The 72,089-nt window shown below is 39.9% G+C and overlaps 1 protein-coding gene across 1 annotated transcript; it reads left to right on the top strand.

Moving 5' to 3' along the window:
• Window positions 1-32,746: 32,746 nt before the first annotated feature.
• Window positions 32,747-65,290, top strand: WDR36 (WD repeat domain 36). Its single transcript, XM_059492782.1, has 23 exons — window positions 32,747-32,893; window positions 34,138-34,165; window positions 36,984-37,084; window positions 37,573-37,690; window positions 38,562-38,694; window positions 39,550-39,604; window positions 40,141-40,273; window positions 41,204-41,379; window positions 41,869-41,989; window positions 43,383-43,448; window positions 44,412-44,495; window positions 45,915-46,069; window positions 47,167-47,281; window positions 48,487-48,652; window positions 48,930-49,038; window positions 49,799-49,878; window positions 53,500-53,607; window positions 54,971-55,068; window positions 56,110-56,246; window positions 56,597-56,713; window positions 56,943-57,024; window positions 59,185-59,372; window positions 60,756-65,290. The coding sequence occupies exons 1-23, from the start codon at window positions 32,747-32,749 to the stop codon at window positions 60,903-60,905; spliced, it is 2,667 nt and encodes an 888-aa protein (XP_059348765.1). The 3' UTR covers window positions 60,906-65,290.
• The last annotated feature ends 6,799 nt before the right edge of the window (window positions 65,291-72,089 follow it).

Genomic DNA, 72,089 nt, shown 5'->3' with positions numbered 1-72,089 from the left:
GCTAATTTTTATTATTATTTTTTCATTTCCGTAATATTTCCTGGGGTATTTTTGATTTATTAGGCAGATCCTGGAATTTGAAGACATGCCTTCCCTGTTAGAGTGATGCTCATGATACAGAGAACAGCTTGAAAGAACAGATTCAGAGAAAGATAAAGTAAAAAGCATCTCTGGATGCCACATAGTCCAGCTAACTTGCAAATTACACCAGGCTGCTCAGGATTTAGCCAAGTTTTAGAAATCCACAGGGATAGCAATTTTGCGGCGTCTGGGCCTCGTGGCCTGGGTTCAGGTAGTCCCATGCTGAGAAACTTTATTATACTCATGAGGTACCACCAAAAAAATTGTGCCTTAGGGTAAGGGTAAGAGTAAATAGAATTAATGCAAAAATATGCTCTCCATTTTTCATTATTAATAAAAATAAGCAAATAAAAATCTCAACCCACACAATCCCTTCTGCCCTCCCCCACCAAAATACCACCCCCAAAACACAAGCCATAAAATAAAGTGTCGTATCTAGAGTAAGACATAGGAATGGCAAGAACTAGACTTTCAAAAACTGCTCAAGAAAAGGTAAATTTGAGGGGAGGAAGAAACCCTAAAATACACGCTCTCTGTGAACTCTTGTTCAGCAAAAGATACCCAGCAGTGAGTCAGCTCCTGCAGGGTGGTAAATTCTAAAAAAATTGTAAAGAAGAAAATAAGAACAGGGGAGGAGAGATATCCATTTTCACATTCCTAAGCAGCAACAGGATATGCCTTTCTCTGAAGAAACCAAGCACAAAAACTCTCAGAGCTGGTAAATAAATAACAATTGAAACTTACAAGATATTAACTAAAAGTAAGTGTAAAGAGATAGGTACGCCCAAAGCTCCAAAAGCAAAACCTCTGGTATATGGCCTGAACAAAGATTACCACACATCTAATGATGACCAAGTAACTTAGATACCAGTGGGACTTGAACTATCTGTTATCTCTTCCAGGTCTCCCAGCTGAGGAGCAAAAATCTGAAAGGTAACTACCCAAAGATATGGGTAAAAGCCACAGACACAGCCTTCCCAACATTATATCAACATATGTCTGTAGAAGCTGCTCACTCTTGTGGGACACTAAGGACATGGACATGTATTATGAGTATATTCTAGCGTGGTTGCAGGGTTTCAAATGGAATCTCATGGATTCACAAAATGGTTTTGGCTGAAAGTTACTTTTTGATATTGTATAGTTCAATCCCCCAGTCAAGCAGGGTCACCTAGGGCAGGTTGCCAGTGATCATGTCCTGTAGGATTTTGAATACCTCTGTGAATGCAGATGCCACAATCTTTCTGAGCAACCCTGACAGAAGTGGGGTCTGTGTGTTCAGATGAAATATCATGTTTTAATTTTTGCACAGTGTATCCTGTCCTGTCAATGGGCAGTACTGAGAAGATTCTGACCCTGTAAAAATGTAAAATGCACATGTAAAATACGTGAAATATAGTTGGGGAGAATTCAAAGGCAGGAAATCCAAGAAAAAAAATTACAAACATCATTCTGACTGGTAGAAATACCAGTAAAAACTGCATTGTAGGTTTTTAATTGGCAAGAATATATCATCAAATTGGAATAACTAAATTATTGAGTATCTACATAAGGGTCACTGTCAAGAAAATGAGAAGTTTCCTGAATATTAGAGACACCCTATACTGGCCAAATATGAGTCAGGATATTCAAAATCTATTACACAGAAATGACATTTACAGGAGATTGCAAGAACTCCTTTTGCTGTAAATGATGCAAGTACCTTTCCATGTTAACTTAGATTTTCATTTCCAGGCAGCATGTCCACAGAAAAATCAATGGCATACAAAGATACCTTAGTAAGTGCCGTATATTATCAAAGAACATTAACTTGTCCATGGTGACATGCAATTTTCTTGATGACAAAATCCTTCCTTCCCTGTAGAAGTTCATCTGATGTTCTCTTCTCATTTTGAACTGTATCTCACCTGTAAGCACAAACTCATCTCTTGTCTGTGTTCTGACAACTCACAGACCTGTTTTCTTCTCCCAGTGCCTTTTAGTCCCAACCAGATCCTTATTGTTTCTGATGGCTTCCTGAGGATAACCAGCCACTGCCTTATGCTAACATGGCTAAAAATCCCACTCACACTCTCTATTGAGAGCTTCCTGAATGTTTTCTGCCCCACAGCTAGAGAGAGACATCAGCAATGTATTATAAAATCATAGAAGCATAGAATGGTTTGGATTGGAAGGGGCCTTAAAGCTCATCTCATTCCAAGCCCCTGCCAACTCTTAGCACTCACCTCATGACTATCAAATTTATACCAATTCTTTTCCTTTACAGAAATGTGCTTGCTTTCTTTACCAGTTTTATCAGACAAGATTTTTTCCCCTGTCCCAGATCTCTGCAGCTGCCCCCAGCATGAATAATGAATTTTTTTACATACTTCCATAAATGCATCTCAAATAGACTTACAGGGGTACTGCTAGACAGGATTTGTAATAGCAGCTCATTTAAGCAGAAAAAAAACCCCATCAAATCTTCTTTGTATATAAATATTCTAAGAACAATCAAGAAAGAAGAAGGATTATTCTCTGTGTAAAAAATAAGTTGGTCATGTAACAAATACAGCTTAAGTGTTCTGGGTCACCAGGTCACAAAGATAAATTACCAAAAATTGTCACTGTGGGTACAGGTTTGAACAGGACTATACTGTTCAAAAAGTCGTGGAGAGATTACCTTTAAAGCATTGAGGAATTAATGCCCAAACCATATTTCTTCTCACTATCTTCCTAAAGAATAGCTCTAATCAGATATGTGTCCTAATAATAATTATTCTAAAAGATCAAAAGGAGAGACCAATTCTGTTGCACAAAGAGTTTGTCACATTTTGAAATTACTCAGTAGCTGTAGTCTGTAGTTACTTGTCAAGTAGCTGTAGTTACTTGTCAAGAATTCATTGTTTTAAAATCTCTTCTTTAAAAAAAATCTCAAACATTAAATTTAGCATACAGTAACCTGCAACACTGCTACTTGAAACCATCACCAGGAACTCCTAGCATGAGGTGGAAAATTAAACTGGAGTTGCCCTAAAATTTAAACTGGAGTTGCCCTAACACAGAATGTGGGCTCGGCTCTGGAGAGCCCTGCAGCACGCCCTCCTGCCCTGCCAGGGCTCCTGCTGTGCCCCTGTGCCACCGGGAGGTGCAGCAGATCTGCACCACGGACACGGCAGCAGCCTTTAGACCTCCATGTCCAGGGGTTTCCTTGTGGGAGTTTAGTGCATATTGATGACATTTGCTGGCATTTTCATTGATGACATTTGCTGGAATTTTCAGAGAGGCACAGATGTGTTTGTTTCGTGTCCTTGTTGAATTTTTCTCTGCTGATGTGACTTTGTGGTCTATCTGTTTCTCTCACTGACTCATGATCTAGGAGAAAGCAGTATGCATCACACTATTATCATAGTTAGAGTTTACAGATTAATAATGACTCATCAGTTGGACAAATAGCAAAAGTTTTCTCAATCTATTAATATATTTTTTCTATTCATGTATATTCTGAGTAAAATGTGCGTCTATTGTTTCTTCTGAATCAACTCAGAATGTGCTGGCATTTCTGCTGTATTTCCTTGACCTGGAATTTTACCTGCACTGGACTTTCTAACTTTGGTTCAAGGCAAAAAAATTTTTTTTCATAGTTGTACTCAATTATCTCAGACACCTGTAAGACCTAAAAGAAAGACTGAATCCCTTCTGAATCTTGGGCACATCTTGTGCACTCAAAATGTGTATGCATTACTTGAGACAGGGTGATTGATAAACAGCACAATTGCAAGACCAAGGTGATTGCCATCACTCAGGAACTTCTGCTGGAAAACCGCTCTGAAAAATTGCATAGAGGTAGTAAGCTTCCAAGGAACTCCCATATTTTTTTCCAAGTTCAAAATTCAAAGGTAATTATGTGCTCTTCTGCAATGGTTTTGATTGGGATAACAGCTTGTTTTTCCCATATTAGCTTGTATGGAACTATGCTTTGGATTTGTGCTGAAAACACAGGGATGTTTTCATTGCAGCTGAGCAGGGCTTGAGGACAGAAAGGCCTTTTCCATCTCTCATTCCATCCAGTCCACCAGCAAGGAGGTTGGGTGTGCACAAGGAGCTGGGAGGGGACACAGCCAGGAAAGTGGACCACAAATGACCAAAAGGATATTCCAGATTATATGGCATCATGCTCAGTGTGTAAAGGGGGAAGAAGGAGGAAGGAAGTTGATGTTTTGGAGTGATAGGCTTTGTCCTCCCAAGCCATCATTACATGTGGTGGGGCCCCGCTGTACTGGGGATGGCTGAGCAACTGCCCAAACATGGAATTAATTCAATTTTTTTTCTTTGCATGTGCAGCTTTTACTTTTACCAGTCATGGCTTTATCACAAGCCATGACTTTTCTCACTTTTACTCTTGTGATTTCCTCTCCCATGCCAGGTGAGGCTTGGGAGAGGCAGCTTGGGATCTGTTGATTCTGGGCCAAACCCATGACAGATCCAGGCCATCAACTGGCAATTGTCTTTTTGCCATCAGGGAGGTCAACTCTGTGTCTTCCCAGGCACGCATGACTTGACTCTGCTTTCCCCCTTATCTCTCATTCCCTCCTCAGCCTGTTTCTTTCCTGACGACCAGCCCAGGTTTTATGCTTTCCCACTTTCCAAGCCTCCCTGTGTAGTCCTTGTCCCTCTAACCAGACCTGTGCCAGTGGTGGCAAAACAGCTCTGTGGGTCCTTCCTCCCTCCACACTTTGGCAGGCTCCCTGAAGGGGAAATGTAGCTGGGGACTAAAGTGGCGTTTCAGCCTCCTCTCACAACAAAATGACGTAAAGCTGACAGGTGTCTCTGGTTTCTCATGCAATTGTGGAATAAGGCCTATCTCTTCCTGTCCCCATACTTTCATACCAAAAGGAAGAGAGGCAGAACAGCCAGCTGGAGAGCTGCTGAAGAAGGAAGGTGATGCTCCTTCACATAACCTAACACCCTCCACGGCTCTCAAAAGTTAGTCTCCTCTATAAGTCAGAGTCTCTCCTTTTTCAACACCTGATTTATTTCTCTTAGTCAGTGCTGCAGGATAACAGAGCAATGTCTTGAGTCCAAATTCTTGCCATCTTTATGTCATGAAACTATAGTAGATGCTTCTGCTGTCATTAGACATCTCTCCCTCAGAGCCTTCCCTCACCTTGAGCATATATATGAAATCTCTGCCAGACAGCCCCTGGCGAGATCTTGCCCCTGGGGAGATCCTTGTGCATGTAAGTGTGTGTATGGTGTGTCCCTGTCTATGCACACACACATGAATAAGGATACCTTTAAAAGAAATCTGTGGATACAATGCTGAGAAAGCAGCTCAGTCATTCATCTTACCAGAACTTCACAGTGTGTGACCACTGGGCTGAAAAGGGGTACACAAATTTTTAAAAAGACCTGAAGACTTCAACAGCCTAATGAAACCCATGTGGAGCTTCTGCCCAGTCTTTTGGTACATAAAGGTTAAAATTCTGATTTTGCTTACATTCATTGTGAAAAATGACTCAAAAAAACCTACAACTTTTGAACTAAGATGTACCACACTGTTAGCTCCTTCCTCTCTAAAAGAAAACTCTTCCAATTTGGTAGTAGATGGCACATTCTGGAAGCATTCAGATGGAGTTTGAATGGGATTCTGAGCAACTTGATCAACTCAATATCCCTGCTTATTAGAGAGGAGTTGAATTAGATGAATTCCAAAGTTCCCTTTCAACCCAAAATGTTCTCTTATTTTATGAAAAATATGGGGGTTTTGCACTGTAAATCTTCATGCATAACTGATTGAAAGTCGTGAATTTATTTTCTTATACTTTATTAAAGCTTAAGGACACAGTTTCTTGGCTATGAGGACCTTAAAGCAATGTTCAGGATTCTGTAAGACCCTTCATCTTTTTCCTTGTCAGAATGGGTTGTGCTGTAGGAAAATGTCTTTTCTGTTTTAGAGAAAGATAATGAGAAGTGTTATTTGTCAGCAAGAGATGCTGCAGAAGTTTACCACTAAATTATGGCCATTGGTATCTAGATTTGAGGGAGTGATAGCACTTTTTCTTCTTTTATCAAGATGTATTTTGACTAGTCTGCATTTTAAAAAGGTGCTATTCTTGGGACAGAAGATTTTCAGATATGGTTATACTGCTCTTTCCATCTCATCTCCTCTGTGATGCTGCCAAACAAAGTTAAGTATATTATTATATTAGCTATAAGTTAATATAGTTATCATTTTCTTCCATATAAAACATGGAAGTATTTTTTCTATTATTCATGGAAATGCATTATAAATCATTTGTTTAGCAGAACATATGAAAAATGGCATAAAAAAGCAAAGTTTATGGAAGGTTGTACCAACATAGGAAAAAACAATTATCAGAGTCCAAACTATCTGAGTCTAATAGCATTTTGCTCCTCTTTGCTTCACATGATGCCTTTGTGTCACAGTGTGATAAGAAAAGCACAAAATTCTTTGATCTCTTCTCTTGGAGCTGATACAAGACAGACCACACCAGAAGAGAAGGTTGTGCTGGAGAAGATCTAGGTGTTTGGTAGAGCTGACTAGGTTCTTCACAGCATTGATATGAGCTTCAGTTGCCAAACGTACAGGAGTCGGAAGATGCCGTACCATTAAGAAGCATTACTCAATTCCTTGCAGCAAAGTATTAAGATTTTTGCCTCCTAATGTTTACTTAGAACCTTTTGATGCTTGGTTCAGAGCATGACACTTTGCATAATGGGAATTGAGTTCAAATCAATTTGTAATATTTTTGAGACTACTCTGAGATTTTACTTATTAAGAAAGTGATTATTCACTGTCACTATATCCTCCAGAGCCAGAGATGGTAATGTCATGGTGAACTGGGCTGCGCCAGGTGCCTGTTGGTGCTTCCTACAGATTTACTTGTTGGTAATTTGATGAGATGTTGTGTTGTATTGAGTTTTGATTATGAACACAGGCTGAGAGAGTTGGGATTATTCCGTCTGAGCAAGAGAATGCTCCAGCAAGATGTTCCTTCCAATGACTGAAGAAAGCTACACAAAGGTCAGAGAGGGACTTCTGACAAGGATAGTGATAGAACAAGGAGGAATGGATTTAAACTGTCAGAGGGCAGACTTAGATCACATAATAGGAAGAAATTCTTTACTGTCGGGGCAATGAGGTGCTGGAACAGGTTGCCAAGAGAAGTTGTGAATGCCCCTTCACTGTAAGTGCTTCAAGACCAGGCTGGTTGAGGCTTTGAGCAACGTGATCTGGTGGGACTTGTTCCTGCCCATGGCAGGGGGTTGGAATGAGATGGTCTGTAAGGTCCCTTCCAACCCAAACCATTCTCTGGTACTATGACTCAAAGAATCAAGAACCTTCACATGCACAACATGAAACTTTTAACAGACCTTTTTCCTTATTTTTTGTAGGACTGTCTCATAGCCTTTCTGCAATACAATGCAAATCTCTCAATACTTGTTTCTACTCTACTATTCTGTTTTCTGAATTTGTCATTGTGACACTACATCCCAGTTGCCCATGAGTTATGTTTCATGAGCATGTCTTAAGTGATCTTGAAGAACCTAATTCCCACTTCCTTGTACTTGACTAGCTGTTAATCAGCATGGTGAGAGGAATCACAGTTTACAGAACTCACCCCAGTTTGGCATATTATTTTTCACAGAGCTTCCTCCAAATTGATTTCTGAATCAGTTCACTATAAACACTGTTGTAATTAATGTGTTTAGGTGTTTGTGTGGTTGTTCTTTTTTCAATGGTTTTGTTTGGTGCTTTCTTTTTTTTGTTGGTTTCTTACCAATATATAATTTTGAGATCTCCAGTGAACCTCTTAGGTAATTTGTTTGTTTCTGCCTGAAGTGAAATTTTTTCCAGCTACTTCCCATCTATTTCCATAGATTTTTCCATGAAATTGATTTTCTTCTGTTCAAGATTAACCAAGCAGACGTGCCCTACTAGGTGCTAAGTAAAATCAAGGCTCTTATGTCCAAATCGAGGCAAGTGAGGGTTGCAAAGACTTTATCCACAGCAGCGCTCCTATCATCTGTGGACATTGTACATACGTTCGCCAGTAGGGCCAGAAGATTACATGATGCAGGGTAGTGAATTTTTGCACTTTTTTGTAGTTTTTTCATTATTGCTTTTGTATGTTGTCTTTTGTAAACAATTTTTATTTTGTTTCCCCTTTATATTTTTATATTTTAATAAACTAGACGGTAGCTAGGTTAGTAAGGCAGCCAGAAGCCAGTTAGGTAGCTCATAGTGAGTAGGGACAGAAAAACTTTAATTCATAACGTGTCAATTACCATCTGATTCGGACCAATTTACCAGATTTGGACCAATTTACCGGTTTTGTCCAAGGTGGACGGGCCACCTTTACTTAACCCGGAAAAGGAACATATATTATTTATATGTCTTCGAAATATAGCCTATGTATTTCAACTAGTAACAACTTTCAGAAATTGTGTCATGAAATCACTAATGAAAATATTAAAGGGTAGTTTTATGTTTGGAGTCCTGGCTAAATTTTTTTAAGAAAATGCAGGTGAAATATTATTCAGGCTTGCACAGGGTAGGATATGTTGCTTCCTCCTGCTCAGGTCCATAAAACATGGTCTCTGTCTGACTTTCTCTTTTCCAGATTGCATGACATACATTACAATAACTTTTCTCTTGTTACTCTCTGTGATGTGAAATTTGCATAATCTGTTCCTACAGTTTATACCATAAGAACTCTTTTTCAGTTTCTTTTCCACACAAACCATGTAGCCCTGATGTTGATGACTTGGAAAATGGGTTACATCACTTTTTCCTTTCTTGAAATTTGGACCCTATTTGTCTGCTTCTCAAGTAGCTGCATTAATTATGGTCTGCTAATCCTCACAATTGTAAACTCAACTGTCTAGATACTATTAGCACATATTATGCCAATATGTTCTATTGGATATCACAAATATCCGTCTTCATTTTGGGTGTTCAAGAGAAAAACCCCACAAAGCAAGAGAATCAAGACTTTAAACTGGTTGATCCTGTCATCAAACAGGCTTCAAACTCCAACTGCAGATTCATGCCCAGAACTGCTCTTGCTTCAAAACTTTTATTAAACTTTGCCTCTGTTTGAAAAGTGGTTCCAGCTATAGTCATTACTCCAAATTAGCCCTCAAATGCCACGAGGTCCTCAGTAGAAAATAATGTAAACTTCTGTGAGCAAAGATGATCTTTTGTGACCAGCAAACACACTTGTAGAATGTTACAGTAAGAAATATTAACACTGTGCTTATTCCTTCTTTCAGCGACAATAGAGTACTCTCATTATTACACAGATTTTATTGCAGTGCTAAGAAAGTCACTCCATCCTTTAGATGCAGCCCAGAGAGCCAAGTGTGTCCTGGGCTGCACCCAGAGCCCCTGGGCAGCAGGGCAGGGAGGGGATTCTGCCCCTCTGCCCCGCTCTGCTGAGACCCCACCTGCAGAGCTGCCTCCAGCCCCGGGGTCCCGGCACAGGAAGGACATGGAGCTGCTGCAGAGAGGCCAGAGGAGGCACCAAGGTGATCAGGGGCATGGAGCACCTCTGCTGTGAGGGAAGGCTGAGAGAATGGGGATTGTTCAGCCCGGAGAAGAGAAGCCTTTAAGGCAACCTCATTGTAGCCTTCCAGCTCCTGAAGGAGCTCACAAGGATGGAGAGGGACTATTCACAATGACATAGAGTAACTGGGAAAGGGGGAATGTCTTCAAACTGAAAGAGAGTAGATTGGATATTAAGAAGACATTTTTTGTGGGGGTGGTGAGGACCTGCACAGGCTGCCCAGGGAAGCTGTGGATGCCCCATCCTTGGAAGTGTTCAAGGCCAGGCTGGACAAAGCTCTGAGCAGCCTGGTCTAGGGGAAGGTATCCCTGCCCACAGCAGGGGAGTTGGGATCAGATGGTCTTTAAGGTCCCTTCCAACTCTCTGTGATTATAGCAAAACAAGTCAATGATTAAGAAGACCAATACATAATAAGTGAATGATCAGTTCGCAGAAATGGAAATAAACCATCCAAGGCCTGAAGGGGACCCTCTCATAATTTCCTGTTGGTCAAGTATGGCTATGCTATGGCTACCTGGTCAAAAAACCCACTATAGTCTCAGCCTTGCATTGTGCTTATCCTAGTAAGCATTCCAAAAAGTGACATTGCAATGCTATTTCTAGATAGTTGCTAGAAGTCTGCATGGAGTCCCACAGATTTGCATGAGGTTGGCTTTCTGGCTTTCACCTCCAATATCTTGGAGACTTGCACATCAAATACCCATGTAAGCAGCAGAGTAAACACAGCTCCTTGGCTATGCATAGTCATAACCATTGCAGTGTTGTTCTCCTCATCAGGCACTCAGCTCACAAGTACCCTTTTCAAAAGTACTCATTTCCTTCCTATTTGATTTAAACAGCTGCCAAGTGCTGAAGTGCTCAAAATTTGAAAAAAAAATAGAGTGCCAAGTAGTTCTTCAGTAGTTTTGGACTTCTAAGCAAAATATTATTGAAGCTCAAGAATACTTTGTGTTTTAGGAATGATTTTTATGGTAAAAAAAATTTAAAATGTTTGCCTGCATTATTCTACTTTACACAGGTTTTTTTCATATTTTTGCTTTTTTTTTTCATTTTCATCAGCAGCACCTCTGCTCTTTCTTAGCATGTTTTAAGTTGAGTGGGCAGTACTACAGTCAAAATGTTAGTCCTCTCCTGTTCAGGCATAGGATATTAATCCTCTGGGACTTGCTGTTATCAATATGAAATACTTCTGTCTAGTGTGTTTCTTAACATGATGGAGAGTAACGGCTCCAAGAATTCACGCAGTCTACCAGCTCTGAGCGGCCTGAGACCCATCCTAATGGTTTCATGATGACTCCACTTCTTACTCAGATCCTCTGAGATCCTAGTTATTCTCGTAACCTCTTCTAAAACTACACACTGATTCACTGAAAAGATAGCTAGCTTTGAGGCAGACAAAGCAGTGAGTATGACAAATTTTATCAGGACACATAAAGAATTATTTACTTCTCATGGAGCTTCATATTTTTGAGAAAATGCTCTAGCAATGGGTTACTCCAGTTGTTCCTGTGCCACCTGATTAACAATGAAAATATTACATCGGATTATGACGCAGGGACTGAGATTTTTGACATTATGAATTATTACCTCTTGAATGAACTTGTCAGAGAACTGGCAAGAAGAAAATCAATGTTAGATTTAGCTGTAGAAAATCCAAGCAATCTGCCTCAATCCATAAGCCTCAGACACCTTTAGAACTCGCCAGAAGGTGCTCAAGAGCAGTATTCTTACAGAAGGGGAAGAACATCCCTGATGAATTAATATTTTATTTAAATGGGCTGGGAAAGTGTGCACTGATCAACATAAAACTAATGAAACTTGTTAGAGGGAGCTTGGGAAGTATAGGTCAAGATTTAAATAACTTGCACGCATCATGGATATGTTATTTACTAAACCAAGTATATGTTTATGGTAGATAAATGTGAACTGACAAGAAAACACATGCACACACACAAAAACAGTAACTGGGTTCCACAGCAGAATTATAGTTATCCAGTTGTAAGACAAGTAATTTTTTAATACAGGAGTCAAGCACAAATGAAATGCAGAGACATTTTTAAGAATTTTTAATTTTTAATTTTTAAGAAATTAGACATGAAGCCACTATAGGGCAGACAAACAGAAGAAATACCTAAAGACATAAAATGAAATAATCAGTGTATTTTCATTTCTTTTGGAAGCTGACACCATGCCAAGGAAGCTGTGGAATTTACAGACAAAAAAAAGTAAAAGAATGCTCTAGTAAAATACTTATAGCTGTGAAGTATTGCATTGCTCCATTTTTGGCACATGAAAAGTCAATAGAGTTGGCTGAGAAGAAAATTTTGGTTTTCTCAGAAAACTGCTTTGAATGAGATGTTGAACAGTGAAAAATCTTCACGTTGAGCTTGGAAATAACAAGGTGTGAAATAGCTGAGATAGCAGCAGCAGCACTGGGGAACTTCTGATCAAAAATGCCCTGGCCGAGAGGGACTGGATGGTGCCAAGTGTGGTCCCAGTTTCTTCTTGGGTTTCCAGGAGTGGACCAGAATTCTAACTGGCAGTAAGTCTGATTGCAGTGCTGGGTAAAAGTATGACTACAGCAATAAAAGAGAGAACCTGCAGGTAGCAGAGGCAGACTCAGGAAGAAGCAGTTCTGGTTTTGTAGGAAACTGTGCATCACCAGCATTACTGGTTTACTCTGAAGCAATTGCATGTGTAAGGTGAGTCAGTCATATATCACACTTGGAATTACAAAAAGCTTTTTACGAGATCTCGTGTGATAGTCTCTTAAAGAAATTAAATTGTCATGGGAGTGTAAAGTTGACTAACAACCAGCTAAATGTTGAGAAATAAATGGTAAGAATAAGTTGGGATGTTTCACCATGAAAGGACATTGTCAGCAAGTTCTCTCAAGAATTAATATTGATCCTCTCATATGTGACCTAGAAGAGAGTTGGGCAGTGGGATAACAACTTTATCAAACCTTATATAAAATAATAGACATTTTTCAGAGCAATTTCTGGCAGCTATTCTTAAATTTGTACAGTATGGGGTGACAGAGTACTGAAATGGCATTCAATAGTGACAAATGAAACACAGTGTGAAGAATATGTGAATGAACATAATGTGGATTTATATGTAAAGAAATTGCCTTACCTGTGTTTTCTAAGTATAACTGTTCAGATCATGGATGTTAGAGCCATTAATTCCATATGCAGAAGCATCCAAAATAGGCAAATAAAATATCATAATCCATTAAAAATACAATATTTATGGATGATGTCCTTCAACAGAACATGTGGTTTTAATCTAAAGCTTTTCTTTGGTGTTGTGGCTGCAATATTATTCCTACAGTTACATGAATTGGAAAAGAGATGAAAACAAATAAAGATGATTTTGCAATTGTGTAGAATCACATATTTAATTATGAAAAGTTAGTCCAGTTCTGATTCTCTCATATGACTAAAAAGACAAATCAGAAAAGGAAAAAGGGTGGTGTCTCTGTGAAAGGAGACTTAGCAGCTCTTCTACCAGCAAGACATAATGGGGGATGGGGATTTGTAAAATTTCCAATGGACAGGAAAAGGAGTAACTATGGAATGAATTTGCACTATTTCTTGGGGGAAAGGCATGTGAAACTCTTAAACATCAGATTTAAACCAGACAAAGGAAGCATTTTCCTAGAGAACTCATCATCAATCTGTGGCACAAATCACTGTATGAGCCATGGAAACAAAATATTTGAATGAAATCAGGCAGGGCTTAGACCAGCCCATGCTGGGTACATCCACTGAGGGCCACTGAATGTCACTGATGGAAAGCTGCCTCCAGCTGAGGAAATCCTTGAACCACTGACATCAGAAATTGTCTAAGCCTAGGCAGCATCCATTTCCTACATGACTGGCTTCTAGTACTCTTTTCCAAAGTATAAATTACTTGACACAGGATAATAGAATAATTGCAGCATTATGGACTTTGATCTTGATCTGCTGTTCTCCTAGGTCTGTTTCAGTCCTTTGCTGGGCAAAAGAAGAGATTAAGTTTAGTCTTGGCCTCCTTGCTGCCGCTCAATAAATGTGGGATGCTGGTAGTGAGTTTTTTGACAAGACCATAGTTTAGCTCATGGTGGATGCAGTGAGGTAATTTCTGGATGTCTCACTGCTGTCCTTTCACCTCCACAACTTCTCTGAAGCTCATCTTATTACTGGAATTTGCCCTCCCCATCTTCCTCAGTTTGGCACATACGTGGTTCTGCTGAGTCAGGACCTGGCCACCCACTCCCTCCAAATGTCCAGGAGTCCCAGGACTTTTCCACAGGAAGCACAAAACCTTGCAGGCCCTGTACTCAGAAGGGTGTACAACCCAAGAAGCCCCTTCCTGGAATGGGGGATTTCCCTGCTAGACCAAATGAACTCTGAAAGCAGCAACAGGCACAAGGACACACAAAAGGGTCAATCCAAGTGAGAAGACATGAACCGGGAGTAAGAAACTCAGATATGGCCATATAAATTCCATCCATTCCCTGAGCATGCTATACACAATAATTTAAAAGTGTATAATCATAAATTGGAAAAGGAGTGTTGGAATCATAAAATATCATCTTGACACAGAATTTCTCTTGGACATCCTACTTCACTCACTCCTACTCTTTGGGTCTTGCTGTACTAAACATCTCTCTGCTCAGACTGTTTTAGAACATTTATAAACATGTGTTGTCAATTCTTCTTAAACTTCTGTTTTAAAAATGGAATTGTTTTCGGTTTGAAGATGAAAATACCAAATCAAACAGCTGTTTTGAAAATCAAAGAACAATTTCGTTTGGAAAAGACCTCTAGGGTCACTGAGTACAGCCATTAATCTAACAGTGTCAAGTCCACTGTGTCCCTGTGTCCCTGAGTACCACATCTACAAGCTTTTTGAACAATTCCATGCATGATGATTCCAGCACTTCCTTGGGCAGCCTGTTTCAGTGCTTGACAGCCCTTTCAGGGAAGAAATGTTTCCTGATCTAAACCTCCCCTGGTACAACCATTTCTTCTTGCCCTATTTCTTATTCCCTGGGAGAAGAGGCAAATCCCCACATGGCTATGAGTTCTTTCAGGGAGTTGTCAAGGGAAATAAGGTCTCCCCAAGCCTCCTTTCCTCCAGGATAAACACCCTCAGCTGTTCCTCATCAGACTTGTGCTCCAGCCCCTTCTCCAGCTCTGCTGCCCTTCTTTGGACATGCTTCAGAGCAAAACAAAAGAAAACAGAAAACAAACCAAGGTTCAGATGGGTAAGATGTGGAGGATTTCTAAAACAAAGAGAAAAATGTTTATGAAATTTGTGAAATCCCCAAAATTTATTTCTTGTTTTTCTAGGCAATTTTAACAGCTCTCCTCTAGCATCCTTGGCACTGGGGGGAAGGAAAGTGATTAAATACTCCTATTTTTAAAATCCTGTAAATTAAACATCTAGCCACAGTTTAACTTTCTGTTACTAGGATTAAAGAAAAAATGCTATTAAAACTGAGCATGATTCACCAATTTAAGAAAAGGAAAAAACCTCATAGTACTACTATTTGTAACCTCATACTACTATTTGTAACTTACCGTGTCATTTTCAACAAGACTCATAATCTCTCAGCTGCAAAGTTGAGTCTAGTTTCTCTTGACAAAGAAATGTTGACTATGAATTGTGAGAAGTCTGACCTTTAAAAGTAGTTTGGACAAATTTTGGCTGTTCAGTTCAAGTACGAGTACTCTGAAGTAAGATAACATCTCTCAAGAGCAAAGAAAACAAATGCAAAGAGCACAGTGTTGTACTGTCTTTCCACCAGGTAGGAAAGATATTGGTCAATGACCTTAAGCTATAGTATAGCACAGACATGAGTAAACATTGTTGGAATAGAAGCACTTCAGAAATTTGTCTAGAACAGTCATATTTTCACAGCTTGGTGTGATCAAATACATGCTGACAGGCCCTCTGTCAGAAATAGTGTAGATATATATGATTATGCCTTGAGGAATGGTGTAAATTATCATCTCTTGACAGCTGTTCTAGCTCTATGTATTTTTATGAACAAAAAAGTATCATTGTTTATATTGCCATTTGAAGTATCAGCTGTTTCCTTCTCTCGTTCACTAACTGCTAATTTGTTTTAAAAATAGCTCCATTTGCCTGCCATAATCCCTGCCAGTGGTAATTTAATTGGAACCTTACCCAGTATTATTTAATTTTTTTAAATAGTCTTATTCCTTTATACTTGCCCTTAGTTATGATAATCACTGGCTTCAGAGAGACCAAGGCAGAGTTCTCTCTGCAAGTATCACCATTAAAAAAGGGAAGACAACCACAGTACTGTATTTACTCACCATTGGCTTTTCCAAGCCAAACAGCTTCTATTTCAGCTCCTACATTAAAATCTTCCTTCACAAAAGTATTTTTTTCTGGGTAAATATTTTTTTCTCTACCAGAATTCAGTAATGAATTAAATACTTTGTCAGAATGGGAAAGCACTCCCCAGCAGTCTCAAGGAGTTTCCCTGAAAATCACTCTTCTAATAGGATAAATATTTAGAGGGAGAATATCATGAGCCAACTCTATAATACCTTTTTGGGGTTGGTTTTTGTGGTTTTTTTGGCTATGATGAAGATCATGTTGGTTTAATCAGAGACTTACAAATAGCTCATGTTGATGCTGTGTTAAATATAGTTTTGGCTCTTGGCCTATTCATAGATTTCCTCTATTCCCCACAAACATGGCCACCCCATACCAGAAAATAGGATTTTCCATTGGTGAGCTGGTATTGCCTTGGGAAGGTACATGAGATTATGTTTATTGGAGGATCCGTGCTATTAAGTTTGTGATTTAAATTTTGTTGTTCATCTTTTCCTAACATGTAATCAATAATGACCTCAGAGGCTTGTGGGGTAAACTTCTTTCCCTTTTGTCCTCATCTGGTACTACATCAAAGAATAGAATAGAATAGAATAGAATAGAATAGAATAGAATAGAATAGAATAGAATAGAATAGAATAGAATAGAATAGAATAGAATAGAATAGAATAGAATAGAATAGAATAGAATATCTGAGACTGTGCTTGTATGACATTTCCGTTTCTGGCTAAAACTGAGGTTTGCCTTTGATGAACTAATGGGGAACTATCTCTCCCAGAACAATGATCTGAAGTGTTGCATATGTATACATTAGACATGGCGCATGCAAGTGTCTCTCCCAGAAGATATTATGATGGTTCAAGTCTCCCATGAGGACCAGGACTTGCAAATCTGAAGCTTCTTCCAGCTGTTTATGGAAGGTTTCATCCAACACCGCTTCCAGGTAGGGTAGTCTACCAAGGACACCCATTGTGGTGTCCTTCCCTCTGGTTCTGCCTTCCAAGCCTGTAGTAAAGATGCATCTATTTGAGCCATTCCCTCTTCACAGGGTACATATCCATCCATATATGCTGTGTATAATAACGTGGTGTTCAGATGATTAGTCAAACATGGCTAAAAATTAACATATTTAGCCCAGAAACAAGAAATCCATTATAAGGGAGTGGGAACAGCTTGTATAGACTTCTTTATGCTACTACTTCTGTTGATTTCCACTGGAAATTACCTTTATTTTGTCAGTTTATAAATATATATCATTAGGATTGGAACAGGACACTTGACAGCCATATCATTCAATCCTTGCTTAGGAGGGACTCTACTAAGTATCCATAATTTTAGCCCATGTATGTAATATGCATTTTCAAAATTGGAAAGATATGGCAAATTCACATAGAATTAAAGATAAAAATGAAAATAATGAAATGTAGAACCTTTTCAGTTAGTTGTATATGTTCCTTATGTTGAAAGCAACTTTTTGAAGAAATTAGTGGATACCTTTCTATTTAGGACGAGCAATGTGAACTATTTTGTAACCTCAGTTGTTTTAGAAGCTATTTAGTTCCCACTCCTGAAAAAATAATGGAGTTCAAATGTCTTGCTTTGTAGGGATTTTTCCAATTTCTCCACAATAAGTTTTGGAATTTCTAAAACCTGAGTACCAGAACCCAGACTCATTAGGGGCTGGCCTTGTTTCTGTGCCTAACAAATGGCACTTTAGGAATTATATTCTCTCTTTGCAATGCCTTATCTAGACTGAGGTGTCTGTTTTGTGGTGTTAGCAAGTGGAGTTGAACATATTTATTGAGTGATTCAGTGGCTGGGCTGTAAAATATCATGTGATTTCTTTATGTATGGCACTGTGACTGTTCTCTTTCTCTTTCTGTGCAACTACAGAGTAAAAACATCCTGAAACTCTTAGCTGGAGTTATCTGTAAAAATATAATTAGGTTCTCGTAATTAAGCAGATTAACTCTCCATTAGACTTGATCCTTACAAGAAAGAAAATACAAGCCTTTTTCAGAAACTGAAAGAAACTGTTAACCAAACGCATGGGATGCAAAATACAACCATTAGATGCAGAAGGATTCAACTTCTCATCTCGAATACTTTGAAAAACTGCTTGAAGCCGCATTGTGTCATGGACTTCCCAAAACTTACAAGTGACCTGTCTTCTTCAGATGCAAGAGCTGTGATACTCATAATCTCATTTCTCATAAAAACAACCATATGTGGGAAGTGGTAATAGGCAATGTCCAGAGTTTTAAAATTTATTGTTTATTTCTAGTGTCTGGCATGATATACTTTTATGTCTGTCTCAATGTGAGAATGGGACAATGAAAGCTTTCTCTGTGTGCTTTCTGCCCCAAATAGCTGCATTCAGGCCAGCAGTTTTTTCTTCAACGTTGAAAGCCATAGGAAGGTTGATAAATTTTACTTTCTGTTAACTGCATTTACTTCTAAAATCTAAGTAAAGAAAAATATCCTGGAAAATAGTTTTTCATCCTATCCAATTTATCTAAAACATTTTTCTGGTCAGTTATGCACAAAAAAATAGTGTATTTATCTACTTTTTCATATACAGTAGTTAGTGTTTCAATGTCTAAACATAATCTACATACATTCAAAGTGGTTTTGTCAAGTTCTATCAGATTTAACAAAGAATTTTCCAAAACCAAAACAAATACTTGCCCTGTCAGAAAGGTATAACTTCTTAGGGAATCCTATCAAGAGAACAATGAAGATTTTTAACCATTGAAAACAGGTCCAGCCTTTGGATTATTGTCCACTACTGATTTTCTGCACAGGAAGTGACAAACTTACATTAAGAAGTCCAACGGCAATCAAGACAGGTTTCAGGGCTGGAATGACTGGTTAAGGGATCAGTCTATCTTTCTAATTAGAGGAAATGATGAGGAAAGAAACACAAAGACCCAGCACATCAATACCTGGATCCATGACTGGTAGGGGTTTTGACCCTGGGTTGGGCTACATGACACCAGACCTGCAGGCAGCAGATGGGGTACACCTGTCTCAGAGCAGGGAAAGGACTGTTCAAGTCAGACAGGTTCATTGCAACAGCTTTAAGTGAGATTTTAAAGGGAAAGGGAGAAAAATGGGCTTGATAGAGATATGCCTGGGGGTGACAAACCTGATCCAGATGGAGGTTGGATTCTTTTCTCAGGTAACAAGTGACAGGATGAGAGGAAATGATTAGAAGTTACACCAGCAGAGTTTTAAATTGGAGATGGGGAAGAAATTCTTCATGGAAAGGGTCATCAGGCATTGGAACAGGCTGCCCAGCGAGCTGGTACAATCACCATCCCTGGAGGCATTTAAAAGATGGGTAGATGTGGCACTTAGGGACATGGTGTCGTGGTGGACTAGACATTGTTATGGTTGGATTCAATGTTCTTGAGGGTCTTTTTCAACCAAAATTATTCTATAATGCTATGAAATTTCAAATAATATTTAGTAATTTCTACCACAAAGCTGCTTTTTAGTGCAAAACCTTTTAGTGCAGGTCTCCAAAAGAAGGAGACCTGCTTGAGCACCTTTCTCTGAGATTCAAGAGAAAAAAAGGAAGTTATGAAACAAATGAAAACTAGGCTTATACTCTGACCCCTATCATGAGATAAGAGCACTGGCAGAAGCATTTCTTTCCTTCATTCCACACCACCTTTTCATAGCCTCAGGAAAAAGATATTGCACATACATTTCTTGCAACTAACTAGAACTGCACAAAAGAAGTACTTCATTCGTGCCACTTGTGTTTCTTCTCCTAAGAGAAACAACTCTTACTGTTCAGGTAATTGTTATTATACAAATTACAAGCATTGCAGTTCAACATGCAAAAGTCTGCTTTAAACATTTCTTTGCAATGGACATCTAGATATTTTCCTCTAAAAAGGAATTAAATGGATCTCTGAGAAACCTGATCTAGTGAAATGCGTCCCTGCCCACAGCACTGGGGTAGCTAAATGATCTTTAAGGTCCCTTCTAAACCAGGCCATTCTATGATTCTATGATGATTCTATATATTCTTCAGCTCCAGTACAATGATAAAAACTTGTAAACTGAGAAATTAAAAAATACTCACAGATTATGATGGTTTATCTTTCAAAGAAATTTTAACCTTTTAAGAAACTAATTTATCTAAAAAGGTTGTTACATCTAAACTCTCTTATATCTCCTAGGTTTTTGGGTTTTTTTCTCAAAATTATATATACCATTGTGTACTTATGTTTATACCCTGCAGTCTATTTTTCCCATAAAACATAAAAATAAGTAACATAAATAATAAGTAACATAAAATATGTTACTTTCTGAACATTATTTGTTAACATTTCTAATTTCTCTTGTTTTTAAGTAATATTATTAAATTTAAGTGCTGTACTTCCATTTATGAATTTCAGCTATTTCACCCTATACAACATGATGCTAAACTTTGCATTAATGTTTCCAAAGACCATTGTCACAAATATTTTTGCCAGTTTTTCAGTAGCTCTCTATTTTGAGCTATATGTGTGCATATAGAATATAACACGATCATCGTGAATTTAAGTTTCTATGATCTTTCTTTTACTTTTTTTAATTTATTTTTCCTTTTTTATTTTCCATTTTTACCAGCTTCTTTTAACAAAAACTCAAAACAAAGCAAAACAAAACAAAAAGAAGGAAAATAGTATTTTAAGTGAAAAAGCAAAGGACCTGTTCTCAGTTAATCTCTGATCAAGCTATTTTTGTGTGAATGTTTGTGTGGTATACACTGAAAAGTGGCACACCATATGTGAAGGACTTTCTTAATGTGGAGTGTCAGGCAGCAGGGTCTCTGTTTCACAAATCACGGCCCTCCTGCTTTTCTGTCTTCTTGCCACAATGAGAAAATCAGTTGTGTCCCTTCCATTAAAACAATGCTGAAAGTAACAGCTTTTATTTCTTTCTCACTGCATAACACTCAGTGAAATAAGACCCGAAAACAAGGAAATGGATTAGCAACCTCTCAATGCATAAGCCACTGTAATGTCTGGTTCTACATAAATCAGACATCAGAGCCAGAGGGATTTAAAATTCTTTATGCAACAGTCCTCAAAAGCATGGATAAGACATTAGTTTCCAACACACAAACAGTCATAAAACCAAAATGCCAAAATACCTCAGGCTGCTCAGAATTTTCAAGAGAAATTAAAAGGAAACACACTTGTGTGAGTGAGAAGGCATTTCCCAGTCACAGCCTTGTTTGAACCTGGTCATCTAGGCTGTGAAATCCCAGTTTAGTTTAACCTACTAGACCCCACTCCCATTTGCAGCAGGGACTGGCTCCCAGTTTCCTTTAAGTCCCCACTGCCTTTAAGTGGATACAGAGCAGCTGCATGCAGCTGAACAAATATTTGGCTTTTAATCCCCTGCAGATCATGACCTTACTGTCCAATTCCCAATAAGGCATCCCTCATCTCCTGTGCCGGGGGAAGAACACATTAAAAATCCCCGTGATTTTCATTTTTTCTCCTTTGACCTCCCCCTCTTTTGCTAAATTTCTGAGTGTCTTGCTGTGACATCAGAGGATGTAGGTTTACTCACTGCTAAGTTTTTGTTACATGGCCACCTGTCAGGCTGTGTGCAGCCATGCTGGCACGTGGCTCCTGTCCGTGCTTCACGTGGGTCCCCAGGGATAAAGTTTCGGCCTCTCTGTGGTGGAGAACCTCCTCCCTAGCAGTGCTTAAGCACAGATATAAATTCAAAGTCTCATTTTCCTCTCCACCCCATTTATTTCACTTTGAAGGTCAGACTCCTTGTAGCTATCAAGACTATGCGCAATCCTGGGTTCTTCATTGCCTGAGCTCAACCCTCTGCTAAATTAAACTTGTCTTGGTTTCCCACTCTGTGTTGATGCCTCTTCTACATACTACATTTCCTCATCACACAGAACTTGTGGAAAATGTTTTGATCCAGTCAAGCTATGACTGCAACCAACCAACACCTGCAGCAGGTCTGGACTGGTGCTTCCTGCTGGGAATGGGTGCAAAAGACACAGCACTCCCCACCTCCTGTCCTTCACCCAGGCTGGCTGCTACTAGTGGATATGCTAGGCATGAGCATGCAAGAGGACAGATAAAGACACAGCACTGGACAGCATTATCTGGAAGCAGGCTTCTGGAGAGAGCAGGCAGGAGTGGCAGCAGGGCTGAGGGAGCAGGCGGGTGCCTGCAGCCAGCCTGGGGCGCAGGATGTAACTCAGGGCCTGCAGGCAGGGACTATACAGGAATGTGCTGTGTGCCCAGGTCTTGGAAGGGACATGAAACTCTGAACAGGCATAATATAATATGTGAAGAGGGTGAAATGGATATGCACATTTCACCTGAATTCCAGGTTTCTTAGCCTCACTCATTCTACATGTTACCTTATCCAATGGGATACCCCAATGGCCTCTGGGATAGTTTAATCTTGAAGCACACATCAGGTCAGCTAGTGAAAAAATTCCAGCAGGATGGAGGGCAGTTCTAGCAGGAGGCAAAATCTCCATTCCCAGGCTCCAGTCCCATGAGGAGATGCCACTTTTGGAGGAGACACAGCAGCTCCTTGCATTGTTGTTCTGGGCTCTAGAGTGAGTGGGACAGGCTGCTGTCCTCTCCGTGTGCAGGACAGGCAGCCTGCCTGTCTCTGCTGTTGGACTGGCAAGAAGGAAGCCACAAATGGAGTACCAAAGAGTGAACTCCAGTGCTTTCTGTACAGATATTCCTAAAACTCCCCCAGGCTGACAACTAGGGTCAATCAAAGCAGTGATGTGTAAGGTTCTGCCATGGTCTGTAGCTTCCCTGGTCAGTAGCTTTCCCCTTCCCTTGTTTTCAGGTCATTGATCACCACAATGATGCAAATCCAAGAACATGAGAGGGGTCCTTTAGGGGCCTCTTTTGGGACTGGTACTATTTAGTATCTTCACTAATGACACAGGTTATAGGATTGAGTACATACAGCAAATCTGCAGATGACACCAAGGTGAGAGTGCAACAGACGCTCCTGAAGGACAGATGCCATCAGAAGAAACTTGAGCAGTGGCCCATGGGAATCCCATGAGATTCAACAAGGCCAAGCTCAGGTGCTGCCCCTGGGTCAGGGCAATCCCTGGTGCCAGCCCAGGCTGGGCATGAACAGATCGAGAGCAGCCCTGCCCAGAAGGGCCTGGGGGTGCTGTGGGTGAGAGCTGGACATGAGCCAGCCATGGGCAGTGCCAGCGCAGAGAGCCAAGTGTGTCCTGGGCTGCACCCAGAGCCCCTGGGCAGCAGGGCAGGGAGGGGATTCTGCCCCTCTGCCCCGCTCTGCTGAGACCCCACCTGCAGAGCTGCCTCCAGCCCCGGGGTCCCGGCACAGGAAGGACATGGAGCTGCTGCAGAGAGGCCAGAGGAGGCACCAAGGTGATCAGGGGGATGGAGCACCTCTGCTGTGAGGGAAGGCTGAGAGAATGGGGATTGTTCAGCCTGGAGAAGAGAAAGCTTTGAGGTCCCTTCAGTCCCTGAAGGGACTCCACAAGAAGGATGGAAAGGGACTTTTTACAAGAGCTTGGAATGACAGGACAAGGCTAAATGTCTTCAAACTGAAAGAATATAGGTTTAGATTAGATATTAGAAAGAAATTCTTTACTGTGACAGTGGTGAGGCCCTGGCATGAGTTGCTCAGAGAAGTTGTGGATACTCCATCCCTGGAAGCGTTCAAGGCCAGATTGGATGGGGCTTGGAGCAACCTGTGGAAGGTGTCCCTGTTCACAGCAGGAAGTTTGAAAATAGATGATCTTTAAGGTCTCTTCCAAGCCAAGACATTCTTTGATACTATAATTATTTGGTATGCTACTAAAAAAGACATCTGGGTAGAGGGCTTTCTGTAGGGAGTGAGTATTGCTGGGACATGCAATAGCTGAGCAGCATCATTGAGAATTGCAGTTCTTAGTGAATATATTTTAAGTCATGAGTTCAGTGAGTTGGACATCCTCTTTATTCCAGTTACCAGGAATTTCTATTTGCTTTCCCTGGGGCTGCACTACATCTATGTCTTAGTCTACTTGGCAGACTTTCTTGGCAAAATATAATTCAGCATTATTTACATACATATTTCTGGCATGTTGCTCTTTTTGAAAGTAGAGATAGAGAAAACAGAGCTAACTACCCTATTCCTTTAACAAATTATAAAGCGTATTGTAGTTGGATGAGGTGAAATGGATCTGGTGATTTTGAAGCAGCTTAATTCTGATTGTTTTGCAGGCCTTGAAATACAACAACTTAATCTCATTTTTGTCGAAACCTTCCAGTATTGTCTAGACTCACTTCAAATTTTTACTGAAACAGCACAAAGGCACAAGTTTGTCAATACTGTGCTTCATTTAAAAAAGGCAAGATAAGAAACTATTTGGTAGCAAGTTGTTTGTAATATTAAGGTTATGTTGCTCTCCTTAGTGAATGTGATATCTTGGTATTGGTAACGTTTAATTTAGATGTAATTTTTTCATTCAGGCACATGACAAATGAAATAATGTACTTATTTAACTAAAATCTGTGAGAAAAAAATACAAATTTCTATTTTGCTTTTCACTGCCCTTTCAATACATTGATAATGTCAAAATTATAGCAGCATTAGTCATATTCCTGTTAAAAAGTGTGCAACTGAAATACTCAGAAGCATTTTATAAAGTCATCATTACTCAAGGCAAAGCAAGCAACAAAGTGCATAGAAGAGCAAACAGAGGAGAGGGGATAGATTATTTGTTGATTTTTTAAAAGTTATCAGTTGCTTATCAGAAAAATGAAACATTATTAAGCAATGAACATTTCTAGTTGTGTATATATATACACATACACACACACACACACACACACATAAATATATATATATATATATATATATAATTCTTCCACTTCTCCAGAAGTTTTGGATCCCATGGTTGATCAAGGATGTCCTTTCAGTTTCACTCCTTTCAATAACATGGAGATTGACTTTCTCAGGAATTCAGAGGTTTTAATTCAACTTGATGAGTAAGTGCCTCAGGGTATCTTCCTTGACAAAACACATCAACAGTTCAACTGGATTTCTACTGAAATATTTCTTGGATGAGACAAACCTCATATATTTGGTGAAACATTTCAAAGGTAGGAAACTGGTTTTTTTCTCACCTTTTCTAGCCAGAAAATTCTTGACTTCCCTCATTAAATGCAGTAGCTTTAAAGTAAGGATCTAAAGGAAAAATTACTGTATTGAGCTTCCTCACCCTGCTTTAGTGGTTTAAAACACGTTTCTTATACAGTTAGGCATATCCAGTTGCAATGACAGTCAGTGGATACCCAGTTCTAAAGCAAAGTTTGTTATACTTCAGCAGCGTGTTGAGAGTTGTTTAAAGTTTGAAGGGATGTCTTCCTTTCATTCAGATTTCACACAGTGGACATGACCAAAGCACTTCCATACGTGCTTTTCAATTTATCCTTTAATACTACATTTCAAATCATAGAGAAAGAAGTTTCAGTGTAAGTATATTAATTTTGAGAGAGAAGAATGCTGGAGTTATATTGGAGTACTAATGAAAGAAAGGATAAAAATAATGGCAGCACTATTCATTAACTCAGAAAGTGCAAGACACAATTCAAAGGTAAATGTGTTAATAAGTTATGATCACACAAGACTAAAATATCTGAACAGGCTTGACTCAGACAAGCCAAGAATACCCAGAACCATGACACGGTTACAAATCTGATACTTTAGGATTTATGAACCAGAATAGATGCAACTAAGATTTTTTCAATAACTTCTCATGGGATTTCAAAAAGATGAGGAGTGAAAAAAAGCAAGGGAAGAGTTTGAAGGCAGGTAAACTCTTCTCTACCCAAGAAAGGTAAAAGTTTAAAAATGAGTATTTAATAATGGACTGGGAAAATGATTGGGACTTGATAAGAATAGAAGGGCAAAAGACTCAGAGGCTGACATTGGTGATGTGGTGGCAGAAGATGCTTGAACAGATAAAACAAAGATGACAAGGGAGCAGGGAACAGCAGAGACAAGTCTGTTTAACTCACAGACTAGAATTCCTCAAGGGCCCTAACCACAAAGTGATGAGTCTTTGAAGCTTTTTCTGGCAATGAATCACTGAGACACCTCTAGGTAATATACATTTTATACCTTCTAGCAACTGATAAGCATGTAGAATAACAGCTCTCCACTGTCATGACTGGTCGGCCTGGTTGGAAAGGATCTCAGCTAAGAGCATGACCCCAGAGAGCATGGCCAGAGCAAGACGGCCATTGGTTTGACTCCTGGTGCTGAAACTTCTCTTTTGGATGGGATGAACAGATGGAGAGCAGCCCTGCCCAGAAGGGCCTGGGGGTGCTGTGGGTGAGAGCTGGACATGAGCCAGCCATGGGCAGTGCCAGCGCAGAGAGCCAAGTGTGTCCTGGGCTGCACCCAGAGCCCCTGGGCAGCAGGGGCTAAAGAGAGAGGAAATTATTGCTAGAAACAAAGAGTACTGAGAAAATTGTAGTTACAAAGCTTTTACAAGAGAATGTGTGTCAGCAGTTGATGTTGTGGGACTTAGACAACCTGGATGCTCAAACTTAGGGGGTTTTTATGTGCCCCCTATGTTTTTTATGTAGAAGTCACCAGTGTGGGGAGAATTGTGAGAAAAGTGTTCTGTGCTCACCTCAGGACTCACATGCCAAGTCCTGCAGATGTGCTGATGGTCTAGGCAGCTGCTGCCCAAATAAATACCATCATCTACCATGACCATATTAGATGAAAATGGTTAGGTTTTTGTCCAGTAACGTGGACATACTCCTGTGTTTTGCTGACATGTCCCTTGATCTCTGGCGGAAGCTGAGGAGTACCAAAGGCAGGAGCTGCCAGACCCTCTTAGTGCTGTTGTGTTCCTTGCCAGCCACCAGCCACCCTCAGGTGCCCCGGGGGGGGATGCACACACCTCCTCCAAGTGGCATGTGGAGGTCATCACCGGCATACACCTGCTGCTGGTGTCCAAGAAGGAAGGCTCCTAAGGGACAGCCAGCCAGCCTTGTGGCTCCAAGCACTGTATAGGAATGTGGAAAAAAATTGTGGGCACCACTTATAACTTCCATTGCGATGGAAATTATTGTGCTTCAAAGGAAAAATATTTGCATCGTTTTCTGAAATAAGATTATTTTAACAAAAACTTACGAAAAAATATGAGGCCATTGAGATTTTGTCCCCATGATCTGTGTATGAAAGCTATGTCTTACATAATTTTCATGTTTGCTGAGGTTTCTTGATGGTGGCAGTCACACCCCCAAGCTGCAAAAGGCAGGGATTTTTTCTATTAGCTGGTTGGGTGCTGAATTTTAAAAATTTCCAAGTCCTATATATCCAAAGTATAAATAATAGCATTTCTGTAGTGGTGAGAGGTTTTAGGAAAGAATATATTAATCATGTTTACAAAAAATGAAGGAAGCATAAGGTTTACCTTCCAGCAACATGTACCAAGATGTAAGAGTCAAAATTGGCTCAGCAAATACAAGCCAAAATAATAAATTATAATACCATAAATATAATAATATTGATTATAAATGTCTACTAAAGTCAATGACTTCATGTTGTCTTTCTTCTTCTCCTGATGAGTGCTGGAAGCAGTCCTACCCACAGATACCATCTCAACCTGCAGCAAAATAGCAACTGCTGTTTCTCAATCCCATCTTCCCATTGCTCAAGCACCACCACAAACGTGAGATCTTCAATTCAGCCAGGAAACAGGGATTAAGGAGGAAAGTAGTTGTAAGTATAAAGATCCATCACAAAAATGCCTCTTGTCACTTATTTTTCTTAATGGAAACCACTTCCAACTCCCTTGAATTTGGTCAATTGCTCTGATCAAAAGCTGCTGTCACAAGTGAGGCTGCAGCACCCTTGGCTGAAGCAAGTAAAAGTTTTGAATTTCTATAATTATAAAAAGGAACAGATTTTTCTAAAGTCCTCTTTTGCCTGCTGCCTCTCTGGTATATATGTCAGTAATTGGACTTTTCTCTCTGAAGAATTTAAAATAGAGAGCAAACTTGAACACATATTCATCGTAACTTTATATTTCAGAGGTTGCTGCTGCATGCAAATGAAGAGATTAGCAAAGTTTTTGAGAGATACTATTTATTCACAGAAATTTTCCATACAAATAAAAAAGAAAAGGTGGTCAAAGAGGAAGCTAATTCCCTTTTTCCTAATAGGCTTTCATTTGAACTTACTTACCAGCATGTTTTCAATATCAAATCGTCTTTTATAGCCACATATATTTCTGCTGTCCTTAAAAATCACAAATTTTAAAATTTGCTAATATGAGTATATTGCCAGTGTCCTTTGCACTTTGTTATATCTTTGGAGACACAGAAATAAAAGCATGTGCATACTACCAGTGATGGAAAAGAATTTCAACCCCTTGTTATTTGCATTAAAATACAATTGTTCCCTTCATCTACACCAAGTTTGCTATGTCCTGTGAGGTAGGGGCAAATAAATACCTTTATTTAGCTATTCATAGGGGTTTGTGTGCTGCTCAGTAAAGACAAATGAACAATGAAAAGTAAAAAATAGCACATTCCTGGACCTTAGATTAGTATTACACTGAATTCGTGGCACAAATAGGCTTTCCTTGGTTATGATGCTGGTTCTCTGGTGTATGATAAAACTCACCTAAGGTGACCTTTGTGCTATGGTGCACCTCCAATTATGCAGAGAAACACAAAGCTATTTAACAGATTCATCTTTTTATCAACATTTAATAACTTCCATTAAGCCCCTTAGCAATTTCAAAAACAAACAAAAATCTTAGGAGAAAGACTAAAGCACATGACTTTGCAAGTTAAGAAAACCCCTTCTAGAATATGAGAAGAAGACACCCTTCAGGAAACTGGAATTTGTTTGGGACCACTGTGACAGCCACGCAGGTAACCACCTTCTCCAGGGCTCTCGAGGGCTGCCCGAGCTCAGCTCCAGCTTTGCAGACACATCTCCATTAGTGCAACAGCTATCAAAGCACGGGTTTTGAAACGTCAGCCGTGACTAGAATTAGATATCCGCAAAACGCAAATTCAGGCAGACGCCTGCAGGCCGGCATTCGCGGAGTGGCGAAGCAGAGTCCGGCAGCGCTCGGTGCAGACCGGGGCGCTGCTGCTGCTGCTGCGGCCGCCTCTGGCCTCCCGCGCTGGGCTGCGGGAGAGGAGGGACGGAGCAAAGGGGAGATCCAAGAGGCGGCAGGGCGGGAATGCACTCAAGCGGAAAGGCACCCCCTGATGACTAAGCTGCTCTGGCTGGTCCCCAGCTCAGCGGGCCAGAGAGGCGCGTTGTCCCGCGGCAGCCTTCCAGGGTTTCCCTCATGACTCACGCCGCAGGGAGCATTCCCCGAAAACCAACACGCCCCCGGCCGGGGCTTCCGCGGAGGCTCCCGGGACACTTTCCGTGAAACACTTCAGCAGGACCCGGGAGCAGCTGGTGCCGAGCGTGGCAGGGGCGTCCGTGCCGCCCGGTGGAGGCTCCGGGGAGCGAGGGAGGGAGGGAGGGAGCAGAGCCATGCCTCTTTTGGCCCCGCACCCCCGGCACCCTGGTTGCCAGCGCCCGGGGCAGGCTGGCCCCCGACGTCCCTCTCACACCGATACCCTGTGCCCGGGGCAGCGTGTCCTTTGTCGTCCTGAGCATCCCGGTACCCCGTGCCCGGGGCAGGCAGAGCCGCGGGGTCCCCAGTGCCCGTGCCGCCGCTGCCCTGCCAGCTCGGCTGTCCCACGGCCGCGCAGCTGCGCTCCCCGCAGCCTCAGCAAGCCAAGGGGGTACACCGGAGAAAGGGGTTTGTAAGATAAAACGTTCATCTTCGAGGGAAAAAAAACCTCTTAATTGTAGACGGGGATGGAGGAACGATCACTATGCTCCAGTTATCCCGCGCTCGCGTGTTAAAGTGATGCACGGGAGATGTCCCTGCAGCCTCAGTGTGAAGGGTGTGCATGCCCACCCCCGGGCAGACCCTCTGCAGGCGTCCCGAAGCATTTTTTTCTCGCCTTTAAGAAAAAATCGGGTTTTACTGCAGCAGTTCCCGCTGAAGTTGCACCGCACGTGTTTGCGGGGAGGGCTACAGACACTTGTTTCAAGCAAGATTGCCCGTTGCAAAGCTTTTGTGTTTTCTTTTGTTTTGGTTGGGGTTTGGATGATGCCTTTGATTTTTATTCGTTATTCCGGTTTTATTTTCGAATCAGTGACATAACTTCAAGACTGAGTAATAATTATTTACAGTTCTGGAAAGAGGTGCAAGAGACGTCCAAATGAGTCCCGGTTATGGAATTGGAAACCTTTATTTCCGTAGGCGTACAGGTACATATATGAAGCCAGCAACGAGCTGAAGCCCGGGAGGAGAAAAACAACGTGTAAAGACATCATGGATAATCTCAACGGTAACCAACCAGTTTCTCTAGTGCTTCTGAAGCACGGGCATCCCTCTCTTCAGCTGTCTTTCGTGCCTTGTCGTGTCACGTAGTGGTGCAGGATAATTAACCTTTGGCTTTTTCTTACACAGTCCTTTGTAGCTCGATCATCTTTCTTCAGATCGCCTTCTTACCGCGGGGATCCACCTACAATTTCAGCCTCTGTAACCACGGCAAGATACAAGAGGATCTACTAAACGTTTTGGATGCAGCCAAAACCTTTACACAAGAGGTTGGTGCTTTCTCTGGTGGCATCGGAGGGAAACTGTCGGGACGGCACTGCCTCCACGTTTTTACCCTTGACCACCGGCAGCTATTTTCTGAAAATCTCGGTTAGGAAGCCGGGAGTTGGCTAGTATAGTAAACCGGTACCTGTGAAACAGGACCTTGAAGTTATGTCCGGCTCTCCTCCGGCGACCTTCCTAAAATGTGCTTCGCTGAAGCTGGGACTGGCAGGGACGGAGAGCAGGAGCCCGGGCGGCCGCTGCCAGAGCTCTACCCGACCCCTTCCCAGCGCCTTGCAGACTCGTAGGACTGAAAATCGCTTGTATAATGCTTCACCGACGCTGAAGACGGTGTCACGGTTGCAAAGGTGATAAGCCGTTTAGAAGCTACGCGGAGGGTTCACACGCGCAGCCGGCCCTTAGCTCAAAGACCAGGCAGTGTTTTTCGGGGACAGTAGCCTTGCCGCTGGCTCGGACATCAGAGCCCGGAGCTGCCCAGCGCAGCTCCGCAGCGGCCGCCCCGCACGGCCGCCGCCCGACCCCGCAGCCGTCCGCACCGTGCGAGGCCGCGACGGGACGGGGCGCCCCGACAGGAGGGATGTCCATAACGGGGGGCCCGAGACAGGCTGGCAGCCTGCGAAGGCCACCCCGTGGGACGTGGCTTTAACAAGCATCCTCTGTTGTTGTTATTTCCTTCCAGGAGCTACGACTCGATTTTCACACCTGCGAGGACGCGCCCTCCGAGCCGGCGGGCAAGCAGCTGTCCGAGGTTCGCCCCGGAGGGCTCCCTTCCCGGCGGCTAGGAATTCCCTTTCCAAAAAAAAAAAAAAAAAAAAAAGGGAAGGGGGGGCAAGAAAGGGAGAAAGGAGTATGAGGGAATGGGGGAAAGGTAAGGGGGAGAAGGAGAAGGAGGGGAGGATGGGAAAAGAGAGGAGGAAAGTGAGGAAAGAGAAAGAAGGGAAAGCGGACAGAAGGGGGCAAGCAAGGATGAGGTGCTTTATTATATCCTTGGAGTGGTGAATGGGTAGCCTCTTTCTAGGGATGCATGGGGAGGCGCTGAAGGGAAAAGGAGTTAAGGGTCGTGACCGGCCGTCTGCTCGCAGGACTCGAGGCGGGCGGAGCGAGCGGGCCGGCTGCTGGAATGCCTCCTGGAGCGGGCGCGGGGATGCGGGGAGCGGCCGGAGCTGTGGCGCCTCACCCAGTCCGTCCTGAAGCGCCACTGCCCCGGCTTCGATGCGCCACAGCAGGGCAGTACTGGGACAGCGCGGCGGGGCAGCCCCGGAGACAGCGCCGGGAGCGCCGCCGGGACGCCAAGCCCGGTCCCGTGCGACAGGAGCAAACCCCGGGAGCTGGTGGCGGTGTGGAGAAGCTACAACAACTTAGGATAGGTGGCCGGGGGAGGGCGCGGATTTGCATTTTGCGTCCTCCGCCGGACTTCACTTGCATTGTCCGCCGTACAGTCATGGCAACGGAGTCATCCTGAGGGTTGGTTTTTGGGTTTTGTTTTTGGTTTTTTTTTTGGTTTTTTTTTTTTAATATCCATAATTTATTAAAAACAAACAAACAAACAAACAAACAAAACAACAACCCACATACAAAACCACCACCACAAAAACTCAAAACAGACACCTCGGGAAGTTCAGAGGCTCCCGAGGCGGGTGTCTCGAGGGATGCGCCATCGGAGATGGGCTCACCTCGCGCCCCGCTGCCGCCTCTGCGGCGGGACCGCCCGCAACCGCACCTGGTGCTTTGCCACGGCAAAGGGGATAACGAAATGAAGACTAAAAGGGGATACAAAAATGAAGAATAAAAGGAAAAAAAAAACCAACAAAAAACCACCGCGCAGTCGCGGCTGCGTGGAATGTTTGCGGCAGAGTTGGCGGCATCGCGCCCGTGCGCGGCGTGCGGCGCGGAGCCGGGGCGGAGCGGGGCCGGGGCGGAGCGAGGCCGCCTTCGGCGGCGCACGGCGGGGCGGGGCGGGGCGGCGGAAGCGGGCGGGCGGGCGCTTCCTGCGGGAGGGCGGGCGGATGCGGACGCGGACGGGGACACGTGCGGAGCGATGGCGCGGGAGGGCGCGGGGCTCTTCGCCGCGTTCCGGGTGCTCGGCCGCTTCAGCGGGCACGTCCCGCACGTCCTGCGCTACCACGGCCGCCACCGCGAGTTCTACGTGGCCGTGGCCGTCGGGCGCAGCGTGCACACCTACAATGTGAGTACGCGGCGTCCCGGTCCCCGCTCCTTTTTCCCGGCCTCCTTCCCGCTCCCACCGGCCGTGGGGAGGCGGGGGCCGTGCAGAGAGGTCTGCCTCTTCCTGCCCTCCCCCTCCGCCCTCGCCGTCGTGATGCGGGAGCGTGTGCGGGGCTGCGGCGCCCCGGTGCCGCTCCTCTGCTGCCGGCCTGACCGGGAGGGAGGGAGGCTGGGAGGCTGCCGGCTGAACAGGCCGCGAATGAGCTCGTTCAGCCATGTGGGCAGCCCTAGCCGGTGCGGCACGGCCCATTCGTCGGGAGCGCCCAGCTACTGAACCTTTTCCTTCATCAGGAGATAAATCAAGCCCGCTCTGGTTTAGCGTTTGAGGGTTACGCTTTAGGGGCGGGGGGCCCTCAGATCCTGTTAAAACTCCTGTATGAGAACGGATCAGCACAGTTGAGCTCAGCAAGATGAAAGCCTGTGATGCGGACTCGGTTTTTTTGCGGTGTAGAATCCTATACCCCTGAAGGTTGGAAAGGGCCTCTGGAGATCACCCAGACCAAACCCCCTGCCAAGGACGGGTCACCTAGAGCAGGTTACAGTGGAAGGTGTTTAGGTGGGTTTGGAATGCCTCAAAAGAGGGAGACTCCGTGACTTCCCGGGGCTCAGCCAAAGCGTTTTCACTGTGTAGGATGCAGTACAGCACAGAACTGAGCTGAGTACAGCTAACACCTGAGTGCAGACATCAGGGATCTTCCTCTGCTTCTGTGGCACCTTTTTGCGTTCACTCCTGTCAGTCTTCTTCACAGCCTTTGAATAGAGTAGTGATCATCACTGGCAGAGATGGCTAGGTGTTTGCAACTAAAGCAAAATCTCTGTAAACAGAGATAAAATTAGAATACAGGGTGGTTGTGGTGAAAATAAGGTAGAAGCAGAGATGATGTGGAAATGATGGTACCCAAACTGCTCAGGATGCCTAAACACGTCCTTAAGTTTCCTATGCATTAGGATAAAATACATCAGGAAGCACAACTTACTGTTGATGAGTAGTTGTCTTTTGGCAAATGTATTGTCCCATTCCTTTTGACCTGCTGCCTGTGTGTTTTTCAGTAGACAGTGTTCTAAACTGCAATGAGTAATCTTCCTGGTTTATGAAGTATCAAATACATTGTCTGATCTAGGTTAATTCCTAGAATTTTTAATTTACTTATACCAAATTCATTGCAACCAGTCACTAAAAATGCATTTTTAACATTTTCATTGCAGGTGAAGAAGCTTGGTATTGTTGCTGTGAGTAAGTATTCATAAATTGTTAATTCATCTTATTTTGTTGGGTTTTTTTTTAAACATGTCCAACATCTGCACTTCATTTTCAACTAAAAAACAAGAAAATAAATTGTACTTGCTAATATTTACACTGAAATATATTAAAAGAAGTCTCAGAAATCTAAAATACCGGTTTGTAAATAAGACTACTGTTGAAACTGAAATTTAGTTTTCTTAGAGACATACCTTTTGAACCTTCTGTTCTTACCATCTTGTTCTTCCAAAAACACCTCTAAGCCGTAAGGATTGATTGCACAGTGAATAAAGCTCAATTATTAATTTATTGAATTAATTTCACATCCCTTTTTTGTTGTTTTTGTGATTATTAGAAGACTCTTATAGGAGAAAAATAATTACATGAAGAAAATAGATGTGGATGCCTTCAGGGGGTGTAAGGAGTTGGTTGTGCTGGTGGATACAAAGGATATGGATTGGTGGCTGGACACTCACTTGGCCTTTGGTGGCAGTGCACCCTGGGTGTCAGCAGCAGGGCCCACATTCTTCAGCACCATCCCCAGCAGCCAGGGTGATGAGGCAGCATGCACCCCTAGGATAAGCTTGCAGAGGATGCTGTTTTAGGAGGAGGAGCTGACACCCAGAATGGCAAAGTTTTGGTCCAGGGAGCTGCTGCAAAACATGAATCCTGGGCCAGCAGGAGCCTTGCCAAGTCTGGCGAGGACAAGTGCAGAATCCTGCTGCACGGAGCAGCTGGGAGCTGACTGGCCCATGGCATCCTGCTGCGGAGAAGCTGGAACTGTGCTGGTGCCAGGCTGAGTGCGCACCAGAGACACGGTAACTGTGGGTAAGGCAGGCTGGGTGTCAAACCTCATCGGGAATGCATCCAGCAGATCAGGCAAAGCTCTTCTCCCCCGGCACCTCACGCCAGTGGGGCCGTGGCTGGACTGCAGCACCCTGTTAGTGCGGTTCTGTCCCTTCCACAGCTTCCCTTCCTCCTGCAGGAGACATGCTGAGGAGCACGAGAGTGTCTACAGCAAGCAGTATGGAAAGAGGCATTGGAGTAGCTGGGTCTGCTTAGTGCTAAGAAGGGCAAGATTCAGGGTGACCCAGAGGGTGCCTGAAGGGCAGAAGGATGGTGGGGTTGGATTTGTGCTGATGGTGGTGGACAGAGCAGCAAGGGGCAACACCCACAGACTGCTGAGACCCTGAGAGGGTCACAGTGGAGGGTAGGAAAAATGTCCCAAAGAAGTAACTGTGGTACAATGTAGAACTTGAGGAGAACTCCTTCCACGGAAGTGTTCAAGACTCAGCTGGGCGCAGCTGCAGCTAACCCAGTCTAGTACTGGAGCTAAACTTTGTGAGGAGCTGGTGGCATGTTGAACCAGTTGATTTCCAAAGCTCCCTTTCACTTGACACTTACACGATTCAGAGGTATGCTCTCTGTCTTGAAAAGCAGGGACTTTACTTCTGTCTGCCACAAAGCTTTTACAGAGATGTCATATGTAAAATATTTTCTATTAATAGATGATCTGTAAATTTGAGAAAAAATGTCACACAACCAGGACTAGATTAAGATTTCAGCTATGCATTTTTAAAGGTATAAACAAATTAACTTTTCATCTTGCAAAGTGATAAAAACATTGCATATTCTGTTCTTCAGTGGGCTACATCTTCTTACATGATGTAGTCATCTAAGCTTTTTGAGAAATTGAAATGTTTGCATACAAAATTGTGATTGAAAAAAATGAATGCTGTGCCTCCCATATTTTTATGTGCTGTTGGTTTGTAGATGTTATGTGGTTGATGCTCTGAACTTTTTAACTTGGGTCTGCCTAAAACTGTCTTAGCCTAAGCAGCCTTTCATGCAGCTCCTGTGGAGTGCCAGGTGTCTGTAACCTGGTTGTAAGCCTCAGTCACTTCAGGGGTGCTGTGGGAAGATATGTTCAAACAAATGAAACCTCATGGAGTGCAACCTTATTTTATGTTCTTATTTTAGTTCTCCTTTTGAAGCTGTGCTGCAGTACAGCAGAGGGTGCAGTTTTCTTTTTGCCTGCTAACAATTCGCGGTACAGAGCACCTTTGTGGGAAAGGCTGCTGTGTGACCATGCTAGTTTTTTTGTTTCATAGGTGCACTCCCACAGTGATTTTTGACCTAGTGTTTCTCTGCAGAAGTGTAAAGTGCTTTAGTAATTTACGTTTTTATATTTCCTTGGATTGAGAGTATTATTCCCTATAGTAATTTGTTTTCCTTTTTTCTACTATTTGGGACCACACCAGCAGCTTCTCAGTGTGGTTTGGAACTTTGATTCTTTTACCTTTTGGGCTAGTAAAGTAAATATACCGATTTTAGATACTCTTTCTGAACCAGTCATGAGGTAAGGAATGAGATGTATTCTTAGAGCATTAAATTCTTTGTGTGATCAGGAGATAGGTGCAGGAGTGAGTCACTAACTGCTAGGCCTGCAGAATAACTTAACCTAATAAGCATTGCTAATGTTGAGACTTTAATCATCTGTTTTTTCAGCCCTCACAGAGCTAATGTGTACCTTTACTTACAGAGATATTTCACTGATTTATTTTTAAGTGCTTTTCAAAATAACAGCCTTATGTTCTTCCAGTCTTATCTTACTTATGATGTTGTTATTGGTGTAATGTTTTGTAGTAATATTTGCATGCTTCTGAAATGTGTGTATTTCTCTAAAATTCAACATGATGTTCGAACAGAGGGTTTTCTTTGTGGGTCACTGTTCCCAAGAAATACACTGTCAAGCTTTCTGTCTTGCTAGGAACCTGAAACTCATTTATCTTTTCTGTTGTTTGATTAACAGGTAACGCTTTGCCACAGGACATCACATGTTTGGCAGCAGATCGCATGCTGATATTTGCTTCATATGACAATATTCTCCATGCTTTTGCCAGGAACAAAGAGGTTTCTGTTACCTTACTTATTACTCAGTAGTACAAAACAGTTGTGTAGTGTCTGTGGTATCAAGGCAGTTAATTTTCTCTGAATGCCTGTTTCTGTAGCTGTTTGGTACCTTCAGTTTTAGGGAAATTAGCTGTAAAACGAGGAGTTAAAACCTTAAACTGGAACGTAAGAGCAAATTCCATAATGCCGAACTATGTTTTACTTATAAATTGGAATAATTAAGTAGCTATTTAAAGATTGAAAAAATCATCAATTCACATAAGCTAAATTAATTGAAAATAAATAATTAAAAATCCCTAGCTAGCATATTTTTCAAACAGTTTTAAATATCAGATACAATTATCTCTGTTGCATTTCAAGTTGTGTGTCCTTTCCATGAATTTTATTTGAACTTGTTGCTGACATCTTTTAGCTGTCCTCAAGTATTATGTTAACGTGGTATTCTACCTTAACAGCTTATTAGAAGCATTTCTATTTTGAAATTATAGGTGGTTCATACCTATGAAGGCCACAAGGCGAGGATACACCTTCTACAGCCTTTTGGTGATCATGTCATCTCTGTGGATGTTGATAATGTTCTTATTGTTTGGAATATACAGTCAGAAGGTGAGAGATTTTATTTTTTTTGCTGCTTTATAGGATAGCACTGTTAGACATTCGGTAATTTAGGAAGAATGTTTTTTTTTTAAATGCACACATTCAGAAGCAATTATCCTTAAAAAAGAAAATTCTTACATGATCATGCTATTTAAGTCCTAATCCTGCAGTAACGTTTCATTAATGGATACTCTGCCATGTGCAGAGGCTCAGTGAGATTCCGTGTAGATGTAAAAGAGAATGATTATATGAAACTTACGTTTTAGTGTTCCATTTTCTTGTAAAGGCTGTGATAGAGCAGCTTTGGCATTATTTCTAATTCTTGTAATTCCTTGGTATCTAACAGACTGGGTGTGACTAAATGCTAATGAATAATCTTTTCATATGTGTCAGCATCTTCTCATGCCATTTTCAAGTGCTTTGTGAAATTGTGCTTCAGGACCCCAAACATGTTTCTTTAGAAAGCATTCATTGGTGTCACCAGTGTTATTCTCTGCGTGCTGGTTGTTGAAAGTGTTTGTAACCAGGTTTAGAGGTTTGGAGTTGCTATAACAAACAGGCATTCTAATCAGATGAGGTGTTTTGCTCAGGCAGGAGCAGGAATCCCTCAGAAAGATATAAATCAGACAAAGATATGGTATTGCCAGTATTGTTGTACTGGATAGACTTACAGGGAAAAAATACACCTTCAAGCAAACAGATGTTTACATGGTAAAGGCATTTAGTCTTTTCTGTTACGTGTTAGCTAATCCTGTAAGAAAAGCCAGTTACAGATTTGAAGAGTTAAACATCTATCCTGCTTTTACATTTGCAAAGGGAGTACAAGCCTGCAGATTTGTAGGGGTAGCCACACTAACACTGTTTCTTGCTGTTTTTGCAGAAGAATATCTTCAGATAGATTTTGATAAAGCCACTTTTGCAGTTTCTGCACTTCTGCACCCCAGCACCTATCTGAATAAAATTCTCCTTGGGAGTGAACAAGGAACCTTGCAGCTATGGAATATAAGATCCAAGTAAGATTCCTGATACTTTGGCTGTGCTTAATGCTCCAAGTAGTTTGATAGGCAACAAATGATACTGTTAAGTGTGGAATCTTTTACTGACTTCTGGCACAAGTTTTCAGTTGGTATATTTCCAGGAACAAGGAATGCTGCTGCTCCCTGAATGCTGATGCCTTTCAGGTTGTGTGTTGTAAGAGTAATCTCCTTGCAAAATGTCAGGGGTTGTTCAGGAATTTTTTTTTTTTAATTTCTTGGAATCACATAGCTTTCACATGAAAGCTTTTGAAATAATAGTAAAAACATGTTCAGACCTCCTGCCTCCCATCTTCCAAGCTTGATTTTTTTGGTTGTTGTGGGTCCGAGGAAGTGCTGGCAGGTAGAGTAGAGGTAATTACTAGCATTTAAGCTTAGATTCAGGTAAGAGATGCATAGGCATGCAGTTGTCTCTGAGCGTGTCCCAGTAGATCATCACCCATAATGTCAGTGTTTCATTCCTACCATGAGCAGCTGCTTTTCTAAATCATGAAAGTTACAGGTACAGTGGGCTTCATTGCAAGTTAATGTTCATGCTGCAAACACGTGTTAAGTCAACTTGCATAAATCAGTGTTTCATTCTCCTAAGTCAGCTTGCCATGATATCACAGATATTTCATTTTTTCATATGTTCATGGCATATAGTTATTTCATTGTTCTGGTATTAATACACAACACTGCCTTTTCAATAAAATTTAGCCATAAGTTTTATTTTTAACCTTACTTCTTAGTATCACAGGCTTTCTGTATCAGTACATATAAAGCAATCACTGTGTCACAGAAAATCCCTAAGGGTTAATTGATTTATGAGTTTTTTATGTTTTTTTTTCACAGCAAACTCTTGTACTTGTTTCCAGGATGGGGCTTAGCAGTCACAACTCTTGAACAAGTTAGTATTTTTCGTTATCTTTTATTTTCACATGTAATTGGTCGAGAACAGCAGGCAAAATATTGTTGTTTAAAATTGCATCAGTAAAGATGGCATGTATTCTCCCAGGTAATTATAGTAACCCTCTCTGGACTGAAGGTTTATTATCTCCTCCTTCTCTATTCCTAGTTCTGTTTTATTTGGCATCTTACCTGTTTTGTGTTCATTGTATCTATAGTCTTCACTGAATGATGTCATGAAGTCACAGAGATTTCAAGATGCAGGTGTATCATGAAGCTTCATGATACTGGTAGTTTTTTTGCCAAATTTGTTTTGCTTTGGAGTTTGATAAAGTGTAGATTTTGTTGATTCAGTAAAAGATTTTGTAATGTATTTGCTATAATTATTTTTTAGATACAAAAGTAAGTTAAAACTTACCAGTAGCATTGATGACAGCTGGTGGAAATGGTCAGAGTTGTCTAGGATAAAACTCACAAAAGCTCTGTTTTTCACAGTAGTCCCAGCTTCTGGAAACAGAATTTTTTCATTTCTTGCAGGCTCCAGCAGTGGATGTTGTTGCTGTCGGCCTTGTATCTGGTCATATCATTGTACATAATATTAAGTTTGATGAAACTCTGATGAAATTTCAACAGGACTGGGGTCCCATCACAGCAATATCTTTTCGTACAGGTAAGTCCTAGTGTTTTAAGTGAAAATATGTATGAAAGCACTAAGACTAAAGAAATGGAGGACAACATTTGTGATAAAACATTTCAGAATCAAATTTGTGCTGACAGTTTCAGTTTTCAAAGGCTGAAGGTAGTCTAGAAAAGGTGAGATCATGCATTTTTGTCATGCTAGGTGTTTTATTGCATTTTCTTGTGTTTTTATTGCATAGAAAGTGATATACAGTATACTTGAAAAGAAAAGTTTGTTGACAGTGTGCCAAGAGCTGATACAGTACACAATTGTCAGAGGTATTGTAATCAGTACATCCTGCTTTAGTGTCCATACCTACTGCTCAGCAGTGTCTTTCCCCCCCCAAATGTTAATAGTTGGGTGAATGCTGAATGGATGTTACTGGGGAATCTTGACTTGTATTCACAGCTTTTTCTTGTCTAACAAACATGTCCTGATTATTAGAGCTAGTTACTCTAATGTTGATCCTGCCTGCAGAGCTTGATACCGAAGCTAATCTCTCATTTGAATAATCTTGTGAATCTTAACAGAATATAGATTGAGTGCAGACCCTGTTGAGGAGGAATGATACAGGAGAAAATTGTGGAAAGATTTGTGAGAAGTAGAAAGAGAGCCTTTTTGTGTCAATACCTATTGTGTTTTCAAGCAAAATCTCTAGCTCTGATTGCCGGATTTAGAGATTTTATTGTTCTCTGATATGAAAAATTAGTATTTTTTTAATCAGTGAGTTTTGTTTCTTTTCTGATAGACATACTACAATATTTCTGTTAAAACCTATATTATTTCTAGCATCAACTTGAGATTTCTTTTTCCTTATGATTGTAGATTTGCCTAGCATCAGATTTAAGATGTGACAAGACATTAGGGATGAGCTGAATGTCAATAAGCAAACTTTTTGAACTTTTTTTTTTTTTTGAGCAGATGGACACCCAATAATGGCAGCTGGAAGCCCAGTTGGACACATTGCTTTGTGGGATCTAGAAGAGAAGAGGCTGATGTGTCAGATGCAAGATGCCCATTCCACAGCAATAGCTGGCATGACATTTGTCCCTGGAGAGCCACTTCTTATTACTAATGGTGCTGATAATGCTCTACGGGTGAGTTACAATCTCTGCTGCTCTCTGAAACCGATACAACAAAATTCAAGTTGCTGGTCTGAGTTGGACTGTAGTGGACAGAAGATTTGCTGCTATGTTGTCATTGCTTCATTTACTGCTTTGTAGTACCCTTGAAGAACAAAGCTTTGGATCCACATTTCCAGAACCACACTTTACATCCCAGTATGCTTTTAAATCTTGATCCATTTTGATAATGTTTTGGATCATAAGCAGTTGCTGCTGATAAAAGTCCCTTATGCTGCATGTCCTCTGATGCCACTGGGCTTTGGTGGAAGGGCAGAATGAACAGCAGGAAACAAATAAGGTGATGTGATGGAAGCTTCCAAAGTTTGAGGGTTAAGGCTGAAAGCCAGTGTGTGAAGTTGGCCGCACCAGCTCCCAGAGAAACACGTTCTGCTGACAAGAGGTACAGTTATTGGCAAGGCAGTGTTTGTCAGCCTGGTTTTTTCTGCTTATTTTGGGGTGCAGGTTTGGATTTTTGATGGGCCTGGTGGTACAGGTCGTGTACTGAGAAGCCGAATGGGACATAGTGCACCACCAACAAAAATCAGATATCACGGGCAAAATGGAGAGCAGATTCTTAGTGCAGGTATGAGTTTCCATTCTTCTTCAGTCTGCTTTCTTGCTGTGATAAAGAAAATGTGCAGAGCTAAGTGTCTTTGTTTTATTAATTCATTAGATTATATTTCAAGTGTTGTATGTGTTTATGAAACACAGTAAGTGGCTAACATAAACAACATTATTTATTACTGTAACAAAGTGTTTCACTAGAGTTTTCCTACTCTAGTAGGAAAGTAGTGTTTCCCTAGAGTAGCACATCAGCAAGCTGAAAAGTACTTGAAAGGAGAATAGCAAAGGAGCTGCTCTTTTCATCCATATTTATATATTTGATGAATAAAAATGGTTTTGTTATTTTCTGAGCAGGTATTAGCTGGTCAGAATGAAACCTGTAATCAACTCAAAAAATTTGATTGTGGCAGGGGAAAAATAAGCAGTGTAATGCATTTAGTAACTACTTTTTCCTCTAGTTTGATCAAGCTTTGTGGCTTGCACTGTCTTTGTAATATATTGCAGCATACTTGTATCGTAATACATATTTTCAGGGTTGATTTTTACTGAGATATTAATCTAAGAGTGTAAAATTGCATAAGTGACTACCTTTCCTTAGAAACTAGCATATTTAAAAAGACCCCTTAGGCGAGGGAAGTGCTGGTGTTTTACCCTAGACCACTTAAGTGATGAGATGATAGAGACTCGTCATCTGGTCTCTAATTACTCTTAAGAAATTAATTGTTTGTATGGCCTACTTTTGAAAGCATTACACTACCTGTACTAAAATCTCTTGCGAGTCATCCAGCTAGTGACTTGCGTTCATGTAATGAGTTATTGTCTGTATTTCAGCTCACACCAGACAAACCACAATCTCAATCTTAAGTATTGCTTAAAAAATCTTCACATTTGCTTTTTCAGTGGTGAGGGCACAAACACAACCTTTACAATGAAAAGGGACTTGACCTTTGAGATCTGATGTATCTGCAGTGCGGAGAGACTGACACTCTGCCCTCCTTTCTGAAACAGTGATCAGACTTTGTGCAGCAGAAGTGAGTTAGGGTTGCCTTTCATGGGCTACTGGTTTACTTAGAAGAGGCATCTCCTCAGATTAACTTCATAAAATTTCATTAATGTCACGAACATTACAGAGTCAGACGAATTGAACATAGAAAAGATGTCTGTGAAGAGGGGTCATTCTGATAATGTGCAGGGCAGAGTTGTAAGAATGGGATGTAGGCCACAGAAAATTAGGTTCCATTAGTTCTGCCACTTAGAGTGTATCTGTATTTATTCTTGGACCAGAATTTTTAGTAAATACCTTATTACAGTGTTTGAAGTTGCTTATTGCTTACTTTTTACTTTTCTTGCTCAATAGCTTGTATGTAAAGTTGATTTTTGCCCTTCACTGCTCTTTGCTAATACTTTCTTAGGTCAAGATGGAACATTGCAATCTTTTTCAACTGTGCATGAAAAGTTCAATAAAAGTTTAGGACGTGGTAAGTATCTCAGTCAAAGTACAAACACAGGTGAAAAAAGAAGGCCAGAAAAGCATATATGTAAATGTTAGTCAGGCCTTATTTTCATTTCAGCTGTTGTATAAAACCTAATCACCTCACCTTATTCTGCAGACTCAGTCCTTCCTGCAATAAGTGTGCTGCTGTATTTGATTATTCTTTAAAAAAGAGCTTTCTGATCCTGGCAGTGTATGTTACTTCACTGTGGGAAACACTGTGCATGATTTTTGTATGACATTTTAATGTCACCTGGCTGCACCAGCTCCCATTTCAGCATATGTAATTGCAGCTTTTTACCCTGTTTCCATTCTGTTCAATTGACTAAATTATTAGCCAGTTCTTATTTCTTGGCTTGAGTTCTTTTGATTCAGTGTACAGGTGTACAGTTTGACTTAAGCACAACTTGCACATCATGCCATGGTAAAGAAACACTTTCATTTGGGAGAGAAAGGATCAGAAAAATTCAAATAATTCTTAGTTTTAATTATCTGTCCATGTTGTTAGATATGTATTTGGACCTGTTTAAAAAGATGCATTAAAATGAATTTGGGCATTAATTTGAAATTCAGTGTTCTTAGGTTACTGAAAGGTCTGGGTGCTGTTTATTGCTTTATATAGTCATGTCTATTTTCATTTCATCACATTTTCAGCTGTGATGGGGGAACCTTTGCCTCAGGATTTCAGCACAAGATCCTGGAACAAGTAGATTGAGTAGTGAATTCACAGCTGTGGATGTAGAAGTCTGGTGATTTGCTTAGCATTGCATGAATTTTAACACAAACTATTAGTGTTCTTAGCTTTACAAACCTAGGGAACAGGGTTGTGTTTATTAAAGTCAAATGTTTCTAAATTTAAAAGGAGCTTTGCATTTTGTTAACAGTCCCTTTTAAACCATTACTCTCAGTTCTGACAATGAGACTAAGTCCCTTAATTTCTATTTTTAAGGTTCAATTAATAAAAAGAAATCAAAAAAGAAAGGCCTTAAGCTGGATACAATGGCACTTCCACCAATTACAGCCTTTGCTTCAGGTGAGTGGTCTTTGACATAGGTTGCAAATTAAATGTGAATATGTTATCTTCATGTATGAATTTCAGTTTTTAACCCTCAAAACACTATTGTTTTGGAAGCACATGCTATATTTAGATTACTCTGTGATCTTTCATGAGCTACTGAGTGACAGTTAAAAATTGTGTTTGACTTGGTAAACTGTTCCAATATCTCAAAAAGAGCATTTTATGTTAAAACATCCTTATCTGGCTCTTGGCTTGAAAATCTCCTGCATGGGAACCAAAATCTACAGATATACATATTATTTCAGGTTGCAGAACCAGCAGCTAGGTGGAGAATGATCTTTGTCAGCTGAGGAAGTCTTAGTTACGCTTACAGTTGATTTTGAGTCCTCAGTACACTTATTTGAGTCATTTTTTAAAGCTGAATTTCAAGTAGTCAGTTCATTTGTAATTCAGTATGCAAATAATGATTCTAACTTCTTTAGGCAGAATTACAATTATATTTGCTTCATCAAAATGTGCTTCTTTGAATTAATGACCTCCTCTTCAGACTTGAAATCTCTTTTGTCAGAAGTGTAGGTATTCTCTCTTCTGAGGGTGTTTTATTGTTTCCTATGTTGAAAGATCTGGATTTACAATTTTGTGGAGCCATTTGACTTATGTGGTATTCACTGCCTGTACACTCTTGTTGCAAATATGTGTGTAAATTTTTAAGATTTATATTTGAAATTAATTAATTTTAAAATTCATATTAGAGCTGCCTGTATTTGAAGATTTAAAACTTCCACTTACTTAAATACATTGTTCTCTTTGTTCCATTAAGTGAACCAGTTTGTATCTTGTTTTAAGCTTTTAAGTTCTAGAAGTACCTAATTTAAAGCTCTCAATTTTTTTACATTTCCAGGAAAAAATCAAGCTTGCTCATTGTTTAGATCTCCATATATCATATTTGACTACAAAGTTTGGATACTGAGCTTTTGATAAACAATTTTCCTGGAAACACAAAAGAAGTATTTTGCTATGAGAAGCAGATTTATTTCTTAAACCTGACATTATCTGGTGGCTTCTGCTGCTTCAACAGCTGAAGAAAAAGTTAAGGACACTCAGCTGGAAATGTATAAGATTGAGCAGTCTAAACCATTTAAACCAGTTTAAAACATTTACATTGAATTATGCATTTCCAGCTGCAGAGGTTAAAATGTGCAAAGACACAAGCATAATGTGCAAAACAGTGCTTGAGGTTTTGTTTTAACATTATATTTACACTACACATGTACAGCTGTTTGCCCTGTGGTATTTCTGAGTGGTGGCTTTTTGAGTGTGCAACAAGAGCACTAAATATGAACCGTTCTGTCTAAAGGTACTTTAAAATATCAAGAGAACTGAAGTTTGACATTGGAGTTACTGTTTCTAAAAGGACTCTGTGTTTCCCTGCAGAGGTGGCACATCAGAGTGACTGGGATGGTATTGTTGCCTGCCATCAGGGGTATATAACCTGTACAACCTGGAACTATCAGAAAACCTCCATGGGAGCTCACAAACTGAGGCCAGAAGAATTCAGCAAACACAAACCTATTGACATATATGCAACAGTAAGTCTACTTAGGATAAGATTCACACTCTATGTATCCTATTTTGATTCCTGTTGGTACAGAAATAATGCTTGGAATGAAAAAGCACTGTGTCCAGTGAGCGGTTTGTAACGCTGATGGTCTTACAAAAAGCTGTTCTTTTCCCCTAAACATTCAGGTTAAAATGCACTTATTTTCTGGCTCAGAGAGGTGGTTGGTGCTTACCTTTAGTCTCTCACAACAATATAGAGTTGTCTCTATGCCTGTACTGATTAACTTACTCTGAGAATGAGATTGCTGAAGATTCTGAGCTTTTTTTTGGCAGTATAGGGAAGTGTATTTCCAAATTGCAAGAAGGGTATTATCTCAAAAATCCCTTACAACTTGAGCTAGTCACAATTGTGTCAAACACACAGTGAAGGGGATACAAATGTTTGCTGAGGTTTACCAGCTTTTTAAAGGAGGAATTGCTGAGGCACCCCACATTTACTAGGGGTTAATGCAACTCCTATGTCTTGTGATACATGGTTTTTTGACATTTTGCTTAGTAGTTGGGTGTTAGATAAATTAAATTGTAAATATCCAGTTTTCTTTTGATTCTACTAGATTCTAGTAGAATCTACTAGATTCTTTGGACTGTATCTTTCCAAAGAAATGTAGACTGTTGTTTCTTTGTTTCTTCCTATTGAAACTCTCTGTGACCTCACCCTAACTTGGGTGCGTATTGGTACCACGGGCATTGAAAGAGCAGTTGCCATGCTTGCCGTTTGTCTTAAGGATTGAATTTGTGGCAATCTTTATTATTTAATTTACAATGCTGATAATATTACCTATGGCTTCTTTTGGATGCCTCTAAGCTAGCATTTCATTATCTTTCACAACCATGCATTGCCATATTTATTACTTGTTGAGTATTTGTTCATTTTAAGAGCTTCTCCCTCTGCTTTCTTGAGATGTAATTTATTTGTTTTGTGCAGGTTTCCCCAAATATGTACTAGTGTTTTGTATTCCCAATATGCTGTGTACTTCTAGCAACTTCACTACTTGACAGACACCTAAAGAGTGATTTTCATAGGTGCTTTGTGTTGTTGATTGATTTTTTTTTATTCCCTTTAAAGGCAGTTGACATTACATCGTGTGGTAATTTTGCTGTAATTGGGATGTCAACTGGACAGGTAGATGTGTATAACATGCAGTCTGGCATTCACAGAGGGCATTATGGCAAAGAAACAGGTAAGGGCTCTTAAACTTCCCAACCACTGGCACTTAACAGAGCAGCAGTCACCTCGTGTTCTGTCATCATGAAAATTCAGTGTAGGATCTGAGCTGAATTTGGGATGCATTTCAGTTTTTCTAGTTATGGTGCCCTATCCTTTCTTGCAGTCAGAAACCTGACTTGAAGGACAGGATCCTTGATAATTTTAACAGCTCTGATGTTAACATATCCTTGGTTTTATTTAAAACAAAGTTGTCAGTTACCACAATGATTAGCACTTAAATGAGATGCTCTGGCCTCCACTCTTTTTGAGATAGTCACATTTTCAGTATTTGGCTTCTTGTTTTATAGTATTCTATCTCCTAGATAAATGCTCCCATCTGTTTTGTGCCCCCTGCTTAGAAATGAAAGGAAAATTGAAGTCCTGAGCAAGTCCAGCTCTTTGCATATGGTGTTATTTTTAATTACCCATCTGCAAATTTAGCACATAATGTGACTGTGCCCTGACATTTTCTTTTAGAGTTGCATACATATATATTTTATGTATATTCCATATACTCTCATACATGGTTTTTACATACTCGTGATCTGAATTTTTTTTGTTTTAGAAACAAGGAAAGAGTCCTGCTGAGCCCTTAAGATTACTGGATTTCTAAAAGCCGCCTAGCTTAGCAAACATGAAGTAGTCTCGTTGGTTGATAGTGGGATGAATTTTCTAGATTAGCTTACTGGCCAATAGCCCTAGGTATAGATTAAGAAATAAAACTGATGCAAAACTAGAGGAGCTATGTCTTGTCTTTACACTGCAGTGTGAAGCAGCTTTGGAAGACTCCCAGTTTTTGTGCCTGAACTGAAGTTGTAAATTTTGTCTGGAGTGGTGGTTCCTCTTGGAGGCATCCCTGAAGTGATTCAAAAATCCCTCAAATCTCACAATCACAAAAACTTCCCCAAACTGAAAGCAGAAATAAGAGCTAACACTCATCTTCAATTGCACTTCTTACTTGTATTCTAGGTGTTTACTTGAAATCCATTTGGTTTGTGTAGAGGTAAAAAAAAACTTAGAATGCTGGATCATCTTGACAAGTGGCTTTCAGATTGCCGTATGCTTGCTGATCATTCATTGTAGTCAGGCAAAGATAAACAAAACAGAGTTTGGTATTCAACTGATTTCTGTGCTAAGTTTAAATTCTGAAATAATACCCTTTTTTCTCTTGATTTGCAGCACATGAAGGAGCCGTTAGAGGGGTAGCTGTGGATGGATTGAACCAGCTGGTAATCACAGCTGGTAGTGAAGGATTAATTAAATTTTGGAAATTCAAAATGAAAGATCTGGTTTATTCCACTGAACTTTCTTCTTCTCCAAGTGGAATTCTGCTGCACAGAGACAGGTAAGAAACTGAAGTTATTTCATGTGTACAGCGTTTGGTGAACATATTTCTCTAGAATGGCAACCAGTATTCTTGATTAGAATGTATTAGAATTTGTTCTTCTAATGCTTTGAAATACAACTGACTAGTACACAGAGGATGACAGGACATTTTATTAGACTGAAGGAATGTAAGACTTGTTATTTTTAGGATAAAAGATACCTGGAACAATGTTAGGATGTTTTTATTTTTTGTCTCTTGAGTATTCTCTCTCATGTGTGTTGATGTTTCTCGGCAGTGGTATTCTGGGAATTGCCTTTGATGACTTCACTATTAGTGTTTTGGATATAGAAACCAGGAAGATTGTCAGGACATTCTCAGGACACCATGGACGGATTAATGACATGGTAATTGTTAACCCATTTCCTGTAACAGGTGCCATACACAGATACCTAACAGATTTTACAGCTGGTGGATTTCTCTGCATTTATTAAATCACTGGGTTCACTCTGTGAGCAGTAAAGCTGTAGTTCAGCTTCACAGCACTTTTAGCCACGTTAGTTTGGAAATGTAAAGTGGCCAAATTGCCATCTCTTTTTTAATGTGCTTTGTGATTTAACTGTAGCTTTTAACTGTAACAGCAAGCTGAGTTGGGGGTCAAACAAAACAAAGCATGAGAATAATGAAAATTGCATTGAGGAGCAAAACTGCAGAAATCTCAGCTGTGTATATAAAAAAGATGAGCAAACTGAAAACATCTGAGATAATGCAGCACATGGATAATTCCTTATTTACATCTTATGTAATAGTTCATTGTACTGTTAACTGAAATAGTTTTTAGCTTAAAATTTATTTATAAATGCCACTAAAATAGTATTTACTTGACTTACTCAACTTTATGCTTAGAAATAGGTTTTTACCATGAACATAAAAGTGAGGACTGAAGCACTGTGGCTAACAGTGAGATACACCTTGTGTTTTATGTTTGAGCCTGTTCTTAAAAAGCTTCTGGTTTTGTTCTTTCTTCATTTCCAGTAGTGTTACTGTCAGTTTTGCCTTTTGGCCATACCATTTCACCTGGGTTTTAGGGAGCAGTCTGATCTTGGCAGGGCCTCCTGTGGGGACTGGCTTATTGGTTGTGCCATTAAATTGACTATTTTATTGTAGACTTTCAGTCCTGATGGTCATTGGCTGATAACTTCATCAATGGACTGTTCCATTAAGACTTGGGACCTTCCCTCTGGATGGTGAGTAAATTTTAAAACATACAGCACAAGAAATAATCCCCTTTCTGATAAATGGCAGAAAGCTTTCTGGCTTGATTATCTATCACCAGATGTGACAGTTGAAGTTGCACATGGTAAAACAATTCTGCCCACTATTTTAATTGTATTCAGTGCTAGCAATGCATGTCTTTTTCTGGGTCTACAGAATAACACTGCCGTGAAGGTCTGTTGATGACACCTGGAGTTTCCATGTACTGTGAATGAGTGTGAATTTGTTCTTTGTCTGGGAGCAGCACTGTAATCAAAAGGGCAAGAGATTGCTTAAGGTGAATTGTGATGTGCTGAAGTGTTGACAGGATCAAAGAGTGGTTGGAGTTGGAAGTAAAGATCCAGTCCAACTATTTTGATATGGAAAGGAACTTTTCTCACTGGATCAGGTTACTCAGTGCCCCAGCTTAGCCTTGAGCACCTCCAGGGCTGGGCCGTGCACTGCTTGTTTATGCAACCTGTTACAGTGCTCAACCACCCTCATTGTAAGAAAATTCCGCCCTGCATCCCATCTAAACCCATGGCCTTTCAGTTCAAAGCTGCTGCCCCTTGTTCTGTCACCACAGGCCTTGTTAAAAAGTCTCTCTGAGTCTTCCTTGTAAGCTCCCTTTAATATTGAGAGGCCACAAGGTTGTCTCCCCCAGAGCCTTCTGTTCTCCAGGGTGAAGAACCCCACAGCTCTCTCATTTTCCTGATAGGAAATGTGTTCCAGGCCTTGAGTCATTTTCCTGGAGCTGCTCTAAGTTCATGTATCTTGTTCTGGGGCCCCCAGAGTTGGATGCAGTCAGTACTCCAGTTGGTTTTGTAAAGAGAAGCCTGTTTTCACTTACATTCATTTTAACAACACAACATAGCTTTACATCAGTTATATTTTTCATTTGTTTGTACTTGCAACTGCCAAAAATGCTCTCTTGTGACCCACCATGAGTAGTCTTCTCCCAGAATAAAGTTTGGCTGAGAAGTAGGCAAGTACGCACAAGAAGTTCAGGAGCCCAGAAAAAAACAGGCTGAGAAATAACTTTGCGTTCTGCCAGTGCATTCTTTCAGCAGCATATCAGATAGTTTTGTTTTTTTGTTTTTTTTTTTAATTTAAGGTAGTGCTGTGCAGTGTGCAGCTCTGGTGGTTGTGCCTGGAGCTGAAAGGTTTCAGTTTGATTGATTAGTTTTGTTGACATGGTTTGGTAAATAATTTTGTATACTAATAGTTTTGTAAAAGTTCTCATTTTACTCCCAGAAGTGCATTGCATCTCAACAAACAATTGGCCTGTTCTTGCATGATGAGAGCCACTAAAATAGTCTAAAATAGGACAGGATGGGTATCGTGTGCCTTCTTCCTATGCATGGGAAGGAAATTAGCACTCTGGTCTTCATCTTTCTAACACTATTTCCCTTGCAAAGTAATATGCCTACAAAAAATTGCAGCATTAACTAATATCAGTTTCTTCTGGTTTTCATTTCTTCAATAACCTAATACTTTACAATAAGAATCTATTTATAATGTTTTTAAAAGCAGTCTCACAGTCTGCTTTTACATGTAAAAAAAAAAGAAATATTTTGTCTCTTATCTCTAAAATTCAGGTCAAGCTGAAATCCAGGCAGGTAAATGACAAACCCTGGTTTTAATTGTAATTAGGTTAAATTATTAATTGTAATTAGGTTAAATTATTTCCAGTGTGTAAAGGCAAGGCTTTTGTATAACTATAGGCAGAGGAGTGTATTGAAAAGGAGGACCAACTTTTAATAAATGGCTTGATACTTGCTTTACCTCTGTGACTCATAAGTAGAGAAAGCATCTCATGAACTGTGTATTCTAAAGCCTCAGCTTTGATATTGTTTTTACGAAAATATGAAGAACACGTTTCTAGAATCCAACATTACAAAAATTACCAACTGACTTTAATAATGGTCTGACATCTATTAACTGGACATCTGTTTTTGCTTGGGAGTGGTGCTTAGCTGTCCATAAGTAATGCAGTGCATGTTTTTAATGTAGGGCTTTTTTAAAAGTGGGAAAAAATGATGACTTTGTGTACAGAAAGTTACAAACAGGAGCCCAGGCATTGTGCATATATTTCTTTCTGCTGTGCAGCTTGCACAGACAAATTGGGGAGTCAGGGGTATGAGCTGACTGTTCATGGATGAAGAAGTTGAGAAAAAACAGCTCAGGAGACCTGTTAAATGTGAGCTCAACATTATGCTTTCCACTGTCACAGTTTTGCAGTTAGGCAGGAAGCATAAAGGGAGATGCCTTCAGCTCCAAGGCAGGATTCATTTAGCTTTTTGTGTAAAAAATACAAGTGTATCTTATTTCCTATAGTAGATGGATCGCTCCTTCCCACAAGCCAGTAATTTTAATCAAGATTTAAGTTCAGTAAGTAGAAAAACTTAATTTTTTGTTAAATTTGTTTTGGAGCTCTTTCTGGTTGATTTATTGAATAGAATTTCTCAGTTACAGGCAAGGATTGTCATAAAAAGATGGATTTGAAACGAAGAGAAAGTATCTAGGGTAAATTTTTTCTTGCCATTGTGCACTGTGTACAAAATGTATGTGATAAAAGTTTGGGATTTATGGGTTTAGTATTTATATATTTTATATTGAAAGTGATGAATGATTTTTCTCTTATCTGAGATTTGCAGCATCTGTTTAAGAAAATGCATAGGGAATACAACACTCCAGAGGAAAACTCTGGGGGAAAAAGGCTTTTACTTTCAACATGCTCTCTCAACTGAGCCATCACAGGAGTGCTCAGTAGCTAAGAAAATACATGCCTACAAGATTTTACATTTTAAAGTTCTTTGTTACATCAATATTTTTTCTATGGTTAGTGAACAGAACAGGGCTGTAGAACTGTAAACAAGAACAAAGTATTCACACTCTTTGTTTATTCTTTTTATTTCTCTTCGTGAACTGGTTGTCAAGTTAAACTTTAACTTAAAATTTAAAGTAACTGAAATTTGTATTTCAGCAAGAGACAAGCAATGCTGTCAACCTGGGCTTGAGTGGAAGTCTGCTAGAGAGTGCATCATCCAGAACTTTCCAGAACTTAAATGTCTCATTGTTAAAATAGTTGCATAATAACATGTTACTATAATGTTATTATAGTTGTATTTTAACTTTGTTTTTACATGGTATTTTTTCAATTTTCCACAATCATGAAATGAATGATTAAGAAATGGTTTATCAGGCTGAAGATGTAGTAATGCCAAAACTGATGCAGATAATCAAACTTCACATTGTGCAGTTCATATTTTATTTTAGAAACATTATCATTAGTATTAACTAGGTGTACATGGAGTGTGCTGAGAACAGGAATTTTCAGTCTGAGTAACTGGGGCTAAATGGAAATACAGAATTTATGGCCAGTAAAAATTTTGTGTTAGGCATAAGGAGTTGACTGCTTCATCACATATTCTCCAGGTGTAGATGTCTAAGGAGGCACCCGCTTTATCGGACTTTGAAGCATTTTGTAGAGACTTTGTTGCACAGTGCTGTTCACTTGCTTTGTTTATACAATATATTTGGATTTGTGTGCAGATAAACAAGTTTATTTTGCTGATAATTTCTCTGTTGTTTTTTTTTTTTTTTCTCCATAGTCTCATAGATTGTTTTTTGGTAGACTCTGCAGCTGTGAGCCTTACTATGTCCCCTACAGGAGATTTTCTGGCTTCAGCACATGTGGATGATCTTGGAATTTATTTGTGGTGAGTATATAATCTGTTTCTACTTAGACTTTAGGATGGGACAGAGTTCTTTTAATCACCTTTATTGCAAATAGAGAATTACCCTGTGAAGTATCATCTCCAGTGTTTTGTGTTCTATGGTTCTGATTAGGACAGGTGTTCTGTATTGCTCTGATTCCTAAGTAATGAAATTTCCACAGTTAAATTACTTATTCAGATAGTATAAACGATCTCTTTTTTTCTAAAGGTTTCTTACTCTTAAGAGTTCCTGTTATGCCATTTGTAAAGTTTTCCTAGACTCCGTTTCCCCCACTGCTTTGAAATGTCTTTGTTCAGATAGTGCTTCTTTCTGAAGTGCTTTTCTTGTCCTGCTGTCCGAGGCTTCTGGGCAGTATATGAAAGTTGTGATTATTTTTCTTTATTAGTGATAAATGAGCACAGAAGTAAAATGTGGTTTTGTTCAGTTTCCTCCAGATACAGCTTTAAAGCAAATGACTGTTCAGGTCCAATACTGAAGTGACACACTGTTAAAATGGCTTGGGTCTTTTTTCCATTTAGCTGACAGATTATTTCAGGTTATATGTTTGCTGTAGTTTTGTGTGAGGAGTGTTCAGTTGTTTGGCCTTCCTGTGGTTAAGTAAAAGTGCTTCCTTGTGAATAACAGCAGATGTTTTTACCTAGCCCTAGTTTATATTGACAAAAGAAGCAATTTGCCAGAATTGTGTGCATCTTTCGAACCTGAAGAAAATTTGCTAAGAGTATTACCCTAAAATCCTGTGAAAGCAGGATGAATAATTTGTATTTGCATAATGTGTTCAGCCTGGAGAAGGCTCTGGGAGACCTCAGAGCCCCTTCCAGTGCCTAAGGGGGCTCCAGGAGAGCTGGGGAGGGGCTTTGGACGAAGGCCTAGAGTGACAGGAAAAGGGGGAATGGCTTCAAACTGAGGAAGGTAGATTTAGATCACACATTGTAAAGAAATGCTTGATTGTGAGGGTGGTGGAACACAGGCACAGGTAAATATTCTTTTTGGCCATCAGGACCAGGGCAGTTATTGTCCCTCTCCTGGGCGCTGGTGAGGTCACACTTCAAATTCTGTGCTTAGCTCTGGGCCCCTCACTTCAATAAGAACATTGAGGTCCTGCAGCCTATTATTATGTTCTTGGCAATAATACTTGAACATAACACTTATATTTCAGATGTTCAGGTGAGTCCATTGCCACACTTCATTTCCTGCTTATCTGGTAGATGAGGAGAGCTAATCTTGAATAGAGCCTGGTGAATTGCCATGCTGCAGCAGTATTAGACTGCAGTATAAATTATGTCTGAAGTACTTGTTCCCATTCATCTGGAGATGGCTTTTAAAATGCCTGACTTATTTTTTCAGGTCAAATCGTTCTCTGTATTCACTTGTGTCATTACGGCCCCTTCCTGCAGATTATGAACCATCTTTGGTGACACTCCCCAGCACCTGCCCCATGCAAGGTAACCCTCAGATGAAAGTGTGTTTTGTTTTTCCCTTGCAGTTTGCTCCCCTGCTTGTATGCCACAGATTTATTGTGGTTATCTTGTTGGCAAGAGGACGGGGCTCAGCTGAGCTGGCATGTGCCTGTGCCCAGTGAAAGAAAGGCCTAAGTGGAATTTTTTGCTAAATTAATGGAAGCGATTGTGCGTCAGAAGTCCTCTAGATGGAGATCTTGTCTGCCCAAGTTTGAAATGCCTGCAAATGCATCTCCATCTGGAGGAGAAGCACACGTAGCTGTTGGCCGCTAGAGCCGCCTCGTGGTGATGGCTGCTATAGCAAGCACATACCTGCTCCACGTACTGAAACTGGGGAGACAGAAATTCGTCCCAGAACTTTGAATGTTTTTGTCCTGATTCCAGTTTTAATCCACTTTGTGTCTTTAGCAAGTGTAAAGTTCCTGCTTGGATGCTAAGGGCTCTTAATGGGTTACATTCCTTTCTTGTTTCAGGCTTGTCTATTAGATTCATTGTTTTAGCCAAGTAATATTTTACAAAAAGAAAGGAAAGCAGACTTGTTTAGTCAAGATCACACAGGAAATTAAAAGAAAATCAAGTGACTGATACTATAACTTGCCTTGTGGGATGGTTGGGATGAGGTAGTGAATATGGTGCAAGGATCTACATGCAAGGACTTCACAGCTTTATAATGTAGAATTAAAATTACTGTGTATATATTTATTCAGAAAGAACAACAGATTACTGTCAAAATTTTGTTTTCTTTAAATCTGTAAACTGCTTTTATATAACTTCAGTCAAAGTGGACAAATCTTATCAGTCATTAGAAATTTGTTTATTAAATTCTACATCTTAGCTATAATGTTTTAAAATTATTTAATATTTCATAAGGCTAATACAGATTGTTTCTGTAGCTTTTTAGCTCAATGTTATGTTAGCACCTATGTGTATAACTGTTATGCATTTGTTATTCAAAATGTTGGGCTTGACTTTTTAAAAAATGAATGAGGAATATGAATGTTCATAAAAGATATCTGTTTCTGCAAGATGTGTCAGGAGATGAAGAGCCATGTGATGAAATGATAGAATATGTCTCACCTGAGCAACTGGGAGAGCAGCTGGTGACCCTTTCCTTGTTACCAGAATCAAGGTGGAAAAATCTCCTCAACCTTGATATTATCAAGGTACTGAAACTGTGCAAAAAGCAACATACATCCATATATTTGCCCTGTTTCTACGAAATGCATGAAACTTGATCCTGCTTTTCAAGTGTTTTTCAAGATTTTGCATTAGAAGTGTATGTGGTGCTTTTCAGTTCCTAGGATTTGGGACAGGGGTTGTTTTTCTGATAAATAATAATTTAAATAATAGTAGCTTCATGATTAATGGTAAAGGATTTTACTTGTATATTTACTTTTTAGTTAATCTTTAGAGTTTTCACAGTATTTTAAAAAGGAAACTCTTTACAAACAAAATATTCCCACATGCTCTTACTATAATGATAATTATTTTAATTCAAATATCTAATTAACAGAAAAAAAATAAACCGAGAGAGCCACCAAAAGTTCCAAAATCAGCACCTTTCTTCATCCCAACACTTCCTGGTCTTATACCCCGATACATTCCACCAGAGGAGGAAAATGATACACAGGTAAAAACAAGAATCAATGTAATTGTATTTATATAGTGTATTTTAAGAGAAATCTCAAATGCTTTTTAATGTTGGGTTAAATCACTAGATTTTAAAGAACCAGTTTTAACTCACTGTATTACTGCTTTATTTCTCAAAGTCTTATTCTTTCAGTAGAAAAATAATGTGATTGAGTTGTAAAAATGTGTTTGCATATTCATGGACACATTGCTGTGCTTTTATGGTCTAGTCAAAGGTGGTAAACCTTGGGATGCTGGCGCAGAAATCTGATTTCTGCATTCATCTTGAAGAAGCCCTGAGCACCAGTGAATGTAAGTTAATGAAATATTTCACTGAAAATGTTGATGCTGCTTTTATTTTGATACATATGTGATTTTTAATGTCAGAATTGTAACAGATGTGAGAAAAAAAATACTCATAGTACAGTATAATACCTAATACACAGATAGCCACACTAGAACAAAAATCCATTGGTACTGCAGCTTGTAGCATGGAACCCAATTCTGGCTAAAACCCTTATGGAGAAAGAAGACTGGGTTCCTTTTTCATTAACCTTTTTTGAAAACTGATTATACCACCCAGACAAGGTGCCATGCATTATTTCTGGGAAAAGGAAGGAAAGAAGGAAGGGATTGATTTGGAATAGACCTATTTGAAAAGGAATAGTGTGGTGATTCACTGAAACATAAAAAGCATAGTGTGCCTAACAAGTTCTCCTTTCAAGGGCTACTTCACCAGGCAGTGAACTTACAGTGTTAATTCATTGTCCTATTATTTAAAGCTTAAGAAGAAATAAATTATACAAAAATAAAGTGTTGGATTTCTTTGAACATTCAGTTTATTTTGAAATTTAATCACTTAAACTACCAGTGGAATGCAACAGCTGTTTTTTATGTTTATCCTGTGATGCTACAGAATCATTGAAACAGATTTTTTAAAATTATACTAATATAGCCGACTTGGGAATGTAAATGGACAGTAGCTTGTCCACAAGCAGTTCTGTGGGGAATTCTTCTACCCCTGCTTAAACTCTCTTGAGATGACCAGCTTACTCAAGCAACTTGAAACGTTTTGTGTGCAGAACTTTATTATCTGTCACAAACAAGGTGTGTTCTTCTGCCTCACTTGTAGTACTTCGATTGACAGTGTTCTGTTGAAGTGCCTTAGAGCCACTCAGAAGAGGTGAATGTTTAAAAGCCTCATGGAGCTGGCTCTACCAGTGAGCAAGTGCACAGTGATGTGCTTGGACACATGGGCCTGCCTCGGGCCACGGCTGCTGCAGGGCCCCGGGTCGGTGCCAGAGCCGCGATCCAGGGAGCCTGGTGATCCTGGCTGCTGATGGGGAGCACGGCTCTCTGCTGGCTGGATTACAGCCATCTCTTCTCAACATCACTGGGCCATGCAAATAAAAGGAATCCTGCTCAAAACCATCCTGGTTTACTGTAGGGGTGGAAACAGGGCTTCACACCTCAGGTCAGGTGTGAAGACTGAGCTGCCCAGATTGAGCTGCAGCCTTTTCCATGTTGTACGTGTATCAACCTCACAACGTGTTCCATGCTTTTTGTTTAATGTCATAAAAAAACCTATTTAATGCATCTGTTTAGTACTGTTAAAATCTGTTATATTCAAAACTAGCTAATGATGTTTTTAGGAATCAAATATTGACTATATACTACCTGAGGGTTATAAACCAATGCCTAATACCATTAGTTACCATAAAGTTGGTCTTCTTAGCAACTTCTTAGCAAAAGAAGTATTAATCACATACGTTTTAAAAATGCTGTAACTATCAGTTGCATTTTTGCAACCAAACATATTTTTGCTGCTTCCTTTTTAAAGGAAATAGATGAAATCCTCATAGGTCATCATGTAGGACAGTAGAAGTCCTGAGAAGGAGCAATTATGAAGAGGAAGAAAGTTTGCAAATTTAATGTATTTCTGCTGTGAAAAAGACCTGTATTTTCCTGTAATACTCTCCAGGCATTCACTTAACAAAAGTAATAATTTGTTGGATGCAGCCAAAGGTCTCTAGTTTTGCTTATTGTCAGCTAAAGATGCCTAGTAAAAGTAGTGTTCTCCATCTTTCAGAGTATATTCACAGTTAACAGCTCAAAATATCAAGTATGTACATTATTTCTGCCAAGAGATGTTAAAGGACAATGTTATGTGGTTAATTAGAAATTTTGTTTAACTTAGAAGACAGAAGAGGGGAAAAATTGAAACAAATGCAAAGATGTTACTTATATTTTTCAATTACAAATAAAGTGCATCTGTACTTTTAGTAGGTGTTGGGACAGTAAATTAAAGACAGGGAGACATTTTGTTGAAAACAAAAAACTAAGGAAACAGTAAAAACTTGAAATTCATAGTCACTACTTAAGAATTTTAGCATAAGCCTGTCTTGTGAAGGATCTGTGAGATTCTGTTTTGCAGATGTTACTGATAATGTGTCCTCCAATGTTCTAACACAGATAAAGCTCCCCTTGACTTACTGAAAAGCTTGGGACCATCTAATATTGAGGTGGAGCTGCGGGGTTTGGCCCCTGAAGGTGGGGGCTCAATGGAGGTGATGCTGAGCTTTCTGAGAATGATTGGGATGATGCTGAACAAGAAGCACAACTTCGAACTCGCTCAGGCGTACCTGGCACTATTTTTAAAGGTAAAATTTTTCTTACTAAATTTATGTTAGTCCTATTAAAAATAACGGTTATACTATAAAGGTATAAATTGTCTGTTAGAATTATCTGAAGTGATTTTGGTTGAGAATGGTTTTAAAATGTCTAACTGAATGTATTGGATGGATGATGTGGCAGCTCATTTGGTGACAATCAAGAAAAACTTGCAAAACAAAAGATGTTGTGAAGAGGGCCCTACCAGACAGGTTTTGTTCTTGTATTCCTTACTTAGAATTGTTTTTGTGGGGTTTTTTTTGTAACATTCCTAACTTCTTAGTGGTTGTTAATTGTTAAGCTAAGGTATGTTACGTCTTAAATAAGCAAAGAATTTAATACACAATGGTTGGGAAATAAATTAGACATTTTGTTGGATTTATCACTAGACTTTGTAAGCCTGACCTACTTTCCGTGGCAGTGGGCTGCCTTTCTTGTGTTACCTGTTGAGTATCACAGAGCTAATGAAATTATCCCAGGGTTTGTGTAAGTTAGTTACTCTACTGAAGTACAGTAACAGTTACTCTTAGAGACAAAGTGGTTTGGCGGAATGTTGAAACCCTTCTGATGCACAAGTGTTTTTGGTACTCTGATTTATGAAATAATGTGAAAGCACTTAATAACAGCTTACTTGGAAAACATTGTTATAGACATTCAGACACATGTAATACCAGGGCATCCGCAGCTTCTCTGGGTAATGGGTTCCAGTGCCTCACCACATTCACAGTAAAGAATTTTGTCTATTATCCAGACTGAACCAACTGTCTTTCAAATTAAAGCTCTGTCAAGGCTCCTAGATATTTAAATTGTAGCCTGGAAAATAAATATTCCATCCATTAAGTGGTAATAATTGCAGCAAGTTCAGAAGGTTTCTCTTGTTTCTCTTTTAACAAGGTTGCTGTTTGTCACATAAGGAGACCTCATCCATCTCTATCACTATAGTGTGTGCTGACATTATTCTTCTTGATGTGTGCAACATGGATAATTAAAATAATAATCCTGATTGACCTTCGCACATCTGTCTAGCCTTTCTAGACTAAAGAGGAATTTGTGATGTAGGTCAGAAAGTGGAGAAAGTTACCCTCTAGGGAACTGTGTGATGAGAATAGACAGCAACCTTGCCAGAAGAGGATTTAGTAAAAATATAGCATATTTAAGACACTTTGCTGCCTTATCCCATCTAGAACATGAAAAATGGCTTGTAAAGACTAGCAAAAGGGGAGCAGTATTGAATAGAGGAAATTGAAAGAAAAGAGTCCTTTCCCTATTTGGGACATTTCCTGAAAGCAAACTATTGGAATTGGATGGGGAATAACAGTCTTTTAATTTTTTAATCTGTATTTGTTTCACTAACTGCTTGTTTTCATTTTCAGTTACATCTTAAGATTCTCTCATCGGAGCCAAAACTCTTGGAAGAAATATCCAAATTGTCAATGCAACTTGAGGAAACTTGGGTTCACTTACGGGGTCTCTTCAATCAGAGTCTGTGTGTTTTAACATACATGAAAAGTGCTTTGCTGTAAAATACTTCAGGGTTTTGTCTGCATAATATTTCCCTCAGAGGAATAGTACAATTTATACCAAAAAATACTGGATTCCAAAACTCATGCTGGGTCTTGGAATTGTAGAATCATTAAGGTTGGAAAAGACCTCCAAGACCATCAGATCCAACGTTCTGCTGGATACCACCCTGTTCACTAAGCCATATCACTAAGTGCCAGACTGCTCATTTTTTGAATACTTCCAGGGATGGTGATCCCACCATCCTGTTCTAGTGCTTCTTCTGGTGCTGTATTTTATACATCTACATATGGCAGAGTATTTTAGAACGTGCACAACTGCCTATTTTTGTTCACTTCAGTTGGAGAAAAAATTGCTATGTGCAGCTAAATTGTTTGTTGTGTTGGTCTGTGCTGACAGACGTTTGGATTCAAGGCCCTGAGCAGCCTGGCCTTGTGGAAGGTGCCCCTGCTCATGGCAGGGGGTTGAAAGTAGATGATCTTTAAAGTTTCTTCCAACCCAAGCCATTCAATGATTCTCTGATTCTATGGCTACATAAAACGTAGTTCACCATGAAGAAATGATTTGCGGGGAAAAAAAAGAAATGGGAATGTAACTTCTGTGCAGGAGACCAAAAACTATATTTTTCTTAATAAAGTCACTGTTAATGCAAAAATAAAACAAAAAGTCTGAATTCTTAACACTTTATAAACAATAATTTAAAGCAAATTAATCTGAAAATTGTGTTTCTGTGCAATTAGAGCACTTTTCTTAGAGTGGTTGTAAAAATAAGTTGTCTTCTCACTTTTGCAGACATTTATTTCTGAAGGCAAAGATTTCCAGCTGTACTAGCAATAATAGAACTTAAAAAAAGAAACCCAAAAAACCCAAGCACCTAACTAAACAAACAAAACCAGATTTTTGGGAGGTCCAGTTTCATTTGAAAATAATTTCTTAAGGAAAAGGAGAAAAGGTTACTAGAAAAAAATTGTTTTCAGATATTTTTAATTAAATCAGATGGGTTTTTTTGCAAATTGATATTTAGGTTTCAAACCATAATGTTTGGACATTGTTTGGGACCTCATGAGTGAAACTATCTTGAACTTGGCTGCTTGAGAGTACTTCCTCCCAGCAGAAGAATCTCCTGAACAAGGCCTTCACATGCTCAATCTATGTACACAGACCAACAGAGTAACTAATACAAATACATGCAATTTCAATGAGTAAACTTGAAAGGTGGTTCATTGCATTTGATAGAAGACTGAAGCAATAGTGTGGGTCAGTTGTACTGTGTAGCTGTTTGGTTTTTTTTAATGCCATCACGTTAAACCCCTTTTAGTCATGTGTACTGGAACAGATTATCTGCAAACATAAAATCATACAACAATAGAAGGGCTTGGCTTGAAAGGGACCTTAAAGATCATCCACTTGCAGCCCCCTGCCATGGGCAGGAACACCTTTCACTAGACCAGGTTGCTCAGGGCCCCTTCCAGCCTGACTGGACACTTGCAGGGATGGGGCATCCACAGCTTCTCTTGGTCATGATGTCTCACCATTGTCACAGGGAAAAATTCCCTGTTCATGTCCAATTTGAACCTACTGTCCTTGAGTCTAAAGCTATCATGTACACACAAGGTTTCTACAAGGTTTGCTACTGAGATTTAAGAAAATCCTTTGTAGCACAGAATTATTGGTTTCCAGTGGTATGGTTCTTGGCAACCCATTGCTCCCAATTTATTGGATTGATCTGAAGTTGTCCAAAATACCTTAAATGTCAGTGTAATGAACGTCTCAGCTTGCAGATGTTACTAGAACTCCTTTAGAAGATCTTAGAGAATAATTTTCTGAATAAAGACACAATGTTCAAAGGTTGATAAGGCAGTATTTGCAGACCTGCCTCTGTGGGAGAAGGAAGCATGGATAAAGAACTTTCATGTTGGATCAGAGGAAGGGTCTGTCAAGCCCACTGTTCTGTCTCCAGCTGGAGGAAGGAAGATTTGTGGTATAGCAGCCTGGTTGTGTATAAAGTGATTGTTTCTCAAGCATATCACAGCACCTTTCAGCAGACAGCAATTAGATCTCTGTGACCCAGCTGTAGCCTGACAGTTGTGTTTAATGTTCTGTGGCAGACCTTTTGTTCTCTGTGAGTTCATCTAATCTCTTTTAGAACCCATTTATCCTTCACAACATCCTGTAGTAATGGGGCCTACAATTTAATTAACGGGAATAATGTATTTCTGTTTATATACTCCAGACCTGATATCTTCTAACATTGTATGTCTCTCCTTGAATGTGAGAAATATCAGCTGTGCTCTAGTCTTCATGCTTCCCAGACTTTGCCTCAGAGCAGTGGTGAAAGGGTTTCTGCTCATGAAGGACATACTTTATTTTGCTGAGTGCATGTCTGCGTTTTAATGACATCCAAGAACCCTTTCTGGGCACAGATGTTTAAATCTGTATGTACAAGATTTGTCTACAAAACCTGTAAGGATTGTAGAGTAGGGGTTTTTTTTGCCCTTCCATTTTCATGGTCTGCTTGATGTAGTCATAAGAAAAAAACTGCCAAACAGGCTATATTATTAGAACAGAAACATCAGGATAATTTTTGTGAGCTATGTATGTATAACACAGTTGACATGATGTTTGCAGTCCTGTATGATCTCATTAAATGTGTTTAATGCAGTTTCTTCTACACCTATCTGTTTGAAATCCACCTGGAGCACTTCAATAACTTCCTTCAGAATATAGTATGTAGATGTGAGTGCTATCTCACCTTCTTTATCGTCTTTTTCTCAACATGTCTACTCATCACTGCTATTTCAGGGGTGTTTTACTATTATTAGAGCTGTAGAGTCTTCCACCAGTAGTTCTGATTGCTTCACGTTCTTGGTCTTTTATTTTGTCCGTTTTACCTCACATCAAAATGATAAACAACTTACTGTTGATAAAAAACTTCTTCAGAAATAAAAAGTAATTTCCTCCTGTTAGTGGTTGAAAGTAAATGTTTCACCTGCTATTTCCTGTATTATTCTTTTGCCTGAGGCATAAAGGACAGTATTTTATTATATTAGTGAAAAATTGTTGATTACAAGTGGTAATATGCATGGAAATTTGCTAATTTGGGCTTTGTTGCCCATAAGAACTCACACTACCATGGTGCTTTTGTAATGGCATATGCAATGGGATGTGGAGAAATGCTAGATGGATGAAGGGATATTCATGTTAACTCTAGGTTCTCTTCCAGGCAGGGCAGCTACTGTGGATTTTACCATTCTTACACAATGCCAAACCCATCTTAAGCTATCTCTGAGTAGCAGCTTGCTGTTGAAATTCTCTGTGTTATGTGTGTGACACAGCACTCCTTCCAGCTTCCTCTCAAGCCTGTCCCCACCTCTGTTCCTATGCTTTCCTTTTCACCATGATTTTCTCAGCTCTTGGTTCCTGAGTGCAGCTGCTGCTCTTAGCAACTCCTGCACATAGCAGTCCTGTCAAGTTAGGTTCTCTGTACTTCCACTCTTTTCTTTTGACTGTTATTTTTTCCAGACACATTTGGTATTCTTGGTTCTTTTGAGACTGGTAGCTGGACCTTGCTGCCTGAATTTGCTACTGGGTGGATTCTGATGCTGCACAGTGAATGTTGTTCTTCTCTGAACCATAAGAAGCCTTCAATGTTAGTAGTCTTTGTTTTCCTTTTTCATTCAAGTAAAAATAGAGGTATTATGAGGCATGCAAACATGAAGAGACAGTAGAAGGATACCAATGTTTACATTGGCTACATTGTTCAGTAGCCAACCTATACCTCTGACTTGAAGCACTCCAACATTTTGTACATTTCAAATTTAACTCTTTACTTCTTCAAGAAAAATAAAAGATCTATCTGTGCAAGTTGTCATAACTGCAAGTCCTAGAGTAAGGACCCTGGAAGATACTCATTTGCATTCTGTGAATTAGAAAAGGCAGGGTGTTTGTTGGCATATTTGAACTCTGTTAATGTGCTCTGTTTTAAACTCCTGTGAAGGAGTTCAGCGTTGTTCAAGGATCATTATTTTGTCAGTAGTTTACTGTGTTGTCTGTTGGCTTCAGCCTGTTGTCTGATGTTTCCTGAGTATCACGTGTTAATCTTTCCAGCACATCACCATTTGTATCTTAAGAGCTATTTGTTTTATGAAAAATTATCTCTTAATAAAAGTAATTTACCTTTTTAGAGATGAGGAATCCAATCAGTCTCTTATTTGATGCTAGTGCAAGGACTGGCATCCTTTACTTTTTGATGTGTTTACAATATATGTTAGAGGAGACCAAAATGCTGTCATTACATGTCCTTAACCCCTGTGCTTTTCTTTTTGTGAAGCAGTGGTGAATTGAGGAAAGCAAAATGAAAGATAAAATAAACCAAGATTTTTCTATCCTGGCTGTTATGTCTTCTACTGTATGATTCTGTGTTCCCCAGAAGGATTAAATGAGATCTCTGATGCTTGTTGCACATCACAAAGCTTTGCTGTTTAGTAGCAGTCTCTGAAAAATTACTTTCCTCCACTGATGTGTGCACTGCTAGTTTGTGAAACAGCTTATGTGGCTAAGTGGAATTCCATACTGTTTCCCTGACTATCCAGTGTGTTAAAAGATGTGCGGGCTCTATGACTATTAGATTATGAGTGTTTTAAGGGTCCTCACACTGAAGGATCAGATCACCTTGGTGTTTTGCATTTACCCATAGAATAAGTCAGAATAAGGTAGAATAAAATACTTACGGAATCCTCACTCAGTTGCTGTTTTTGTAGAGACTGGAAATAAAAAGAAAACTCACCTACCAAACTTAAGACCAGAGGGTTCCTTCACCTTTTTTGTTAGCCTGTAGCCAAGCTGATATTTGCCTTACAGCTACACAGCTGAGGATCTATCACTTACTGTTTCTGAAGTTGCCCAATATTGGTCTCAGAATGAGACATGAATTTCGCAACTCATCTCATCCATTAGCACTGCAAACACTTTCTGAGCATTGTTCAGATTCATATGCCTCAAAAGGATTTTGGAAGTATAGCTCACTGAAAAACATAGCCATGACATTAATTTCTTACAACCAGTGATGTTCCTGCTGCTCTGGAACTGTTCCATCTGTTTGGCACAGCTGGAACTGAAAAGTCACCAGCCTGTTGTAATGCAACATGTCTCTTCCTGTCCTGTGGAGGAAAGGTTAAAGCCCAGGTAAAAAATATGTTTTCAGAGTGTGTCAGCTTACATATTTTGTTGAACATCAGGTTTGTTCACACAGGGTTGTGCCGCTGGTTGTTCTTCTCATTTGTGATTAACCTTTGTGTTTGCCCATTGGTTATGGTTGATGAAAGGGTGAGGGATGAACTGCCCAGTTCTCTTTGAAGAATTACATTTCAACAGAATCAAGACAAATGTAAGCTATTTCAGCAGTGCTTACATCAGTGCTTAATTGAGATGGTTTATTCATGGTGCTAGAGTAAACAGCACCATCTGTACAGAAATCCCTGCAGCTCCCTTTGTGTTGGTGGGTGAGGATGACAACCCACTGGTGCATATGGAAAGGGCAGAAATACTTGATACTTGTTTTTTTCGTTCAGTCTCCACAGGCAAAGCCTGCTTCCGTTTTCAGTGTGTACCAGCATCCTCTCTGCAGGAATTGCCAGCAATTGAGTTTGAAACTTTAGAGTGCAGAGCTCTGAAGTCACCTCATAACCAAGGTTATGCAGGACTCGTGCACACATGCTGTCCAGTGTGACAGCATTGGCATCAAGGAGGTCCCTGGGGTTGAGGTCAACTGGGTTGAGGCTGTTGTGCCCATTTTTAACAGAGGTGAAGTGCAGGATGGGGGGACCTGTTGGCTCATCTAACTTCCCTCATTCTCCTGAAGAATCACGGAGCACGTGCTGCATGTGCCTTTGGGATCCATCTCTAGTGCACAAATGGAAAGATTAGGAGAGTCACGAGGGCGATTCCTGCTTGCCCAAGGTGCTCGCCTTCTAGGATGAAATGGCTGGTTGTGTGCACAAAGGAAGAGCCATGAATTTAATGATCAAATTTAGTGCAATTACAGCAGTCTGTGATTACATTATCATAGTCTATTATGAAACATTGTAAATTGCTACTCTAAAAGTCAACAGGCGCAGTTTCAGTTAATATTTTGCAAATTATGGTGCTTGTTCATGGCAGTCTATGCGCTGTGTACCTTTTATACTGCAAGCTGACTTAAGCATCATATTAGTTCTGCAGCACCAAGGTGTGTGAATTACTTTTGCAGTTATCCATTATAATCAGCATACAGAAATTAATTTAGTACATTCTAATTATGCCTAATGCATGATTATTTTGTTTAATATCCCATAGCAAAGAAGCTCAATAAATTAGATGCAGAATGTTGAATAATGCTAATGGTATTCAAGAGATTTGCACTGAGGCATAGAAGAATTAGGCTGCTAAACGAGTTGAAAGTATTTCAAGTGAATGGCTGATAAAAAATTATTCTAAAATTTATGTGTGCCACAACACACTTGGCTGTTTTATAAGTTCTTGCCTTTTATCCATAGAAGTTTCAATTTTGTGTATCACCACTGTATCATGTCTCCTGGGGCAGCTATAGATCTTTCCTCTTTTTACAATAACTTCTTCTGCCTATTTCATAACCATTTGGTAACACCATTTGTGTTTGAGCAAAGACTCCTCCTGGGGTACAAGACGCTTACTCTGGGAATGGTGAGAGGTCCAAGAAACACTGTCAAAAGAGACTGCAAAACCACACAGCCAGCTGAGAAAGAGACACAGAGTGCAGTTTTCTTAGTGTGAAGGTGGTACCTAGAAATGTATTTCTGGAACACGACTCTGCTGCTTAGGCTTGGAGACAGCAAATTGTGCAAGAAACAGACTGTGATCTGTTTCCTCAGGAGCTGAGTGCTTCTCAGTCAGGAAAATGCATGAACTGATTTAAAGAATCTGTGCAATCAGAAGTAGGAAAGGTTGTCTGTCCTCAGGAAGAGAATGGGCCCCAGTACAGTGGTACTTGACCCAGGAGACAATGTCCTCTCTAGAGATGCTGTCCCTATTGCAGCATCTCTCTCAGAAATTAATGAAAAATTGCCTGAATATCACAGGAGTTACAACAACAACAACAACAAAAACTGATTGGAGGAGAAAAACACAGAGCATCATTTACACAAGAGGACTTGTAGATAATGAAGTAATCCCAGTGTTCCTGCAGGGAAGCAAGGGTCTGATTGCTGAAAGCCTGTAATGAGTAAAGACAAACATTCACATTTCTCCTCTTCCCTGCTTAGCTGTGGGAGCATTGAGGCTATGGTGTAGAAGTTCTCTTTGCCCTCACAGTGAAATGACTGCAAGATCTTACCTTCATGCCTCAGATTAGTCCTAAGGCCCTTCTGCTGAGACAGGGTCACAGGGTCCAAAAGTGCCCCAACTGGCTAATGTTAAACATTGAGGATATCACATGCAAGTTCCAATCCTGGCCTTCTTTGCAGGACGAAACAGAATGATTTCCATGATAAGCAGAAGGCCCAAACCTGGAATTCTGCCTTTCTGAAAACTGACTTGGTTTTCTATATAAATTGGGATTCAAGTCTGTCTGTTGTGATTGACAGTGTTGAGATCTTTAAGAGCAAGAGAAAGAAAAGTAGTGGGAAAATACAAAGATATTGCCAAAGTACCAACTTGATAAAAATATGTGAAAAAATGTACAGATTTTTTTTCTCAAAAGAATCCAATTAGTGAGATATACTGAATGTTTCTAGGGGTTGTCAAGACCTGAACAGATTTGTCTTTCAAAACAGAAGGTTAAGGTACAAATTATTTTTTCATGAAAATATCAGTTTCTGTGAGCTTGAGCAATATTTAAACCTAATTTATAACTATTTAATAACTACTTTGTAAAGAAAGTACTGAAATTGTCAAAATTAAAGGAAAAATATCACTGAAATATTAGGAGAGAAATAATAATGTAAATTTTAATCCTAAGGGATAATGATACTGAAAACATTATGTGCTAATGAAGGCTTACCATGTTAGATTCTCTGCTTCATGCTCATGAGAATGTTTTTTAACTGAGCCTAGTACCTGGTCTTTAAAGAATAATTCTTGAATATATCATACATATGTAAATGGACTGTTTTGACATAAGTGAGGAGGTTCTGTTCTTCATTTAATGCCTTTTCCTTTCATGCTCTAAGGAAAGTCTTTGAAAATATGATACTTTTTTTCAAGCAGAACCATAGCACAGCTTAGATACTCATTCCTCGGTTTGTTTGTCATTTGATATGTTGTAGAAGGAAATCCTGGAGCCACAGATCACTACAGACAATACCTTTAATGTTGACATAACCCACCCTTATGACCCCAGCTCCACTTAAGTCTCTGGACCAAGACAGACAGATGGAGCTCTGGGATTAGCTCTGCGAGTTGTTACTCAACTTCAACATGGACCATGAGCTCCTTGATAGGCCTGGACAGCCTAAACAGAAACATAATGTACTGACTGAGGCATCAGACTCAGATGTTCCAATGATAAGATGAATTTAAACCCATTTTAATTGATCTATCAAGTGCTGTGAGCTCATGCCCAGGAGTGGAGTATCAGTGTTAAGCTGAAAGCTGAGGCTGGAGAAGGAACCAAACTCAAACCATGATGGTAGAATATTCTTGCCATCTCAGCGTGTTCCATCAGTAAAAGAATGGTTACAGCAACCTCTCTGAAGTTCAGCTTTATATGCTGCTCCAGATTTGTTTGCTACTCTGATTTAAATACTTTTAAAAATACTGGTTACAGTTCTAAAAGAGATGCTGTGGTCTAGGTAACTATTAAGCTGTTTTAGCTGTCTGCTTTTAATAACTGTCAGTCCTAAGTGAACTGTCAATTAAAATGACAGATTCCTGTTGATTAGAGATATCTACAGTAAATCTCTAGTCAGTGACAAGAAACAGGCTTCTATGCTACAAGACAGCCTGCTGTAATAACAGGAAAACTATTTTTTATAATAGGCCATAAATTAATTTTCTACTGCCTTTCCACAATAAAACAGTATGTTGTTTTGAAAAGAGATTGGGGTAAATGCTTTAAACAAAAATTTTGTAAAACTTACAAAGACAAGATTGCTAAATAAGTTCTTGAATTTTACGTAATCATAATTGAGAGCTACATTCAGAAAAGCTAAGTAACTGTTTTTATGTGCATTGGAGAACATTAAATGAAATAATTCACTGTCTTTGAACAGAGAAGGACAACTGGCAGTTTCAAATTATGTTCTAGCCTCTGTTGTCCTATTGTAATTAGTCTACATTACCACAGACTTCCCCTCCCACAAATACTAACCTCAGTAGATATTGGAAACACATATTTGGAAAAGTGACAAACAAACGAAAACCATTTGAAATTATTTTAAGTCAAATAAAATAAAAAATTTCACGTTTAAGAGAATGATGTAATTTTCCTCCTTTTCCAATCAGTCAAAAGGGACTCATAAGATTTCTTCTTAGCTATGACTATTATCCCCCCAAAACCAGAAAAGCCGTTTACTTGCATTAATTGATTAAGTTCCCAACTATGTTTGTCAATCCTCTCTCAGTTTATATGAAATTGTTCTTGCAGTCTTCACTCCACTCCTTCCATATATAATCTACAGAAGTTTGAAGAGCTGAGTCAAATTCTGCAGACACATCTGGTCAATTCAGCATTTTCTTGTCTGTATCCACAGTTCTAAACAAGATTCTTTCTTTGCATTGTTTAGTTATGCTTTTCTCCTTTGACCGAAAGGAAGGATGTCTTACTAAAATGACAGGATTGTTACTCAGATTGTACAAAGATAAAGGAAAAATCTTATCTGTTCCAATAATCCTTGTAATTTCCACTCTAGGATTCAAACTGTGACAATTATCCTTTGTTACAGACTGCTTCTATTCCTATTAGAGACTGACTTGAAAGGCAGACACTTCTTTTTACACTGTTATTTTGTTAGCAACCACTTTCTGAGGAGCTAATTCTCAGTCTAAGCAGCACCCACTCATTTTATGATGTCGGTAATAATTTCCACTGCCTCAATGGGAGGTTCAAAGACTAAAAGTGCTTGACTTGGATAAATTTAACTTGACAGCAAACCATGAATAGGTAAGTGTTGTTAGAACCGTGTGACTTGTAGGAAAATGGACCATGTAGAAATATCTCTATATTGTCATTTAGAAATGTTACCCAGGGGTTCAGGTCCCAGCTGTGGCTTCCAGGCCTAAAAAGCTTGGTGATAGCTTGTTATCTGTTGCTTTTCTCATCACACAGTCTTGATACACCTGCTGTTGCTAAATGTCCTTTAAGAAGTCAGCAGAATGACCAGAAATAGTACAGAGGATTTCCAGCTCTTAGCTCCAACTCTTGTCCTACCACTCAGTGTTAGCCTGTCCTGAGAAAATTGGAGTGTAAGAAGAAGAGTAATGAAAGTCATGATTTCTGCATTCATGGCAAGCTGGATTAGAGATAAAACTATATTTTAGTTTCCATGGTGTGACCAACTGTATTTTTGTGGAGATTGCTGCTCAAGCATTTTACCCTTTAGCATTACCATTGCTATCTTCTCCATCTCCAGCTAAATCCTTCAGTGCTCGTCTGCATTAGCTCCAAACAGCACTTCTAGATTTACAGGGAAAATAGAGTGATTTATTACCATTACACAGAGTAAATTATCCACACAATCAAATGCTTAAACATTACTCTAACTCAACCCAAAACAATTTCTTCCTAGCGAAATAAAAGAACACTAAATGGTCAAGTCTGGCTCCTAATAAAACTGGATCATAGTTTTAATAGTGTTCATATTCATAAATGAAGAGATAGAAATCACTGGGCTTTATTCTATCCAGAAATCCAATAAGAAATTGTTCTGTGAACTCAAAATACTTCACTCATGTGAATCATTGTGTTGTCATGTGAGTACTGATAAATCTAATTATAATCTTATTGAAAACTTTATCTTGCTCCTTTCTCTCTACAAAGATGAGTACCTGGATAGTCAAAGTGACAGTGAAGAATGTGTTGTTGACCTTAGGCCATCTCATTCTTTCTACACTTGAACACTTCCAGAGATGGTGACTCCACTGACTCCCTAGGCAACTTATTTCAATGCCTGACCACTCTGCCAGTGAAAAATTTTTTCTGATACCAAGTCTGAACTTCCCCATGCACAATTTAT

Source organism: Ammospiza nelsoni, chromosome Z, assembly GCF_027579445.1.
Source record: "Ammospiza nelsoni isolate bAmmNel1 chromosome Z, bAmmNel1.pri, whole genome shotgun sequence".
Classification (NCBI taxonomy): Eukaryota; Metazoa; Chordata; class Aves; order Passeriformes; family Passerellidae; genus Ammospiza; species Ammospiza nelsoni.
This window is presented reverse-complemented; position numbering and strand designations above follow the sequence as displayed.

What these genes read in the sequence shown, in the direction of transcription:
- WDR36 (XM_059492782.1), top strand. Translation starts at nt 32,747, where the DNA reads ATGGCGCGGGAGGGCGCGGGGCTCTTCGCCGCGTTCCGGGTGCTCGGC. An exon ending in TTGGAATATACAGTCAGAAG is followed by an intron (nt 37,691 to 38,561) that starts GTGAGAGATTTT and finishes CTGTTTTTGCAG; the next exon opens with AAGAATATCTTCAGATAGAT. An exon ending in GCATTATGGCAAAGAAACAG is followed by an intron (nt 47,282 to 48,486) that starts GTAAGGGCTCTT and finishes CTTGATTTGCAG; the next exon opens with CACATGAAGGAGCCGTTAGA.